Here is a 72,089-nt window from a genome sequence, read left to right as displayed (position 1 = left end):
GAATAATTACTGGGAAACATGAAAGACTGTAAGGTTTCCTGGAGTAAGAAAGGACACTGGAGCAGGTCCAGGCCATAGTGCAATCAGTGCCACCACTTGGGCCACACAATCTAGCAAACACTATGGTGTTGGAGGGAAAGGATGCACTATGGTAGGTCTAGTGGGAGAGTCACAATGCAGGCCCCTGGCATTCTGGGGCCACGTGATTGACCACCTACAATTATAAGCTCTTTAAGAAATAAACATCTTTTGACTTCATACTGAGTCTTTTAGTGTTGGAGCACTAGAATGCAGGACACAAAGTGACAATGCCTTTGGAATTTCCTATTATGAGTTGGGTTCTGTCAGGTTCATGAAGTCATGAGGTCACAGAGGCCTAGCAGCACCTGTCCATATGCACACCTGGAAATGAACCTGAGCAGGAGCAGAGAGCACACGTTACATCCATGATATACAGACCAGACCCTACACCACCTGTAGAGTTTTGCATCACTGCCTGTCCATCAGTTTGCACCTATGGCCACAAGGAGGTTTCCTCCAGCAGAGGGAGGAGGGAAGCAGCCAGCCTTGGTTTATGGCTAGCTCAGCTTGGTATGTGAGTGCAAACAAAACGGGCTCAGTGACTGCAGGCCCACATTCCTAAGTGGCCCTGAAAGATAGTAACTGAGTAATGTTACAATGTAACTGAGTCAGTTATCCTTAGCCAGCCTTTGTCATCATCCACTCCAGGAGTGGTATGATGGGCACATGAACGGAGTGGTCATGATAAAACCAGAGGCTAGAGATGGGCCCAACGGTGCAGACTCCCTCTTACCAAGGCAGATCTACTGATACCTCTGAATGCCTAACTTGTCAGTAAGAGAGACCAACACTGAACACCCAGTATGGCACTGCTCCTTGAGGAGACCAGCTGGCTATTGGGGACAAGTTGATTACATTGAACCCTTTTTATCCTGAAAAGACCATCCGTTCAACCTCATATGGATAATAAACACGTTCTGGGTATGGGCTTTCTCTTCCTCCCCCACACAGCTATCTGCGGGCTTACACATACCTGATCCACAGACATGACCTCACACACTTCATCGATCAGGGACTGATGTGAAGTGAAGGAAGCACAGAAGGAGAAGGTGGTGCTGGAATGGCCCCCGCCTATGACAGTCATGGGTCATATCATACCCGATGCCATTGAGAGGCTTCTGGACTCACAGAACACTATGATGAACCCCTAAAAGTGCAGCGGAAACGCCAATTCAAAGCAAACATCCAGAAAGGAATGGGTGCCACTCTTCCTAACCCAGCGCACTTATTAAAACAAAGATTGCTCTATAAGGTGCTCTGTCCCCATAGGAAGTACTCGTGTGTTTGGAAACCAAGGGCTGGAGGCCTGAGTGGCCCTGCTTACCATCATTCCCAACGATTCACAGGGGGACCTCATAGTTTTGTCCCCACAACTTGAGGCTCTTCAGTGTTGGAGGTCCTGGTCCCCAAAGGGTTACACTCTTGCTAAGGGACACAGATAGGAATCCTACTGAACTAAAGGCTAACCCAGGCACTTTGGACTCCTTGTTCCCAGGGAAAGGCAGGCAAAAAGGAAGTCATTATATTCGCAGGTGTAATTGACCTTGGTCAACAGGATGAGATAAGTGTCCTTTTATGCAATATGGAGGCAAAGAGAAATACCTGTGAACCCAGCACCTGTGGGCTTGGGCACCTCCTGGTACTTGCTTGCCACATTAAGCTATGCATGGTTAATGGCAGCCATCCAGAACTGAAAAGAGAAGGACCAGCAGAGCTTCATACCATTCAGCAAGGAAGGTTTGGGTCACACCCCCAGGTGAGCCGCCCAGCCCTGATGCAGGGGTAGCTGAGGACAAGGGGACTTGGAATGTATTGTGGAGGCTCAGCTGCAGCCTGAGATCATTTGCAGCAATGGGGCCTCTAATTCATCCCATTAACTGTCCTCTTCTGAGTTTCCCCTCAGAAAAGAAAGCCACAGAAGACGTGGAGGAACTGCTCCCAAGCCTGAGTAAAGAAGCAGACCTGAACAGTGCAAGAAGGAAGGATGCATCTCACCGACCTTTTCTCACAGTGTAACTGACAAAGGACCTCAGCTGCTGAGCTTCGGAATCATTGCTGAATTATCCCCAGATTACACTCCCTTGGGCTGCTTCCAGCCAATGACCGGGGTGGAAGGGATACTAAGAACTTCTACATATTGACATAGAAATTTATAAACAAATCAATAGCACAAGAGGTTAGAGAAATCATCAGGCATTTATCAGAAAAGGAAAGCAAATAGTAAACATGAAAAAGCGCTCAGTTAACAAATAATCAGGACACTCAAATAGCGACAGCAGTTTGCTATTTTACAATTATCAGACTGACAGATAAGGACCACGAGGAAAAGGCGGAGAAGGAGAAGTAGTAGTGATCCGACAGTCCCCAAAGTCTTTGAGGTCTTAGGGAAATGGGGACTCATATATGTGGTGGTGTAAACTGATCTAGTTATTTGGAAGAGCAGCAGGGCAAAATTTAGTAAAAACTAAGATATCTAATTTCTAAAATCAAGTGCATCAGCCATGTTTCAGTTGAATATAATGAAAACAAAACTAGAGATCGGAAGCAGAAAGTAATTCAAGACAGGAGGGTAGGAGCATATCATATTGTCAGAAAGGCTGAAGGAACAAACCCCGTGCAGGGCCCTTGAGAATGATTTCCATGGCAGCCCCTCTCTCTGGCCCACCTGGGATGTTGCTGTCCCTGCCACAGTGAGGACACTGGGGCATCAGGATGGAATACCACCATATAGCTGTTATCCCAGGGTCAGAAGCTGTCACCACAATTGTCAGATCCAGGGCCATAACACAACTGCAGTTCACAGGCAGAAGTGTGCCCTGTATCCCAGATCTGGACAGTGGGACGGTGGGACATTGTCTGTTGCTGGAAAAATAAAGAAATAAAAAGCCTCTGTGCCTGCTTATCAGCAGAACAGCCTCGCCTTCACCTCACTTTTTCCCTTCCGAGTTTCCATGTGAATATCTGACTAGAAATCTAAAACAAGCCTGCTATGACAGATTGAAGGGAACCCCTAACTTTCCAGATTTTGCGATATGGTCAGGCAAACAAGGGAACATCTAAAATGGAAGTTGAGTACCAATCTACTAAATCCGTCACACCCAGCAATTTCACTTTTAAGCATACACCCTGAGCACTCTTTATTCACAGGGGAGGTATCGGTGTTTTTGATGGCTAATTCATTACTGTGCCAGGAATTTTTTGTAGGATATTAATTATTTTTTTTAATTTTTAATTTTTTTTATACAGCAGGTTCTTATTGGTCACCCATTTTATACACATCAGTGTATACATGTCAATCCCAATCTCCCAATTCATCCCACCACCACCCCCACCCCCCAGCCGCTTTCCCCCCTTGGTGCCCATACGTTTGTTCTCATCCCTGGCCCCCTGGTATCAATTGTCGGTAGTGTCCTCCAGATATCAGTATGAACAAGCTGCACAGACACATTTCCAAACATATCCCAGGAGGAGAGTACACCCAACACATGTGAACAATTTCCCTGAAGTGTTTTCAGCATATTTGCATATGGCTATACACAGGAGCCTTGGCAACTACAGTGAAAAAAATAACAGCCTATATGACCAGCAAGAGCGGGATAAAATGGAGAGGTACACTCTGCTGTATAACTTGCAGCAATTAAAATGCATGAGTCATCTACATGGTATCAAGAAGGACAATTCTCAAGCAGATCATCTTTTATGGGGAAAAAAAAAAAAAAAAAAGTTGGAAAAGGGCTGCTACTATTGTGTCCAACACTTGACAATACTGTAGATAGAACTTCAGGATTTGTAGACAAAATTAGCCTCTTGAGCGAGTGTGAGTCCTGTCTTTTGGGTATACAAATGGCTCCCACTACTTCGTTCATTCTTCTGCATGTCTGTTGACATCAAATGATTAGAGATTACAAGGTAGCAGAGTCCATAATGATGTCAGTACACACAGAGTATGATAATATTTGTACAGCAGACTGTGGTAATTTGATAAGGCTGTTTGAGGCCAGAGGTGACAAGCCCAGGGGCTGTGAGTGCCTGGAGTTTTAACCCAGCCTCCACAGGGGCTGGAAGGATAAATACTACAAGCTACTTTAACCCATTTGATGGGTTAACCTTTGGGAAGATCTGTATTAATGAGGATCAACAAACAATGTTCACATTGGCCTCACCATTTATTCTGCCAAATCAGACTTTTCCTTAAAGGACTTAGATTTTTGAGAATAATATCATCAATACAAACAAATTAAATGTAATGAAATGTATCTAGAAGAGGTAGCCTACAAGGACAAACATCCTGTTAAATCCATTTTGGTATTTCCACCTACTCCCTGAGTGCTAATCCCAGTCCTTGGTACACCTAAATGTTTGCTAACTTAAGGGCTTCTGTTTTCATTGTCAGCGTTCCCATGCTGACTGCCATTCAATCCCTCGCTTGCAGCCCTAGCCTTTATTATGTGATGATGAAAAGGACAGAGAATTAAAAGTTTCTGATTACAAAGTATTCCCATAGGAAGATTTTGTCCTAAAAATAATGTCCAGGGCTGTCTGGTGAGCAAATACAGGCTGTTCTGAAATCCATGAAATTCTCCCCAAGCCCTGAAAACAGCTCCAGTCTTCGCAGTCACTACAGACTAAATCAGTTAGAGAGGAGTACACAAAGGAAGATTTACTTTTACAGCGTGCTCAAAAAATTTTGTTACAAATTCTGCCAAGCCTGTTTCAGAACAACAAAAAAATGTTTTTAAAAGTAAAAGAGGAAGAAAATGAAGGAGAAGAAAGAGGAAGAGGAGAAGAAGCAGGGGAAGAAGATGGGGGGGAATGGGGGGGCAGCAGCAACACCATCAACAATTTCTTTTACCCTCTTCAAGCAAATCAGACCATCCCATGTGGTCTTAATGCTTTCTTGCCCTTTGCGCCAATCCCAAGGTCCTGGGAATCTTTTCTTTTGAGGCGCAAGTCCCCTTGTCTCCTTGGAAGAAGTAATGACCCTTCCCTCTTCAGGATGTTTTGGGGTCGGTTTGCTTCCTGTCGCACCCTCTGCCTCACCTGCTCTCTCTGATCTTTTCTGATCGTTAAAGCGACGAAGAGATGGCAGGTGAAGCAGTGCACATGTTGGAACTCACACACGATATTGCTTCCATCAACACTTGATCCCTCCTTTCTTCCCAAAGCTCTATTTTAGTGCCTCCTGCTCATGAATCAAATGTTTTCTGCCTCTGAACCACATCATGCACCTGGCTGAAGCACTGGTTAGATTTTCTCTCTGGGGTATAGTTTGTGTGAAGCCCACTGAGTTGAAAGTTCTTCTGCATTTGCTCTTTCCGACACCTGGGAGGCAGAGATGCTGCAGAGCGTTTTGTATTCTAGCTGCTAAATGTTGGAAAGTCAGATGGAGACAGAAAGTTCAAGGTCTGGCCACATTAAGCTTTGGTATCACAGGGCTGCACACTTCGACTATCATTTGTGAGGCAGGAATGCTGGCTTCAGAAACATTTTACATTTGAGACATAAGAACAGCCAAATCCTCTAAGTCTTCCATTTTATTCATTCACCAGCCCCAAATCGTAAACCCTGTCACAAAAATCACTTGTTCTGGGGCTTCACTGGTGGCACAGTGGTTGAGAATCTGCCTGCCAATGCAGAGGACACGGGTTCGAGCCCTGGTCTGGGAAGATCCCACATGCCGCGGAGCAACTAAGCCCGTGAGCCACAACTACTGAGCCTGCGCGTTTGGAGCCTGTGCTCCGCAACAAGAGAGGCTGCGATAGTGAGAGGCCCGCGCACTGCAATGAACAGTGGCCCCCGCTCGCCACAACTAGAGAAAGCCCTCGCACAGAAACGAAGACCCAACACAGCCAAAAATAAAATAAATAAATAAGTTTTCATTAAAAAAAAAAAAAAAATCACTTGTTCTGAGGCACTGTCCAAATGAAAGGGCAGAGTTTTCTTATGTTTTCTGGGAGCCTGAACACGGATTTATCTCACAGGAAAGTGAGAGAAAGGGCCTGGGTTAGCATGTCCAGTTCACTGTTTTCTGAAGAGGCTACAGGGAATGATAACACCAGTGGGAATTTAGCTACTATAGGTAAAACATTTTACCTGGAATCCAAAATACAGATACTCAAAAAACAAGGTACTTCTCAAAGCCCCATAAAATGGTAACTGAGGGACAGGCATTCAGCCTGCTAGAAAAAAACAAGGCTTTAGAATAGCATAGACTGGAGAAGTGGAGATTGATACAGACTAGGCTACCTCTTAGCTGTAGGCACCTGGGGAATTCTCTTGCCCTCTCTGAACTTAAGTTTCCATATCAGCAACATGTATCTAATGCTATCTGACTTTAGGGAATGTTGTGAAATTTGTTAAGTATCTACTACATGTGCCTACTTATGACCGAAACACCATACATTTCTTAATGCTATGCCTTATAAAAATCAAAGAGAGTGATTTCTTCTGATGATGTAGTGTTTGGTGTCCTGAAGCATTAGCAGAACTCAAAGCCTTCCTGAAAACCAGATCTTTGAAAATCTTGGTAGACCAAATGGGTTCTTGCTTATTTATTTAGTTAATATAAATTTATTTGCTCACCAGGCTTCCAGCACCTAGCTGAGAACAAAATACAGTTGACCCTTGAACAACATGGTTTTGAATCGCCAGCGTCCGTATATAGGCCACATTTTCAATAAATACAACAGTACGACATATCTGCCATTGGTTGAATCCCTGGATGCAGAATGGTGGATATGGACGGCCAGCTACGGGACTTGAACATCGTGGACTTTGATATCTGAGGAGTCCTGGAACCAATCACGCACAGGTACCTAGGGATGGCTGTAGTGGATGATCAATCTTCCCAGTTCGTATGTTAATGCAAAGATTGGGGAAATGTATGGCAAGATTTTTGGACAAACTCAAAAACCCAACCTGAAGGTTACATTTTAGTCAAAATTATAAGTATTGCTTGTAGAAATTTATGAGTATGATAATTTTTAAACCAATACATAGATTTTTTTTGAGATAATGTCAATACTTTAAAGAGAATCTGTTAGGATAATTAAAATTTACTGAAAAATTCTATGAGCATAGAGGAAAATTAAACAAGTTTTTTTTGTTTTATTTTTTAAATAATGATTGGATAAAAGTAAGAGCTTAACCCCCAGTGTGCTGAATCCTGAGAAACAGCTCAGTTCTAGGCAATTAAAACACTTAAGGACTGAAGAGGAAAATTTGGAAAGTCATTATTTTTTATTAGTAAAACCAAAGGGATATTTTATGATATCCTGAGGAGACTGCCCTAGCCTTAGGGGAAGCTTAAAGATGTACAGGAAGATTTAAAGCTCAGCCCCAAACTCCTTGTAGTCAGATGGACTGATTTCAGTCTTACCCTTAAGGTAGATATTTCAAAAGCCTCAGCCCTACTTACTTGCTTCTCACAATCTCCCATTAGCGAAAGGCCATTTTCTCTGAGACTCTTTTGAACCATGCATTTTAAACTGCTGAATCTGCTCTGAAATTTTGTCTCAGAAATCCATGCTTTCTATTCAGTTACTCTTTCCCAGGGGCCCCTACTCCCAGATCAGCTGAAGTTTCTACAATTATTGATCCATTGCAGGAAAGGCTGGGTTCCCAGCCACCTATCTGCCAATGCATGTTTGTGCAGAATCTTTATTAATTGCCCACGGGAGCTCCATTGAGCCCTTTAGAGTTGTAAATTTCATGCTTACAAGGATCTCTTCCTTTCCCCTAATTTTACATGTCAGTTTACCAACCTCCTCTTTCTTACTGCCAACACTGACATCTCAGCTTTGACCCTGTTCAGAGCTAAAGGAGAAGGGCATGAAATACATTCAATTCTTGTCTCAGTTTTCCTAACGCATTAAGTCTGTCACCCCCTTTTAGTGTGTGTCCAATCAGTATACCTTAGGTCTCCCTTTCTAATTGTCTGGGCAATGTGTCATTTAGTGCGTTTTATCTTTGGGTTGTTTGAAGGAATGGAAAGTTTCTCTCCCCTGAGATCTAGAGCAGCATTATAATAATGGACAATGAAATTTGTGAGGACAGCCCAGAGCTGAACAATTCATATGAGATTAAAAATACAGAATTTCGGGCTTCCCTGGTGGCACAGTGGTTGAGAGTCTGCCTGCCGATGCAGGGGACACGGGTTCGTGCCCTGGTCCGGGAAGATCCCACATGCCGCGGAGTGGCTGGGCCCGTGAGCCATGGCCGCTGAGCCTGCGCGTCCGGAGCCTGTGCTCCGCAACGGGAGAGGCCACAACAGTGAGAGGCCCGCGTACCGCAAAAAAAAACCCAAAACCCTTCGCTCATTTTAAAATTGGCTTGTCTTCTTATTGTTGAGCTGCAAGTGCTATTTTCATATTCTGAATACTGGACCTAGATCAGTTATATGATTTGCAAATACTTTATCACATTTTCTGGTCTTTTCCCTTCCTTGATAGTGTCTTTTGACACACAAAAAAGTTTTTAATGTTGATGAAATCCAATTTTTCTATTTTATTCTTTGGTTATTTATGTTTTTGGTGTCAGATCTAAGAAACTATAGCCTAATCCAATGTCACAGGCTTAAGTTTACTTCCAAGACTCTAATAGTCGTATCTTTTACATTTAGGTTTTGGACACATGTTGAGTTAGTATTTAAATATGACATGACAAAGTGATTAAATCTGGATATAAAGTTGCCCCATATCATTTGTTGAGAAGATTATTCTTTCCCCGATGAATTGTCTTGCATCCTTATTGAAAATAAATTAATCAGATATGTATGGGTTTATTTCCGGATTCTCAATTGAATTCCATTGATTTATTTGTCATCCACAAAGAAGCAAGTTGATCTTTAAATTGTAAATCTAATCACGCTATTCACACATTTAGAATAATTTAGTAATTTCTAATTTTCCTTAGGACAAAACCCTACATGTTGGGGCCTCTGTCTTGTTCTCCAACCTTGCCTTGCACAGTTCGCTTCCTTTCAAATAACGTTACTCTTTAGTTAACCCCAAAATGTACCCATCTCGTTTCTGCAACAAGAGCCACACTTTGTTATCAGAGGCCCTTTTCTTCTTTTCCTCTTTATCTTATTGTTTGAATATTACTTCTTTGAAGGATAATATTTGATTACTTGTACTTATTTATTTTCTCTTAGAGCCCTGTGATTTTCCATCACATATTACATCTGTAATGTATTTGTTGTGTGTCTTTTTTACATCCTACTAATCCACTATGGAAAGAGACCTACTGTGCTTTGTTCAACACTTTAAACCCAGTTTTCAGTGGCATGCCTAGCACATCATACATATGGAGCAAATATTAGTTAAATGAATAAATAAATGAATGGATCAACTTCCGTACACCCAGGCCTAGACACCTTTTCACAGAATGCCCAGTATCAGTGGGACTGGATAACCCAAACATATTGATACAAATTTTCTGAACAAGAAACTTACTGACACAATACCAACTAAGAAGTAGTATAATTTCTTATTTTTATCTGGCATTGTGTGAATTATGACTACTCCAATATAAAAATAACGTTGACAGACTTAGATTTTACATCCAAATAAGATGTTTTTCCTTGAAAGAGCCATCATTTTTGTACATTGTGCTCCCAGCGATGGTGTAATTGTCTAACTGGTAATTCCTACTTTTGTTAATACCAATGCAAATTTACAAGACAAAAAATAAAAGTCTCATTATTTCATTTTTTATACTAGATTTCAGTCCAAGAATAGAAAGTCTTCCAGCTCAGAAAGGGAATGGGTATCCACCATGACTGTACCTTTCCTTTGCAATCTCCTCCTAACAGATTCTTCATTCACAGATAATCACAGATAACTAGACATCATTAAGCATTTGAGAAGAGGAAAGATAAATAAATTTGAAAGAGAATGCCAACAATGAAAGAATGAACAATAACCCTGAGGAAAACAGACAAACCAGTAAAGAGAAGCAAACTTTACAAAATGTGTTCGTAAAACAACACAAGACTCTTTTAAATAAAGCAATCTGACAATAAAAATTTATGTCCATATGCATACATATAATTATGTGTTATTTATTAACTTTAATATATACATTTGATAACTTGCTTAAATTTTATAAAACTAGATAATATAAATTACAAAATAGACATGGATAAAAAAAAGACGGCTATCTGCAAATATAGTTGAAACACATGCTCAGAAAATAGATAAACAAAGAACACAGGCACGGAAGAGGAGCAAAGAGTAAGCACACTGAGAAGTAAGCCACAGGTTTTCAGCTTACTCCTAGTAAGAGGTCCAGAATGAGAAAGAAGAACAATGGAAGGGAGGAAATAATCAGAGAAACAATGGATCTAAGGGAAAACATGGTCAGATTTGAAATGTCTATCCATGTTAACTGAAACAGAATTAATGAAAAAATTTTAAACCCTGAGATGCATTCATGATTTTTTACAACTACAAGGATAAAGAGAACATTATAAAATTGTTCAAAAGTAAAACAAGTTACTTATTCCAGATGATCAGACATCTTATCAGGAACAGAGAAGTGATATATCTTCACAATTTGGATGAAAAACATTTTCCAGAGACTTGGAGATACAGTCAAACCATTTATACGCGTGAGATATAGGGAACAAATGTAAAAGAACTCTGTTCACATGGGTAAAAGACAGATTGAACCTGATCTAGAAAGTGGAGTTCATCAATTACTGACACTTGGTAGATTCTTCTTTAAGCCGTAATTTTAATCACACTAGATTGTATTTTCTTCTCTAAAGAGTCATTCATTTTATTTACCTCCATAGTGAATTGTGCTTGAAGTTTTATGTTGATATTAGTCATCATGTTTTAAAATCAAACTATGGGGGGAAACAGAGACTCCACTCTTGGAGGGCACACACAAAGTAGTATGAGCATCAGGACCCAGTGGAAAGGGGCCCATAGGAGACTGAACCAGACATAACTGCTAGTGTTGGAGGGTCTCCTGCAGAGGTGGGGGGGGGAGCTGTGGCTCACCATGGGGACAAGGACACTGGCAGCAGAAGTTCTGGGGAGAACTCCCTGGCATGAGTCATCCAGATTATGTCATTAGCCCCACGAAAGAGCCTGTAGGCTCCAGTGCTGGGTCCCCTCAGGCCAAACAAGCAACAGGGAGGGAACTCAGCCCCACCCATCAGCAGACAAGCAGATTAAAGTTTTACTGAGCTTTGTCCACCAGAGCAACATCCAGCTCTACCCACCACCACTCCCTCCTATCAGGAAGCATGGACAAACCTCTTAGATAGCCTCATCCACCAGGAGGCACACAGAAGAAACAAGAAGAACTACAATTCTGCACCCTGTGGAACAAAAACCACATTCACAGAAACACAGACAAAATGAAAAGGCAGAGGACTATGTACCAGATGAATGAATGAGATAAAACCCCAGAAAAACAGCTAAATGAAGTGGAGAAGGTAACCTTCCAGAAAAAAAATTCAGACTAGTGATAGTGAAGATGACCCAGGACCTTGGAAAAAGAGGCAAAGATTGAAAAGATGCAAGAAATGTTTAACAAAGACCTAGAAGAATTAAAGAAAAAACACCTGGAAGAATTAAAGAACAAACAAACAGAGGTGAACAATACAATAACTGAAATGAAAACTACACTAGAAGGAATCATTATCAGAATAACTGAGGCAGAAGAATGGATAAGTGACCTGGAAGACAGAATGGTGGAATTCACTGCTGCAGAACAGAATAAAGAAAAAAGAATGAAAAGAAATTAAGACAACTGAAGAGATGTCTGGGACAACATTAAATGCACCATCATTCGCATTAGAGGGGTCCCAGGAGGAGAAGAGAGAGGGAAAGGACCCGAGAAAATATTTGAAGAGATTATAGTTGAAAACCTCCCTAACATGGGAAAGGAAAGGGCCACCCAAGTACAGGAATGCAGAGAGTTCCAATCAAGATAAACCCAAGCAGAAACAAGCCAAGACACATAGTAATCAAATTGACAAGAACTGAAGACAAAGAAAAATTATTAAAAGCAACAAGGGAAAAATGACAAATAACATACAAGGGAACTCCCATAAGGTTAACAGCTGATTTCTCAGCAGAGACTCTACAAACCAGAAGGGAGTGGCATGATATATTTAAAGTGATGAAAGGAAAGAACCTACAACCAAGATTACTCTACTTGGCAAGGATCTCATTCAGATTCAATGGAGAAATCAAAAGCTTTATAGACAAGCAAAAGCTAAAAGAATTCAGCACCACCAAACCAGCTTTACAACAAATACTAAAGGAACTTCTCTAAGTGGAGAACACAAGAAAAGAAAAGGACCTACAAAAACAAGCCCAGAACAATTAAGAAAATGATAATAGGAACATACATATTGATAATTACCTTAAATGTGAATGGATTAAATGCTTCAACCAAAAGATACAGACTCGCTGAATGGATACAAAAACAAGAGCCATATATATGCTGTCTACAAGAGACCCAATTTAGACATAGGAACACATACAGACTAAAAGTGAGGGGATGGAAAAAGAAATTCCATGTAAATGGAAATCAAAAGAAAGCTGGAGTAGCAATACTCATATCAGATAAAATAGACTTTAAAATAAAGAATGTTACAAGATACAAGGAAGGACACTACATAATGATCAAGGGATCAAACCAAGAAGAAGATATAACAATTATAAATGTTTATACACCTAACAGAGGAGCACCTCAATACATAAGGCAACTGCTAACAGCTATAAAAGAGGAAATTGACAGTAACACAGTAATAGAGGGGAACTTTAACACCCCACTTACACCAATGGACAGAAAATAAATAGCGAAACACAGCTTTAAATGACACAAAAGACCAGATAGATTTAATTGATATTTATAGGACATTCCATCTGAACAGAGCAGATTTAACTTTCTTCTCAAAAGCATAAGGAACATTCTCCAGGAAAGATCACATCTTGGGTCACAAATCAAGCCTCAATAAATTTAAGAAAATTGAAATCATATCAAGCATCTTTTTGACCACAATGCTATGAGATTAAAAATCAATTACAGGGAAAAAAACGTAAAAAACACAAACACATGGAGGCTAAACATTACATTACTAAATAACCAAGAGATCACTGAAGAAATAAAAGAGAAAATCAAAAAATACCTAGAGACAAATGACAATGAAAACACGACGATCCAAAACCTAGGGGATGCAGCAAATGCAGTTCTAAGAGGGAAGGCTATAGCAATACAATCCTACCTAAACAAACAAGAAAAATCTCAAATAAAGAAAGTAACATTACACTTAAAGGAACAAGAGAAAGAAGAAAAAACAAAACCCAAAGTTAGTAGAAGGAAACAAATCATAAAGATCAGAGCAGAAATAAATGAAATAGAAACAATAGCAAAGATCAATAAAACTAAAAGTTGGTTCTTTGAGAAGATAAACAAAAGCCACTCATCAGGAAAAAGAGGGAGAGGACTCAAATCAACAAAGTTAGAAATGAAAAAGGAGAAGTTACAATGGACACTGCAGAAATGCAAGGCATTATAAGAGACTATTACAAGCAACTCCATGCTAATTAAATGGACATCTGAAAGAAATGGACAAATTCTTAGAAAGGTAAAACCTTCCAAGACTGAACCAGGAAGAAACAGAAAATATAAACAGAGCAATCAAAAGTAATGAAATTGAAACTGTGATTAAAAATCTTCCAAGAAACAAAAGTCCAGGATCAGATGGCTTCACAGGTGCATTCTATCAAACAGTTAGAGAAGAGCCAATACCCATCCTTCTCAAACTTTTCCAAAAAATTGTAACAGAACAAACACTCCCAAACTCATTCTACAAGGCCAAAATCACACTGATACCAAAACGAGACAAAGATACTACAAAAAAAAGAAAATGAGAGACCAATATCACTGATGAATATAGATGCAAAAATCCTCAACAAAATACTAGCAAACAGAATCCAGCTACACATTAAAAGAATCATACACCATGATCAAGTGGTATTTATGCTAGGGATGCAAGGATTCTTCAATATATGCAAATCAATCAATGTGATACACCACATTAACAAATTGAAGAATGAAACCATATGATCATCTCAATAGATGCGGGAAACGCGTCTGACAAAATTCAAATGCATTTATGATAAAAACTCACCAGAAAGTGGGCCTAGAGGGAAACTACCTCAAAACAATAAAGACCTTACATGACAAACCCACAGCAAACATCATTCTCAATGGTGAAAAACTGAAAGCATTTCCTCTAAGATCAGGAACAAGACAAGGATGTCCACTCTCGCCGCTATTATTTAGCAAAGTTTTGGATATCCTAGTCATGGCAATCAGGGAAGAATTTGCAGATGACATGATACTATACATAGAGAATCCTAAAGATGTCACCAGAAAACTATCAGAGCTAATCAATGAATTTGGTAAAGTTGCAGGATACAAAATTAATGCACAGAAATCTCTTGCATTCCTATACACTAACAGTAAAAGATCAGAAACAGAAATTAAGGAAACAATCCCATTCACCAATGCAACAAAAAGAATAAAATACCTAGGAATAAACCTACCTAAAGAGGTAAAAGACCTGTACTCAGATAACTATAAGACACTGATAAAAGAAATCAAAGATGACACAAACAGATGGAGGGATGTACCATGTTCTTGGATTGGAAGAACCAATATTGTGAAAATGACCATACTATCCAAAGCAATCTACAGATTCAATGCAATCCCTAATAAATTACCAATGGCATTTTTTACAGAACTAGAACAAAAAAATCTTAAAATTTGTATGGAGACACAAAAGACCCCAAATAGCCAAAGCAATCTTGAGGGAAAAAATGGAGCTGGAGGAATCAGACTCCCTGACTTCAGACTATACTACAAAGCTACAGTAATCAAGACAATATGGTACTGGCACAAAAACAGAAACATAAATCAATGGAACAGTATAGAAAGCCCAGAAATAAACCCACACACCTACGGTCAACTAATCTACAACAAAGGAGGCAAGGATATACAATGGAGAAAAGACAGTCTCTTCAATAAGTGGTGCTGGGAAAACTGGACAGCTACATGTAGAAGAATGAAATTAGAACACTCCCTAACACCATACACAAAAATAAACTCAAGATGGATTAAAGACCTAAATGTAAGACTGGACACCATAAAACTCTTAGAGGAAAACCTAGGAAGAACACTCTTTGACACAAATCACAGCAAGACCTTTTTTGACCCACCTCCTGGAGTAATGAAAATAAAAACAAAAATAAACAAATGGGACCTAATGAAACTTAAAACCTTTTGCACAGCAAAGGAAATCATAAACAAGACAAAAGACAACCCTCAGAATGGGAGAAAATATTTGCAAACGAATCAACAGACAAAGGATTAATCTCCAAAACATATAAACCACTCACGTAGCTCAATATTAAAAAAAAAAAAAAAAAGAATCAAAAAATGGGCAGAAGACTTAAATAGACATTTCTCCAAAGAAGACCTACAGATGGCCAAGAGGAACATGAAAAAGCACTCTATCAGTAATTATTAGAGAAAGGCAAATCAAAACTGCAATGAGGTATCACCGCACACCAGTTAGAATGGGCATCATCAGAAAATCTACAAACGACAAATGCTGGAGAGGGTGTGGAGAAGAGGGAACCTTCTTGCACTGTTGGTGAGAATGTAAATTGATATAGCCACTATGGAGGACAGTATGGAGGTTTCTTAAAAAACTAAAAATAGAATTACCATATGACCCAGCAATCCCACCACTGGGTATATACTCAGAGCAAAACATAATTCAAAACGACACATGCACTCCAATGTTCATTGCAGCATGATTTACAATAGCCGGGTGATGGAAACAACCTAAATGCCCATTGACAGACGAATGGTTATAGCAGATGTGGTACATATATACAATGGAATATTATTCAGCCATAAAAAGGAACGAAATTGGGTCATTTGTAGAGACGTGGGTAGACCTAGAGACTGTCATACAGAGTGAAGTAAGTCAGAAAGAGAAAAACAAATATCGTGTATTAACGCATATATGTGGAATGTAGAAAAATGGTACAGATGAACTGGTTTCCAAAGCAGAAATAGAGACACAGATGTAGAGAACAAACCTATGGACCCCAAGGGGGGAAGTGGGGGTTGGGGTGGTGGTGGAATGAATTGGGAGGTTGGGGTTGACATATATACATTAATATGTATAAAATAGATAACTAGTAAGAACCTACTGTATAAAAAATTAAATTAAATTAAAAAAAGAGATGACTGACACACACACACAGACACACACACACACACACACACACACACACACACACACAGTGGAATATTACTCAGCCATAAAAAAGAATGATATTTTGCCATTTGCAGCAACATGGATGGACTTGGAGGGTATAATAAATAAATAAATAAATAAATAAATAAAATCAAACTATAGACACAATTTTAAAAATCCAATTATAGATTCAGGAGGAAGGTAATGTTATAACCCTTGATGTAAAATAACAGAATGACTAAGATAAATGGAAAAGGATTAGTAGGAATGTTAGTAAAGAAACAATAAGTGCCCTAATTCCACATATTTTATTAAAGAAAGAACAACAGATTCTGTCTACCATGGATGCATCAAGGAATAATAATTTAAACTGATTATTTTAATTAATGATGTCAATCAAAAGGGAAATGAAATACTTGCTCACACATTCATACAGATGTCCTAAAAATTAGGCAGGAAAGTTGTAGAGGGTAGGTGTTTAATGGTATAAATATAATATACCTCTAATTTTCATGTTATTTCAAAATTTCTATCTATCGATGACATAGCACATATCTATGAGTTCACTGTTTAAAGAGAAAAGATAACCACATAAAAACAGAACAATAAGCTCTTAACACTATTTGTCTCTAGGGAGTGAGATTAAGTTTGGGTGGGGGAAGGAAGCTTTTAATTTTTAAAAATTTTCTTTGCTGCATGGATTATTTTTTTACCCAAAGGCATATATTAGTTCTATAATTAATAAACTACCAGGTTAGGGAAATAATTTTAAAATGTATGTACCCTGATCTAATATCCTCATTTATTCACCATAATTGGACCTAAAGGATCAGAACTGGTTGTAATAAATAAATCCATCCTCGAAGGATATAAGCTCAGCATTAGAGAGTATTAAAAATATTGTCAATACCAGGACCTTTCCCAGTAGTGGCCTCTTACAGTCCTCTTGCCCTCTTACAGTCTTGAGGGCAACGTAGGGTTAGGTTACAAAATCTTGGGCTATACTAATATCACAGTCGTGGCACCTAAATAGAGTGCACACTTTTCTACCAACTCTACGAAGACCCTGAGTGGAGAATGCTGGTTTCCATATTTCAATGTCTTCTTCTATTTTCAGTCTTCTCACAAATAAGCCTTCTCCTCTCCTCAAGAAAACTCAAGCAACCATGGGTTCATAAGTAGAGGATTTTGATGTTTATTGTTCCCAAAGCCTCCAGCTCCTCCTTTTACATTCCATAAAGTCACTGCATGCTGTACTTCCCTTTGCCATATCATTTTATGTATCAAATAGAAGGTTATAAAAGATAAGCCAATCAGAACAAAAGGCATTTTGTAAAAGTGGACAAGCATTTAGTCTCAGAGAAGAAACAGTCCATATCTGGTACCCACACAAAGAAAACAATAGAAATTAGTGCACTGTAAATCAAGAGGCTTTCCTGTTCCTCTAGGTTCCAAAACCTTCTACTTGAACAGCAGACTTAATATTAATCATAATAAGTCACTGGGGCATTTGTATATCCAATGCTTAGCCTTCAATACTAACAGAAAGTATTCACATGTTTCTTAAGAATATAGATTTTATGTCCTCAGTGCCTAAAAGCAGTGTGTGCTGGGTCTGTTTGACTCCAAAGGGAGTTCTTAGACTACACATGTTACAAGGCATCAGCCTCCCCAAAGGACTACTTTCTAGGGCACAACCACTTATCAAATGGGTAAGCACTGGACTGTTAGCTATCAGGTACAGTGATAGTCACACATAGGGATTTCAGTGTCCTTTGAAGGATTAACCCATCTCATTAATGTTAAGTGAACAACTAGACATAACATTGCATATCATTATGTATCTGTCACCAAATTTGTTTTTCAGTCTATTCATTAAGAACATCTCCATTCTGGCACCAGAGATGGAGAGATTACAACACTTGGGTACAGCTTGCTTAATAATAAATTTGTAATATAGTTAAATTTTTCACATTTTTGGAACCACTATACTACCAACACAAATATATCACATTTTGGATTTTAAAATGTGACATGTACATAAATGAAGATTTTATAGACTTCAATGAACTGGTACATTAGACAAGTCTTCAACATCAAAACCAAGTTTATTCAACTTTTCATGCTTGTACATATGAGTAGTTTAAAATCCAATGCAGAAATATTACTAGGTATAGTAAATGGCATTATGAATCTGATTTTGCTCTAAGTCAGGACCAATCCTTGTCACCTTTCATTCTTCAGTTATTTCTACCCATCAGATGCCCAGTACCTGAAATAGCCTAGAGCACTTCCTATTAGGAAATCAAATTGCCTAGCTAGTACAGCCTAACTGCATATTAATTCTATGCATTATATAACCTTAAATATCATCAAGACGAGAATCCAAATCTTTATTTTAGAAATTGAGAAGATGGATACAGAAAGCAAAGACACGTGGAAAGGACCACACAGAACACAAAAAATTGTCCCAGAGGTCTGAGGATTTTTTAATATCAGCTGGGATGAAAGGGAGATACTGGGTTGAGGGAAATTACACCTACAGTGCAATGATCCACAGCACAGAGCAGGCTGTCCTTTTGTCTATCACTTTTAGTTTGAATGGCATCCACCTCCAGGTCCACTTTGGAATCTAGTGACATTGAGATTTAGAATATCACATTGGGATTTAAAATAGTCTGGTCTCGGCATGTTCCATAATTCCCATAAACATCTCCTTCTAAAGCCACAAGAGCCTGAAGTTGTTTAAAAAAATCAGATAAGTGATCACACAATATCAGGGCAGGGAACAAGGAAACAGTGGTCACAACAGCAGGCTCTGTAACACCTGTGTTGTAATCAAGATCCCTCCCTGGTTTTATCTGAGAATACTCTTCTGGCAGAGAATATGAGCAGTGGAGGCAGTCTGCTTTGGTAATAATGCCAAACATTATAAACCTAAAGATATAGTGAATACCTTTCACTCTAAGGAGCACTCCCAACTTACTACTCAATACCAACAGCATCCTACTTTTCATGTTGCTACCAAAAGTGAGAATGTATACCGTGTTTGGGTTGCCTTCCATGAGACACCTACGAAGTCTCTCCTTCGATGCTTCCCAACTAATTGGGCTGATACCAAAATAAAGGCAAATTATTTTATCTTCATGCATGTTTCTGAAGTGGTCAGAACTTGATCTGTAGACATTCTTGAAACTTCATAGCAAAGGAGATCACAACAAAATACAGTAACTGTGCATGTTTAAGATACTTAGTTTCCTGTTTTCTCTAAAATGACTCACACTGAGAAAATTGCTTAACATGCACAAGGTAACCCATTTTACAAGCCACTAATGGAGAAGCTGCAGTAATTAATTAGCTCCAACCAGTTCAAGTCAAACTGTTATTAACAAAATCTGAAAGTTAAACAGAGGTTCATTATTCCCCCAGTCATTGGCTCCCCCTCCCTGGGGTATGTTTAACTTGTAGCAATGATTTTGGCTTTGCTTGATTAAATCTCATTATGAGAAAGGAATGAGCACTTGTGCCCAAGTCTGAAGGAACCCAGAGGTGTGCCAAGCCATCCATTCTGGAGACGGTCAGAAATTGGCATGGCAGACACTTCTCTTCCATTTCAGTCTGGGGCATGGTGAGAAATACTGTTCCAAGTCTTCTGCTTTTCCTTATGGGTTCCTTTTACACTTCATTGAAAAATGGCCCATCTGTGTCTTTCAATTCAAGAAAACCATTGTTAAATAGATTTGTGTTACTTTCTACTCTTCTATGAACCCTCCAAGGGAACACAGGGAACACTGCATGTCCAACATACAGTGTTGGACAGTTGGCAGTATGTGAAAAGGAACCAAGACAGTGTGTATAGTCAGTTTTCCAAAGAAAGCAAAGGCTGAGGCAGGCCTATAGCTTAATAATCGAGAACGAGCCCAGTAAGCAGGAACAGCCTTGCTGAAGTTAACTCATAATCTGCCATTAGCTCTCCTCCTGCTTATAAGACTGTGTTTGTCACACCCAGCAATAAAAGATATTTATAGATAGAACCTCTGTATAGGTCCACAGGCATTTTTATCCTCTCTATACCTTCAGCTGGGAGGATACATATAACAAAACTTTATATACATACGAAATTTGTTTGGTATCTTCCAATCGACTGAAATAGCATTTATAATCTGTGGTTTATTACACTTTATTGGACCACTTCTGATTTAGGTATTCAACTTTGTAAATGAAGGGTAATACTATCCTTTGCCAGGAAAAAAAAAAAAAAATCTCACAGCTTCTAGAGTTGGCATCTAAAACACAGCATTTAAATGTGGGCTCTTTATCCCAATCCCTTGAGTTAGTCACATATGACTGGCATGGCCACCCCCATCTGCAATCCTCACTCTGCATCTCTAACTATGGAGAAAACACAGGTAAGCAGGTGTCTTTGCTGCAGAATTTCAAATTGTATGTTAAAATAATATTGAAAATATAACCTTCATAGAGATTGTTCAAAAAGGGAATAGAATATATAGCACATCCCGAAGTTCTGTTTTTAAAACCACAAACCTGTTTTTCATAGAATACAGAAATTCCATGGGACAGTTTGGAAAATATTTGTCTAACCCAGGGTTTCTCAATCTTGGCAGGACTGACATTTTCAATCAGATAATTCTTTATTGTAGGTGATATTCTGCACATTGTAGAAGGCATAGCAGCAACTCTGGCCTCTACCCACTAAATGCTAATAGCAACCCTCCCACTCCCAATCATGACAATAAAAATATGTCTCCAAACATTTTCAAATGTCCCCCAGAGGAAAAATTGCCCCTGGTACAGAACGACTGGATGAATCAATTTTCAGGTGCTCTTCTAGCCAGCATGTGACAGTTCCCTGTTCAGAAAAAAATGTCCTACACATCACTGAGAGGCAGTATGTGGTAGTCATTTACAGTGCAGTATTTAAAGGTAAACTCTGAGGGTTCAAAGCCAAGGTTCACGCCATGTGTTGAGTACCACAGAACTTAAAATATGGGAGCTTTACTTTTTGCATCTGCAAAATGGTGATAGTAATGATAGCACTTACCTCATGTAGTTGTTATAAAGCTTAAATAAAATTATGTTTGAAAATCATTTAGTACAATGCCTGGAAAAAGTACAGGATGTGATGCATATCAACTCTAATATTCTGTCTGGAATTCATTCTCTATTAACCTTAATTCATTTAGTTGTTCATTATTTTTAAAGGTCACTTGCATTTTTAGAAGCAGGTTACATCCCAAATAATTTCCTTTTCCTATTAATTCTCTCTTTTATTTCCTGAAAGTACTCTCATCCAACAACTCTTTGTTTGAATCTTCCCTGTTGCTCTTCTGAGCTGGGTTCCTAATGATGGGGTTCTGATTCACTTGGAGCCATGGAAAATACCTTGTTCTCCAGTCGTTGGTTCTAGAAATTTTACTCTAACCCTTTCAAAGAAACTCCTAGACAACACAGGTTCAGTGCAAATTGACCATGAATGCCTAAAAATACAATAATGACACAAAATAAGATGATTTAAATTGTGTTTTCCTTGAAAATGTGGAAATGATTTCTCTTGATTTTTTAACTCATTTTAGTTTGTCAGCAACTAAGAGAACTGGTTTAAAGCTTACATTTTTCCTCTCTCAGAAATTCTGCAAGACAACTACCTTGTTTTTTAATTAATTAATTTATTTATTTGGATGCGCTGGGTCTTAGTTGTGGTAGGTGGGCTCCTTAGTTGCAGCATGTGGACTTCTTAGTTGTGGCACGCATGTGGGATCTAGTTCCCTGACGAGGGATCGAACCCGGGCCCCCTGCATTGGGAGTGTGGAGTCTTAACCACTGCACCACAAGGGAAGTCCCAAGACAACTACTTTAAATGAAGCCATCTCTATGTATCTAAGCAATGAAACAATGATTGACTTCTGATTCATTTCTGATAAGGCTACATTTGGTCAATTATTGGCCATCCCAGGAGTACTCAGGGTTCTTTCAGTATATGTCCTGATACCACTATGTGATTCCACTAATAATTACTCCTAATGTCTTTGGAGTGCTCCTCCTTTGATGGAGACATCAATATTTCTGTGGCTGATATAACAGAGCTCACTCTGTAGGCACATAGCTCAGCATTCTGCACTTCATGGTCAATTTGCATACAGCTGAAGAAATGTTCCCCCAGCCATCACTGATCAGTTGGGGAAGAGATATATCAAATAACTATAACTATCCTAGAGGAAAAGTAGATGTAAATCAGTTAAAATGTTTTTCTGGAAGTCTACAGTTTATCACCTAAGTGATGATCCCTTCACATTTTTACTTTGTGCTGAGATGCAGAAAACAACTCCAAAAGACACAATGAAAAAATTGCGTGTTCCCACACTGGAATATTTAACTGCTCTGAGACTGTGATTCAGATATATTTTGCATTCGAGATTAGCATTGAAAAACCCTAAAATGTAGGACTAAGGTATTCATAAAACTACAAATTCATTCAACTGGCAAAATCCATATTGCTTAACAGAGATCGCCCCACTTAAAACAAAAATCAGAGATGACTAACTCTCTCCATTAATTCTGACAGTTCATAATGAGGGCTGTTCCTACTGATAAGCTCTCCTCTTCATAATTTCCACCTGCCATGAACCTAGTTTAGATTTTTATGAGGAAGCACACTAAATTTGTTTTGGTTTGGAAACCACTGTCAAGCTAAATGATTGTTTATATAGTGTTTTTATTTTTCATTCATAACTTCATTTGATCATTCACTCAAGAAATTCATTGAATGCTTATTCTCTGATTAATAAAGATGTACTCTCCTAAACACATGAATGTTGACTCTGAATCACATTTGAATGCAAGATTAATCCTGATGTCAGTGAGGCTGGTCTGTCCCTATCCAATCCATTTCCCATGTAGTAGCCAGGGTGATTGCTTTTTTTTTTTTTTTTTTAAACATGTAAGCAGATTAGGTCCACCTCCTTTTGTTATACTCTCACCTTGAATCAGTTTCCTCCCTTCGTGATGATTCCATACTGTTGCTAAAACACAAGGTCTCTTTGACCTTCCTTGGGGCCTCTGTGCTCACTAGTTTCTCATCCTGGAACTCCATTCCCATGTTTGTTTGTAAACCTGACTCCTTCCTTCTCAAATAGACCTATCCAGACCACCCAATATAAGAAAGATACCCTCTGATAATATCTACCAAAATTCCATGAGTAAATCTTTATGGGACTTATCACAACAAGTAACTATTTTATCTATTTCTCTATCCATGGATCAATCTATCGATCTATTATCTTCTCTCCTAGCCACCTCCCTTATGCTCTCATGCATGTGCAAACACACAATAACATTTAATTCTTTAGGGTGGGGAGTTTAGTCTGCCTTGGGGAGACAAAGCAGGCTTCTATTTAACAACTCCAAAGATTTCACAGGAAACAATACATGTCTCCCTGTCCTCCTGAGCATTTTCCCCTACAGCTAAGTTACTCACCCAATCTCTCCTCTCCCTTTTTGCCCCACTGGCTCACTCTTCCCCATTCTTGTCAAAGTAAACAAAGAAAAGATGAAACCAAACAAAAACACTTTCATTTTTGTAAGCAAAACTATTCAGTGCAGGTCTCTAGTGTCCACCTCAGACTTAAATGCTTCTTTTTTTTATTGCAAATGATTTAATTTAAACTTTGAAATTATAGTTTATGACTTAACAGAATGCAGTACCTCTCCTCAGTCTCTGCTTGTGGGAGGGAGAGAGTCACACTTGTAGTCTTGCTAGCAAGAGTGACATATTTCTCTTACAGGATTAGCCCTACATTTCTAATCATTTTTACTCATTGAATATGCAACAAGCACTGGATTGGGGCAGTTTTAAAATTACTTCCTTGAAGAAAAAGAAGTATTATGGTTCTCATGGCAAGTATGATAGCATTACGTGAAATCATCTTGAAAAACATGTAGTTTCGACTACCCAAATCTGAGCACACATTGTTTTAGAGTATCAACTTACTTAATGATCTCATCAATTCCTTTAAGAATGAAAGTTGGATTACTGTTCCCCCTTACAGATGGATTAGGGAGATCAAGTCCCTCTCCAAGTCTTAAAATCATAAGCCCACATAAAAGGGCACTGAAAGGAGATCGGTACAGAGGAGAAGATTGGAGGCAACGAGGATGAGCTGGAAAGGCCACGTTTTGTGTAGACAGCACCTCTAATACATGTCCCTACCTCTTCTTCTTGCTTGGGATCACTAGTGATAACTACTGATTTCCGCTTCTATAAAACCCAACGTGTCAAACTTGACACTCAGCATCACCACCATCCCTTCATGCCAGAAGGCAATGGACTTAGAGCCATATTTACATGTTTTGATGACCTTATTGTCAACCCATTTAAGAAGATAAACACTTTCAAATTTGTTAAGTCTTCCAGAAGTGAGAATCAGGAAAATTTCCATTACCAGGGGGAAAAGAAGGGCGAGGGATAAATTGGGATATTGGGATTGACATATACACACTATTATATATAAAATAGATAACTAATAAGGACCTACTGTATAGCACAGGGAACTCTACTCAGTACTCTGTAATGACCTATATGGGAAAAGAATCTAAAAAAGAGTGGATATATGTATGTGTATAATGGATTGACATTACTGTACACCTGAAATTAACACAACATTGTAAATCAACTATACTATAATAATTTTTTTTTTTTTTTTTTTTTTTTTTTTTTTTGTGGTATGCAGGCCTCTCACTGTTGTGGCCTCTCCGGCTGCGAAGCACAAGCTCCAGACGCGCAGGCCCAGCAGCCATGGCTCACGGGCCCAGCCGCTCCACAGCGTGTGGGATCTTCCCGGACCGGGGCACGAATCCGTGTCCCCTGCATCGGCAGGCGGACTCTCAACCACTGCGCCACCAGGGAAACCCCTATAATAATTTTTTTTTTAAAAAAAGATAGGAAGTGGAGAGAGAGGACTTCCCATGTGTGAAGTTTGAGACATCCTTGGTGGGGTCAGCTTCTACCCCTCTCCCACGTCCAGCAAGAGCACAGGCTGTACGGTTATATGACTTCACTGAGCAACCAGCTATCACTGCTGGATTCAGTTGGTCTCTGCCTCACTGCACTTGCCTAAGGTATTAATAAGTCATTCATTTAACATGGTCACTGATCACTGATTATCTATATTTGCTCTCATGGCTGTAGAGAGTTCTTAAGTGTCCAACTAATCAGAAATCATCTGATCGATTAAAAGTTAAAATGGAACCAGAGTGAGGAGTCAGGGAGAATCTTTGCTCCAAATGATATGAAATGTCTCCAACCAGTAGAGAGTCACGGCCTTCTGATGAGTGGCCTTTGATAATAAGCCCACCGTTCTCCTGCCCATGTCTCTCTGTACAGGCCAACTTGTTTCTAATCAGGGAGTATTGATCTTCTCCACACTTATTTGTTTGTTAAACTGACATCTACAACAAACATTCAGACACCAAAAATAATATCTACCATTTTGCTTCATTATCTTAATTGAATGTCAAATTCAAGGAATGCCATTTTCAGCAGTAAATAAAAGAGCCCACAATGACTCTTGGTGAAAATTTTTTCCTTTTAAATCTTTCCCGTTCCTGAGCATTGTCTGTACCATGTGCTTCTGACCACTTCACTTTATTGTTAAATTGCAAACCTTGCCCAAGCTAGTGTAGTTTCCAATGCATATAAAGCACAAAGAAGTCATGATATCATAAAACAAACTTACACTGGTATATATGGAACCATGGCATGTATCTTGATCACTTGAAAACATCTGCCTATAAAGAGTTTAAAGTTCTAGAGAAATATCATAGGGTCTATCTCTTAGAGCTCTATAATCTAAACCAATAATCAGCTAATTAGATCTCTCTGGACTAATATAATTTGAATCAAGAGAGTGGATATATACATTGTTTCTTATATACTTGTGTGCTAAGTTCGTGAAACTAATTCATTAAGAAATATTCAAAGCAAATGTTGATTTTTTCCTCAAAAGTTCTGCAATAAAGTAGCAATGATTTTTCTGTTTGTGATAGTTACTTCCTAAATTTATTTTTAAATTTATATATATATATGTATATATATATAATCTTAGAAAATACATACACATAAACCTTTCCAAAAAAATTCTGTCCAAGGTAAGCCAGAAAAAGTAGAAAGTATGCTTTCTTTTTTAAAATAAGATTGTGGTGTACTATACAGATAATAATTTTAAATATATAAAAACTATGATTGATAAAATGGACTTTAAGATAGTACCTTTAACAGAAATTAGTTTTTTTTCTTTCTAGCACTGAAATGTGCTAATTCTTTTTTTATTGAGATATAATTGACATATTTGTTTTAGGTGTTCACCATAATGAATTGATATATGTATATACAGTGAATGATTACCACAATAAATTTAATTAACATTCATCACCACACATAGTTTCACTTTTTTTCTTGTAGATTTTCTTAAGATCTACTCTCTCAGCAACTTTCAAATATACCATAGAATGTTGTTAACTGTAGTTATCATGCTGTACATTATATCCTCAGGACTTATTTATCTTATAACTGGAAGTTTGTACTTTTTAACCACCTTCACCCATTTCCCAACTACTGTTTTCCACTACTTAATGCCAGCTATATATACAATTTTCTATAATTTAATGTTTCTACATTGCTTTTCCTGTTAATCAAGCAACTGTATACTTACTGTCTTATTAACCTTGTGATAGGTTAGGTAATAATAAAAATATCTTTTGCATCTTCAAAGTACTTTCACTCATTATTTCAACTGATAATATTTCAGTGACTTATTAATTTTACCTTATTAACTATAGTCTAGCTCACAAGAGAAGAATGCAAGGACACACTCCCATGCATAGTCTAGAGACACAAAGAAACCACCAAAGCCAGCAGGCTTCCATATCCCTTCTGGGCAGCTCAACTACTTTGGTTGATAATCCTTGCATAATAAATTGATTTTAAACAACATAAACACCAAATCCATTCATTTGGTTTCACTCTCCTACAGCAAATACTGCCCATCTTATTAATAAATAAAAACCACAGCTGCTAATGCCTTGGAACAAGATGGCTAATTTACATATCCTGAACTCTGGCAGAGGTTCTCCATCATGTTTCCCCAAATCCGTGGAGGGTATGTTTTCTCCCAGGGAGCTAAAGGGCAGAAAGACATCTACAGCTCAAACAAGAATATTAATAAAGTTGTAAAGTAGCAGATAATTGAACCATATCAATTATTTATCTAATTATGAAGTTATTAGTCATCTAAAATTACTCAGTGAGCAACTCCAGAGACTATGAGGTACTAACATACAAAGCGTAGTCCAAAATCATCAGGCCTGCAAAACTCCATCTGACAATGCTTCAACATTAATTAACTTTAAGATCTGAAGGATGAGTAGAAAAATGGGGATACAGTAAAACATTCTATGTGGAAAAAGCTGGATCTTTGAAGACAGAAGTAAGAGAAAGCATAGTGTTTTTGCAAAATGATTCCTTATCTTTTTGGGGAAGCACATCCTTATTATGTGGTGCCAACTGGCTCCCTGGGACTGGAGTTATTCCTTGGAGTAATTTTTAAGTCCAATAATTTAATACCTAGGTAGGATTCTCCATTCACGGCAAGCCTCAACAGTTGTCCTAGTATCTGCATGCAGGTAGTCTTCACTTTCTTCACTTTGGTAGACAGAATAATAGCACCCCAAAGATGTCCACATGCTAATCCCCGGAAACTGAGTATGTTACCCTACATGGCAAAAGGGACTTTGCAGATGTGATCAAGTTAAGGGTCTTGAAATGGGAAGAGTATCTTGTATTACCCAGGTGTGCACAATATAAACATGAGGGTGCTTATGAGAGCAAGGCAGGAGGGTCACAGACAGAGAAGGAGATGTGATAACAAAAGTAGAGGCCAATATAAGGAGAGAGAAAAACAGAGAGAGACAGAGATTTGAAGATTCTATGATACTGTCTTTAAAGAGGGGAGGAGGGACTACAACCCAAGGAACACAGGGGGCCTCTTCAAGCTAGAAAAGACAAGGCAAGGGATTCCTATCTAGAAGCTACAGAAGGAACACAGCCCTGCTGACCCATTTTAGACTTCTGACCTCCACAACAGTAAGTTAATATACTAAGTTAGTGGCCATTGCTATAGCAGCAATAGGAAACAAATAATTTACCAATCTCTCACCGGAATAAATTCATCAGTATCTTAATGTTTCATATTTCTATTCCAAGCATTAAGGATGACAAACAAGTTAAATAGCACAATAGGTGTAATAGTTCCTGTTTGCATTTAAGAGAAAGTCATTTTTTAAAACAATCAAGTACAAAGAGTTTTGAAACTCCCTTCATGAAAACATGAAGAAGTCATCTAAATGTATGAGAGCGAAATTGGGTTATCCAGTTACCTTCTTGGATTCAGAGGAATATAAAATAAAGCATAAAATAAAATTGTCAATATGGGAGAGTTCCATTAGAGAAAGGTTAAGAAATTCCCATAAGACACATTATAGCTTACAACAGATAAAAGTTTATGATGAACATTGCAAATCCTGAAACATCTGAATAAGAAGTGTATCCAGGGAGAGTGGATGGGGTCCCCATAGGAACCATACTTATACCTCCTAAATCAAAATGGCAGGGGCTGACAGCAACCAAGGGGCCTGAGAGTTATCAGCTGAAGTATAGTCTTGAGCCTTGGGTCCTCCTGAAGATTCAAGTGACTGAAGACTTAGCCCTAGCTTACCCTTGGCCCTAACAACATCCTAGGTGAAGTGGGAGCATCATGGCGATTGTTTAGAGTACTAGAAAAGTTAAAGAGTTGAGTCATTTCCACTTCCACAGTCAAGCATAATCTTTTGTCTCCAATTCTTCCAGAACTTTCTCTTTAATGGAAATAAAAATGACTCCAGTATACTAATACTGTACTATGTACAGTCCAATATCCTTCCCAGTATTTTGGAAGGTACCTGGGGGTGGAGAAAATTTTGTTTCCATGGTTGGCTCTTATGCCACAGGTCCTCTGAATGGCCACTCCAGTCCCGGCTACAGTCTCTATTCTCTAAAGCACCACTAATACAACCCCACAATTTGTAACAGATGACTTCTGAAGATTTAAGCATAACCAAAGAGTTCTATACCACATCAAATAACAGTGAACAACTTAAAATTAAAGCTTAGGCATAACTATATTGAATTTCCTAGGCTACCCAGACAGTCTGAGGGCTCCTTCTTCCCAAACCCATTCTTTTTTCCATGGTCCTTGCCTCTTTTTGATCCTGCAGTTGAACAACTCTAACTCCCGTTACTCTGCTATACAGAGCTAGTCACCTTTTTCGTCAGTCTCTTCCACCAAGAGGAACTGCACCACCTAGCACAATGCCCATTAAGGTGTTTTCCAAACAAAAGAGTCATGTGCTCCTATGAGTCCTGACTTCTCCTGAGACCACAGATGCAAACTGTAGGTAGCTTCTAAAAGAGCTACTAAGTCTCCTTGGTACACAAGGAAATAATCTCTCTGGCCCAGCAGTGATTCTCTGATCTAGCAGCCTCCCACTGTAGCTTATTTCCTCCTCTCAGTGAGCACCTGGAACTCACATTTACAAAGAAAGTCTGTAGTTGGCTTAAACTCTACCCCTTCATTGGGGCTTAAGAGATTTGATAGGAACTCACACAACTTCTGAAAGAACCCATGCTAAATCCCAATATTGGACAAACAATCCCTGCTGAGAAAAACTGACAGACACATGAAAACATTCCGTAGTTTAAAAGTAGGCAACCAATCTGAGAGTTCAAACGCCACACTCTGCCAAGAATTAAAATGAAAAAGAAGCAAAGTTATTTCATCAAAGAAATTTTATAAATTATCCAATTCCTGTTTTTAAAGACATTCAAGGACATACTACATTTGCGAAGCTAAAGGAGTTATTTATGAAAACGTAGCAACTGCTTTGATATATTTCTCCTCAGTGGCAGTGAATTCTAGAAGTAAGTGGGACTTCCATAAATGGATGAGGGGAAATTGTTTGTGCCCAATAACTACCCTGCATATCTAGCTACACTTTCATTTGTACTTTGTGGGAACCAAAAAAAAAAGACGAACATGGAAAAGTTTTAAAGTATTTCATTTGCAGTCTCTTCTTAAAAAAAAAATACTCAAACTGAGTAAAAGAACTCATGATAAAATAATAAAAACAGTGCCTACAAAACTACATGGTGATGAGCATAAAAATCAGTAAACCAAAGTGGAATAACTCAGTGGTTGGTAATCCTGACCACACATTTTAATTACCTGGTAGTGTTAAAATAATATATAAATGAATAAATAATATATAAAGAAATAAAAGGACTTCACAGGCCACATTCACAGAGATGTTATTAAACTGCTGTTTTGCAGGAGCCCAGAAATGGAAGTTTGTAGAGTGCTCTTGGTGATTCCAATGTACAGAAGTGGGAACTTTAAGTAATTTTGTTTATTTTTGGTGGGCATATGGATATGTGGGATGGAGATAGGAGTGATATGGAGGACATAAATTTTTAAGTGTTATATTTCTTATCTCTCATGAATAGGAGATGATAATTGATGTTTCATTCATTTCTTTCACCTAAGAACATCACTGAAAACCTATACTTTGCCAGGCTACTTAATAATTGATGGGGATCAGTAATGATCAAAACAGGCCCAATACTGATATTCAAGGAACATAGGATCTAGGAACAGAGATCATCAAGAAAAAGATGGACATAGTGCACAGAGTTAAGAGATTCAAGGAGATCAAGCAGGAATGTTAGGGGAGCTCCAGGGAGTCAGAGGTACCTGCCCAGAGAAGCTGATATGCAAACTAATAACTGATTTGCTTTTTACTCATAAATAATCTGTTTAGGCACAACTTAACAATATATTTTTCTCTTATTCTAGTTCACTATGAATGGTCTTCTAGTTCATACCTGATTAAAACCAATAGATTAGACAGAACAAAATAAATCTGTAGGGGCATGACTACTGTTTAGAAAGAAGTGGGTCTGAGAGCTGATAGCAACAGATAAGCCAATAGGGGAAATCAGTGCAGATCCCCCAAAGCACCCCCATCTCAGGACTTTTTAAAGAGGAAAAATCATCTTGAACATTTCAATCTTTCTCAAAGGCAGTAATGAATGAGAATTTATCACATCTGCAACAGACATTTAATAAAAGGCTAAATACTGTTGTCACTCCTTTTTAAGTGTGTAGGAAAGTACTGGGTTGGCCAAGAAGTTATATATATATATATATATATATATATATATATATATATATATGATTATATTATATAATATAATCTTGGTGGCAAGGGTACATTTCCTATATGGCATTTGAGAAAAGGAGTTGTCTTCTTTCAGCCCCCGAGTTGTATCCTTGGGCTGATATGCATCTCTGTTGTGAGCTTCTGAAGGCATACTTTGCCCAGATTCTTTGGGGTTACTCATCTTGGCAACCACCTAGAACCACTCTATCACAGTTCTTCAACAAGATGTCACTCCTTCCTCACAGACTTCAAAATCAGGAAAGAAGGACACAGGGCGGGCTGTGCTCTCTTTAAGTGCCCAGTGTTTATTTCTCTCAATACAATCACCAATTTCTATGGATATACTGATTTTACTAGGGAATTTGGGTAACAGAAGGAATTGGCAATGTATTAAGGAATATTTCAAAATAAGAACCACATGCTGCATGGGACTACCTTCCAGTCCAAAGGCGCCACAATATCAGCACAAGAAAACGGCACCTTTCACGTGACTTGTCTTATAGACACAGTCCAGTTTCTGGCTTACTCCCATTGTCCTGAGATCCATTACCTTCCTGGAGAGTGTCTCTTGTTCACACCTGAACAATGCAAATCCCTCCTCTATTCAGAGAAACCCCAGTCGTTTATCTTGGTTTATCTTGTTTCTGACTCTACAAGCCAACCAATTCTCCCTTCACTGAGAAAATCTGTGTACTGATTTGCTTTAGTACATTTTCCAAAGCATAAGTAATTCATACTACAATAGTACCACAGAATAAATAGGGAAGAGGAGAATGTCTAGGGAACAAGCTAGGATAAACTTGGCATTCAGTACCACTTTGGACCCTGTGATGTCTCCCCATTAGTGTGAGGTGCAGAGATGATTGCTCACTCTTCTTAATCATCCAAATGGTAACTATTGAGTCAAACACAGACACTACTTCCAAAGACAAACCTTGCATTTTCTGAGACAGAAAAGTAAAAATCCAGCTACAAGATAAACATTTTCTTAACTGCCACCTAGTCTGTTCAGCTGCTCAGACTCACTGCAGAGGTAGCACTTTACACATATGTGTCATCTGTACAGAGCAGGACTGTTCTCCTTTATTTCATGCTGCTCACACATGGTCTTTCTGTGCCTGTTGACATGTGAGATGTGATCTGTTACAAAAGGATCTTCATTCCCTTTACCACGCTTCTCCAACAATACCCAGTAGCAATTTTAAAATGTAAAGATCTTACTTTTTTTCTTCAATCTGCCTTTTGAGACAATTCAAAATTTTGATCATGGCTTTCTGAAAGATATTGCTTTGGCATCCAAAGTGCATTTGATTTAATCTAAGAGAGTAAAGTATTTGAGCTTTCTTATTCTTCTGACTAGAAAGATAATTATATGCATGCTACCCATCCCAGGATATTTTTGCAATTAAAAAGGGAAGACAGGTTTTATGTAAGGCAGAAGTTTTCAGAATCTTGGGACAGGCCAAGGACCATGAAATTCCTATGAGCTGAATCTATGCTTTGCAGGGGAACTGATGTACCCTTTATTGGTTAAAAGGCACTGCTAACCCCAATCTCAAAATCATGAGTTACTAAATAATAGTCCTGTAAATACTATTAACTAATGATATGCAATAGAGCTTTCTTGGGAAATGAGAGTTATTCCAAGAAGAGAGAGAGTATATTGGAAGCCTGTCCTCAGCAAGTGTTATTCTATTTGTCCATGCAGCAAAGACTCCAGTTATTTCAGGTCATGAAGGAGAAACAGGTGTTCCTCTCACCACGTTCTTTTCAGAGACAGCCCCAGCAATTTAAAAAGAGACCAATATTTATCATTCAACGTTTTACTCAATTAGATTTGGCTTAATATTATACTCTTATAAGGTTAGTACTTTAGCTTTACTGGAAAGCTCTCGGTTATAATCCTGATTGTCATTATAGAATTCTGGTTCTGTTAAGCCATTAGCAATGGCTTATCAAATTAATTTGACACATACATTTTATATTTAAAAGGAAAGGGACTATAAAATAATCATATGAACCTTATAAGAGTAAATACCCAAAATACAAGGTCCAGAATTAAAGAAGAGGATTACGTGAGATCCATGTGAAAGGTTGATTTGGGATTTGGCAGAAGAACCATTCAGCTATAGCCTGAAGATAAAGAGATACAGGAAAATCAAAAACTAACTGGTAAGGGAGAGGTATGCAAATTGGGCTGTGAGTTGGAGACAGCCTTATTAATTTTCAGGGGAACCTTGCATACAATATCATGTACAAAGAACACTTACATTACAGATTCTGTAGAGATTCACTGAGGAATAGAAAAGAAAAAGGAAGAAAACAAAACAAAATAAAACCAAGGCCGAATCCAGTGCTGTTAAAAGAGTATGTGTATGTGTGTGAGCACATCCACGCTTAAATTCACACCTGCGTTAAAGCTTGATGCTGTCTAGAGCATATCCAATACCTATCACTAGAAATCTGATTATGGTTTTCATCTTCTAACACATCCTTTGCAAGGAACAGGCCTCCTACATTATTTATATTCAGAAGACTTGTATAATAATGTACAGGTACATTTCCATTACATTGCATGCATTTCTATGAAGGTACTCAATAGCAAAACTGACGTGGAGACTAATGTATCTTATGCGAGGAGGGTGGCTTCGTGACTAAGTTAGGCTGCATGCCATTTTTACATATCACTACATTATTTTTATTGCCACTGTTAGTTCCTAACATTCATTTTAAAGACTAAGCATCCGTGCCCTTATTTAAGATTTTTCCATCTTCTGAATGATTCTCAGGATTACTCAGCCGAAAGACACTTCGAAGACTATCAAAAAACAATTTATTGAACTAAACTCATTTCCTTAAACTGTCCGTAATGTTTGTCCCACAAAGCATTTGTTTGATGGACCAAATATGTGTGTGTGTGTGTGTGAGAGTGTGTGTGTGTGTGTGTGTGTGTGTGTGTTCACTCTTGGATTCTTGGTGTTGTATATTCTATGGGTTTGGACACATGTATAATGACATGTACAATATAATACAGAGTATTTTCACTGTCCTAAAAATCCTCTGTGCTCTTCTGTTCCTCACTCCCCCAGAGCCCCTGGCAACCACTGATCATTTTATTTTATTTTTATTTTTTTGAATTTTTATTCTTTTTAATACAGCAGGTTCTTATCAGTTATCTATTTTATACATATTACTGTATACATGTCAATCCCAATCTCCCAATTCATCCCACCACCACCAGCTCCCTCCCCGCTTTCCCCCCTAGGTGTCCATACATTTGTTCTCTACATCTGTGTCTCTATTTCTGCCTTGCAAAGCAGTTCATCTGTAGCATTTTTCTAGATTCCACCTATATGTGTTAATATACAATATTTGTTTTTCTCTTTCTGATACACTTCACTCTGTATGACAGTCTCTAGGTCCATCCACGTCTCTGCAAATGACCCAATTTCGTTCCTTTTTATGGGTATGCAATATTCCATTATATATGTGTACCACTTCTTCTTTATCCATTCATCTGTCAATGAGCATTTAGGTCGCTTCCATGACCTGTCTATTGTAAATAGTGCTGCAATGAACAATGGGGTGCATGTGTCTTTTTGAATTATGGTTTTCTCTGGGTATATGCCCAGTAGTGGGATTGCTGGGTCATATGGTAATTCTATTTTTAGTTTTTTAAGGCACCTCCATACTGTTCTCCATAGTGTCTGTATCAATTACATTCCCACCAACAGTGCAAGAGAGTCCCCTTTTCTCCACACCCTCTCCAGCATTTGTTGTTTGTAGATTTTCTGGTGGTGGCCATTCTGACAGGTGTGAGGTGATACCTCATTGCAGTTTTGATTTGCCTTTCTCTAATAATTACTGATAGAGTGCTTTTCATGTTCCTCTTGGCCATCTGTAGGTCTTCTTTGGAGAAATGTCTATTTAGGTCTTCTGCTCATTTCTTGATTGGGTTGTTTGTTTTTTTAATATTGAGCTGCATGAGCTGTTTACATATTTTGGATATTAATCCTTTGCCCGTTGATTCACTTCCAAATATTTTCTCCCATTCTGAGGGTTGTCTTCTCGTCTTGTTCATAGTTTCCTTTGCTGTGCAAAAGCTTTTAAGTTTCATTAGGTCCCATTTGTTTACTTTTGTTTTTACTTCCATTACTCTAGGAGGTGGGTCAAAAAAGATTTTGCTGTGATTTATGTCAAAGAGTATTCTCCTAGGTTTTCCTCTAAGAGTTTTACAGTATCCAGTCTTACATTTAGGTCTTTAATCCATCCTGAGTTTATTTTTGTGTATGGTGTAAGGGAGTGCTCTAATTACATTATTGTAGCTGTCCAGTTTTCCCAGCACCACTTATTGAAGAGACTGTCTTTTCTCCATTGTATATCCTTGCCTCCTTTGTCATAGTTTAGTTGACCATAGGTGGGTGGGTTTATCTCTGGGCTTTCTATCCCGTTCCATTGATCTATATTTCTGTTTTTGTGCTAGTACCATATTGTCTCGATTACTGTAGCTTTATAGTTAGTCTGAAGTCATGGAGTCTGATTACTCCAGCTTGGTTTTTTTCCCTCAAAACTGCTTTGGCTATTTGGGGTCTTTTGTGTCTCCATACAAATTTTAAGATTTTTTGTTCTAGTTCTGTAAAAAATGCCATGGGTAATTTGATAGGGATTGCATTGAATCTGTAGATTGCTCTGTGTAGCACAGTCATTTTCACAATATTGATTCTTCCAATCCAAGAACATGGTATATTTCTCCATCTGTTTGTGTCATCTCTGATTTCTTTCATCAGTGTCTTATAATTTTCTGAGTACAGGTCTTTTACCTCCTTTGGTTGGTTTATTCCTAGGTATATCATTCTTTTTCTTGCAATGGTGAATGGGATTGTTTCCTTAATTTCTCTTCCTAATCTTTTGTTATTAGTGTATAGGAATGCAAGAGATTTCTGTGCATTAATTTTGTATCCTGTAACTTTACCAAATTCATTGATTAGCTCTAGTAGTTTTCTGGTGGCATCTGTAGGATTCTCTATGTATAGTATCATGTCATCTGCAAACAGTGACAGTGTTACTTCTTTTCCAAGTTGGATTCCTTTTATTTCTTTTTCTCCTCTGATTGCCATGGCTAGGACTTCCAAAACTATGTTGAATAATAGTGTCAAGAGTGGACATCCTTGTTTTGTTTTTTTTTTTTTTTTTTTTGCGTTATGCGGGCCTCTCACTGTTGTGGCCTCTCCCGTTGCGGAGCACAGGCTCCGGATGCGCAGGCTCAGCAGCCACGGCTCATGGGCCCAGCCACTCCGCGGCATGTGGGATCTTCCCGGACTGGGGCACGAACACGTGTCCCCTGCATCGGCAGGCGGACTCTCAACCACTGCGCCACCAGGGAAGCCCCTTGTCTTGTTTTTGATCTTAGAGGAAATGCTTTCAGTTTTTCACCATTGAGAATGAGGTTTGCTGTGGGTTTGCTGCATATACCTTTATTACATTGAGGTAGGTTCCCTCTATGCCCACTTTCTGGAGAGTTTTTATAATAAAAGGGTGTTGAATTTTGTCAAAAGCTTTTCCTGCATCTATTGAGATGATCATATGGTTTCTATTCTTCAATTTGTTAATATGGTGTATCACATTGATTGATTTGTGTATATTGAAGAATCCTTGCATCTCTGGGATAAATCCTACCTGATCATGGTGTATGATCCTTTTAATGTGTTACTGGATTCTGTTTGCTAGAATTTTTGTTGAGGATTTTTGCATCTATATTCATCAGTGATATTGGTCTGTAATTTTCTTTTGTTGTAGTATCTTTTTCTGGTTTTGGTATCAGGGTGATGGTGGCCTTCTAGAATGAGTTTGAGAGTGTTCCTTCCTCTGCAGTCTTTTGGAAGAGTTTGAGAAGGATGGTGTTAGCTCTTCTCTAAATGTTTGATAGAATTCACCTGTGAAGTCACCTGGTCCTGGACTTCTGTTTGTTGGCAGATTTTTAATCACAGTTTCAATTTCATTACTTGTGATCGGTCTGTTCATATTTTCTATTTCTTCCTGGTTCAGTCTTGGAAGGTTGTACCTTTCTAAGAATTAGTGCATTTCTTCCAGGTTGTCCATTTTATTGGCATAGAGTTGTTTTTAGTAGTCTCTTACGATGCTTTGTATTTCTGTGGTATCCATTGTAACTTCTCCTTTTTCATTTCTAATTTTATTGATTTGAGTGCACTCCCTCTTTTTCTCGATGAGTCGGGCTAAAGGTTTATCAGTTTTGTTCATCTTCTCAAAGAACCAGCTTTTAGTTTTATTGATTGTTGCTTTTGTTTTTTTCTTCTATTTCATTTATTTCTGCTCTGATCTTTATGATTTCTTTCCTTCTACTAACTTTGGGTTTTGTTTTTTCTTCTTTCTCTTGTTCCTTTAGGTGTATGGTTAGATTGTTTATTTGAGATTTTTCTTGTTTCCTGAGGTAGGACTTTATTGCCTAAACTTCTCTCTTAGAACTGCTTTTGCTGCATCCCATAGGTTTTGGATCATCAGTTTTCACTGTCATTTTGCCGCTAGGTATTTTTTGATTTCCTCTTCGATTTCTTCAGTGATCTCTTGGTTATTTAGTAACGTATTGTTTAGCCTCCATGTGTTTGTGTTTTTTACATTTTTCCTCCTGTAATTTATTACTAATCTCATAGCATTGTGGTCAGAAAAGATGTTGGATACGATTTCAATTTTCTTGCATTTACCAAGGCTTGATTTGTGACCCAAGATGTGATCTATCTTGGAGAATGTTCCATGTGCATTTGAGAAGAAAGTGTAATCTGCAGTTTTTGGATGGAATGTCCTAGAAATATCAATTAAATCTATCTGGTCTACTGTGTCATTTAAAGCTTGTGTTTCCTTATTAATTTTCTGTCTGGATGATCTGTCCATTGGTGTAAGTGAGATGTTAAAGTCCCCCACTATTATTGTCTTACTGTCAGTTTCCTTTTTTATGGCTGTTAGCAGTTGCCTTATGTATTGAGGTGCTCCTATGTTGGGTGCATATATATTTGTAATTGTTTTATCTTCTTCTTGGATTGATCCCTTGATCATTATGTAGTGTCCTTCCTTGTCTCTTGTAACATTCTTTATTTTAAAGTGTATTTTATCTGATATGAGTATTGCTACTCCAGCTTTCTTTTGATTTCCATTTACATGGAATATCTTTTTCCATCCCCTCACTTTCAGTCTGTATGTGTCCCTAGGTCTGAAGTGGGTCTCTTGTAGACAGCATATAGATGGGTCTTGTTTTTGCATCCATTCAACGAACCTGTGTGTTTTGGTTGGAGCATTTAATCCATTCACGTCTAAGGTAATTATCAATATGTATGTTCATTGACCATTTTCTTAATTATTTGGGGTTTGTTTTTGTAGGTCCTTTTCTTCTCTTGTGTTTTCCACTTAGAGAAGTTACTTTAGCATTTGTTGCAGAGCTGGTTTGGTGGTGCTGAATTCTCCTAGTTTTTACTTGTCTGTAAAGCTTTTTATTTCTCTGTCGAATCTGAATGAGATCCTTGCTGGGTAGAGTAATCTTGGTTGTAGGTTCTTCCCTTTCATCACTTTAAATATATCGTGCCACTCCCTTCTGGCTTGTAGAATTTCTGCTGAGAAATCCGCTGTTAACCTTATGGGAGTTCCCTTGTTTGTTATTTGTCATTTTTCCCTTGCTGCTTTTAATAATTTTTCTTTGTCTTTATTTTTGTCAATTTGATTACTATGTGTCTCGGCTTGTTTCTGCTTGGGTTTATCTTGCTTGGAACTCTCTGCATTTCTGTACTTGGGTGGCTCTTTCCTTTCCCATGTTAGGGAGGTTTTCAACTATAATCTCTTCAAATATTTTCTCGGGCCCTTTCCCTCTCTCTTCTCCTTCTGGGACCCCTCTAATGCGAATGATGGTGCATTTAATGTTGTCCCAGATGTCTCTTCGGTTGTCTTCATTTTTTTAAATTCTTTTTTCTTTATTCTGTTCTGCAGCAGTGAATTCCACCATTCTGTCTTCCAGGTCACTTATCCATTCTTCTGCCTCAGTTATTATGATATTGATTCCTTCTAGTGTAGTTTTCATTTTAGTTATTATTTTGTTCATCTGTGTTTGCTCTTTAATTCTTCTAGGTGTTTGTTCTTCAATTCTTTAGGTCTTTGTTAAACATTTCTTGCATCTTCTCAATGTTTGCCTCCATTCTTTTTCTGAGGTCGTGGATCATCTTCACTATCATTATTCTGAATTCTTTTCTTCGAAGGTTGCCCATCTCCACTTCATTTCATTGTTTTTCTGGGGTTTAGTCTTGTTCCTTCCTCTGGTACATAGTCCTCTGCCTTTTCATTTTGTCTATGTTTCTGTGAATGCTGTTTTCGTTCCACAGGCTGCAGGACTGTAGTTCTTCTTGCTTCTGCTCTCTGCCCTCTGATGGATGAGGCTGCTAGTGTTGGAGGGTGTCCTGCAGAGGCTGGGGGTGGTTGTGGCTCACCGTGGGGGCGAGAACACTGGCAGCAGAAGTTCTGAGAAGTACTCCTTCATCACTAATCTTTTTAATGTCTCCATAGCTTTGCCTTTTGAAGACTGTCATACAGCTGGAATCATACATACAGCGTGCAAACTTTTCATATTGGCTTCTTTCACTAGTACGATTCATCTAAGTTTTCTCCATGCATTTTCATTGGTTGATAGTTCTTTTTTTAGAGTTGAATAATATCTCATTGTCTGTATATACCAGTTTGTTTATCCATTCACTTACTAAAGGGCATCTTGACTACTTCCACATTTTGGCAATTATGAATAAAGCTGTTATAAACACTCTTGTGCAGATTTTGTGTTGACATATATTTTCAACTCTTTGTGTTAATACCAAGAAGTGTGATGGCTGGATCTTATAGTAAGGTTATATGTATTTTTATAAAAAAAACACCAAACTAACTGTCCTCCAACGTGGCTGCACCATTTTTCATTCCATGCTTCATTCCATTTTTCATTCCTCCACATCTTTGACAGTATTTGGTGTTGTTCTGGTTTTAGATTTTTGGCCATTCCGATAGGTGTGTAGTGATATCTCACTGTTTTAATTTGCATTCCCCTGATGTCATATGATATGGAGGATCTTTTCATACGTTTATTTGCCATCTGTACATCTTCATTGGTGAGGTATCTGTTAACACCTTTGGCTCATTTTTTAATTGGATTGTTTGTTTTCTTATTGTTGAATTTTAAGTTTTTTGTATATTTTGAATAACAGTCCTTTATTAGATGTATCTCTTGCAAATATTTTCTGTCAGTGTGTGGCTTGTCTTCCAATTATCTTGACATTATGTTTCACACAGCAGAAATTTTAATTGTAATGAAATTCAGCTTATATATGATTTCTTTCACAGATCAGGCCTTTGATGTTGTAGCCAAATAGTATTACCATATCCGAGGTCATCTAGGTTTTCTCCTATGTTATCTTCTAGGAGTTTATAGTTTTGTGTTTTATGTTTAGGTCTGTGATCCATTTTGAGTTAATTTTTGTGAAGGGCATAAGGTCTGTTTCCAGATTCACTTTTTTGCATATGGATTTCCCGTTATTCCAGCACCATTTGTTGAAGACATCATTGTATAGTCTTTTCTCCCTTTGTCAAAGACCAGTTTACTATGTTTAAGTGGATCTATTTCTGATATCTTTACTCTGTTCCATTGATCTATTTGTTTATTCTTACACCAGTTACCACTCTGTCTTGATTACTGTAGCTTTACAGTAAGTCTTGAATCAGGCAGTGTCAGGCCCCCAACGATGTTCATCACCTTTAATACTGTGTTGACTTATCTGAGTCCTTTTCCTCTCCATATAAACTTTAGAATCAGTTTGTTGATATCCACAAAATCATTTGCTGGAGTATGTATCCTTTTTGTCTGACTTCTTTCACTCACCATAATTCATCCACATTAAATCATATGTTAGTTGTTCATTTTGCTTTTTTTAATTGCATTGTTGTTTCATTTCTTTTTTGAAAAATTTTTATTGGAGTATAGTTGACTTAAAATGTTGTGTTAGTTTCTCATTTTATAGATATATTGCAACTAAAAATATCATCCATTCACTTATTGAGTGATATTTGGGCTGTTTCCATTTTGGCCTACAACAAATAAGTTACTATGAATGTGTCTTTGTATGAACATATTTTCTCTTAGATAAATACCCAGTGGTAGAATGGCTGGATCATAGTAGGTGAATGATTTACTTTGTAAGAAACTGCCAAACTGTTTCCAAAATGACTTCATCACTTTACATTCCCATCATCAATGTATGAAAGTCCTATTTACTTCACCATTAGCAACACTTGGTATGGTCAGTCTTTTTAATATTTTAGCCATTCTAAATAGGTCTGTAGTGATTTCTCATTGTGGTTTTAGTTTGCATTTCCCTAATAATTATTTGGTCATATTTTCATGTGTTTATTTGCCATCCTTGTGTCTCCTTTGGTAAACTTTCTATTCAAGTTTTTTGGCTACATTTTTTAAAAAATAAATTGTTTTCTTATTATTTTGAAAGTCTTTGTATATTCTGAATATAAGTCCTATGTCAGATATATGCTTTGCAAATATTTTCTCCCAATTTATGGCTTATCTTTTCATTCTCCTGAGGATATCTTTCAAAAGACAGAAGCTTTAAACTTTGATTAATTTAAAATTTGATTTAAAATTTTGACTACAATTGTTCCACTATTGTTCTTGGAAAAGACTGCTCTTTCTCCATTGAAATACCTTTGCATCTACGTCAAAATGAGGTTTTCAGGTCTGTTTTGGAATTCCAGTTCAAGAAGGGAGCACAGGAAGATCCTGAACTCACCTCCTCCCACAGACACACTGATTCTATAGCTACATATGGAACATTTCTGCTTAAAAAAGCTAAAGGCTGGCTGAGAGACAAGTACACATCGGGTAAACGAGAAGAAAACCACATCAAGGTGGGTAAGAGGGGCTGGGACACAATCTCACCAAAAACCCCACCCTTGATGCAGCAACCCACAACCAGGAAGGAACGTGGAGCCCAGAGCTTCTCCCTGAGGAGGGAGGGGTTGGGATGCCACATCAGACATCCTGACTTTGGGGAAGTACACTTGAGAGACAAGCCCCCCAAACATCTGGGGCTTTAAAAACCAACTAGGGCTCACATCCCAAGACCTAAAAGACTCTAACAATCTGAGAAGCTTCTCTTAAAGGGGTCTGGTGCTTGGACTGACCTGCCCCAGGGCCCAGCTCAGAAAAAGCCATTCATGCCCACACTTAAAGTAAAGGAAGCTCACCTGCTTATATTAAGTGCTGGCCTGAAGGGTGGGCTTCTATATTAACACACACATCCAGGAGCCTGTGAGGACATTCTCTGGGACAGAGACTGGTTGCCGCCATCTTTGCAGTCTCCCTCAGCCAAGCTCCAGAACAACAGTGTCTCCTGGAGGAGAGTTTTTGCATGAGTCTGGTGCTCCAATTTTTGCAGCTGTACCAAGGCAATGCCTCTTGATCACCTGGCACTGGAGGCCAGAAAAGCTTATGTGCCTGGTCGCATGGGACTGTAATAATCAGTAACACACAGAAAGGACATATATGTGTAGGTCTATTTCTGTATGCACTATGTTTCACTGCTCTATTTGTCTATCTTTATGCCAATGCCTCACCATTTGTTTAACCTTAGAGTACGTACTGAACTCTCAAACTTTGTTATTTTTCAAACTTGTTTTGTCTATTCTGAGTCTTTTGCATTTCCAGATGAATTTTATAATCAGCTTAGCAATATCTACAAAAAATGAGCTAAGAGTATAGTATTGTTTCATTGAATCTATAGATCAAGTTGAGGAGAATTAAAATTTTAAAACTATCAAATCTTTCTTCCTTTGAACATAGTATATCTCTCCATTTATTTAGATATATTTTAACTTCTCTCAGCAACATTTTATAGTTTTCAGATTGAAAATCTTATACATATTTTGCGAGATTTCTGCCTATATAATTTATTTTTTATGTTATTTTAAGTGGTATCTTTTTATTTTAATTTCCAATCATAGAAATAAAATTGAGTTTTGTGTATGACTCATTTATCTTACAAACTTGCAGATTAACTTCTTAGTTCTCATAGTTTTTTTTTTTTGGTAGATTCTCTTGAATTTTCTACGTAGATGATTTTGTCTTTGAATAAAACACTTTTACTCCTTCCTTTTCAACTGAATGTCTTTTATTTTATCCTCTCTCACTACTGCAGTGGTCAGTGCAATAGAAAGAGAAAAGGAGTGATGAGAGAACATCTTATTGTTGATCTTGATCTTTGAGGAAAGGCATTTTGCCTCTTACTATCGAGTATGATGTTAGTATTAATAAATTTCCTTTATCAAAATGATGAAGTTTCCTGTTGTTCCTAGTTTGCTGAGTGTTTTTATCAGGAATGAATGTTGAGTTTTATCAAATGCTCTTCTGCATCTACTTAAGATGATCCTATGTTTTATTTCTTAATTTGTTAATATGTTGAATAACATTGATGGATCTTTGCGTGCTAAACCAACATTGCATTTCTGTGATAAACCCCAGAACTGATCATGATCTATTATTCTTTTTATATACTGTTAAACATGATTTAATAGCATTTTACTTGAATATTTGTAATCAATACTCATGAAGGAGATTACACCCAAATGTTTGTTGCTGTTGTTATTTTTATGTCTTTGTCTTATTTTGGTATCAATAATTCTGGTCTCATACACTGAGTTGGGAATACTCTCACCTTTTCAATTTTCTAGATCACTTTGTGTATAACTGATTTAATTTCTTCCTTAATAACTTGGTAGAATTCACAAGTAAAAACATATGGGCCTGGAGTTTTCTTTGCAGAAAGGTTTTAACTATAAATTCAATTTATTTAATAGGTAACAGGTCTATTCATATTATCTATTTAATCTTTGAGTAAGCTTTGATAGTTTATGTCTTTCAAGGGATTTGTTTATTTTATCTAAGTTGCCAAATTTATTGACATAAATTTGTTTATAATATTTTCACATTACCCTTTTAATATTTCTTAGAATATGTAGTCACGTCAATTGTCATTCCCAATATTGGTAATTTGTATTTCTCTCCTTTTCTCTTATTAGCCTGTCTAAAGTTTTACCAAGTTTATTGATCTTCTGAAAGAACCAGACTTTGATTTACTTGATTCTCTATCATCTTTCTTTTTAATTTTTCAGTGAATTCAACTCTGGTCTTTATTATTTAGTTTATTCAGCTTACTTCGGTTTTAATTTGCTCTTATTTATTTAGTTATGCAGTAGAAGCTGAGGTCATTGATTTAAGACCATTTATCTTTTCTAACATAGGCTTTTAGTGCTATAAATTTCCCACTAAGTACTGCTTTAGCAATATCTCACAATTTTAAATATGATGTGTTTTCGTTTTTCATTCAGTTCAAAATATTTTCTACTTTCGTTTTTTTCCTTGGTCCCTGGGTTATTTAGAAATGTCTTAGATCATTTTCAAATACCTAGGAATTTTCCAGAAAGCTTTCTGTTATTGATTTCTAATTTAAATTCATTGTGGTGTGAGAACATAATTTATATGACTTGAATCATTTTTAAATTTATTGAGGCTTTTTTTGTGGGCAAGAATGTTGTTTAATTTGGAAAATATTTCATGTGCCCTTGAAAAAAGAATGTATATTCTATTGGTTGGAGTGTTCTGTAGATGTCAGTAGGTCAGTTGGTTGCTATCGTTGTTCAAGTCTTGTATATCCTTGATGATTTTGTATCTCCTTGTTCTATCAATTATAAAGAGGTTATTGAAATCTCCAGGTATAATTTGGTTTTATCTCTTTCTCCTTGTATTTGCATTCATTTTTGCCTCATGTATTTTTTTTTTAGTACTTTATTTTTGGTCACACAGCTTGTGGGATCTTAGTTCCCCAACCAGGGATCGAACCCAGGCTCTCAACAGTGAAGCATAAACCCAGGCCCTCAGCAGTGAAAGCACAGAGTCCTAACCATTGGACTGCCATGGAATTCCAGCATCATGTATTTTGAAGATATGTTATTAGTACATACACATTTAGGCATGCATTTCCCTTGGATGTATTGACTCCTTTATTGGCTGAAATGATCTTCCTTATGCCAGGTAATATTATTTTCTCTGAATTATACTTTGGTATTAATATAGCTGCTACAACTTTCTTTGGACTAATCTGAGCAAAGTACTTCTTTATTTTTCCTTTTCTTTTTGTCTATTAGTGACTATATAATTAAAATATTTTATATGTGTGCAGCGTATAGTTGAGTCTTGTATCTTTTAATCATTAAAATTTTTTTAATCATTTAGACCATTTGTATGTAATGTGATAATTCATTTAATTAGGTTTAATTCTATCATCTTACTCTTTGTTTTGAACTTTTCCAATTTTTTGTTCCATTTTTTTCTTCTTTTTCTGCTTTCTTTTCTGTTAATAGATTTTTTAATAATTCTATTTAATATCCTTTGCTGACTTATCAGCTATAATTTTTGTTTTGTTATTTTAGTGGTTGTTTTAGAGATTATAGTATATGTCTTTAATTTATCACAGTCTACTTTTAACTGGTACTATGCTACTTCACATATAAGAATATTACAATAGTATACTTTTATTTTGTCCCTCTAGGCCTTTATGCTAGTGTTGCCATATATTTCCATATAGATATATTATAAATCCTCACTTCATTCCTATTACTTTTGTTTAAACAGTCAATTATTTTTAAAAGATGTTTAAACAATAAAAAAATCAAGTATAGTTGCCCACATCTTTACTATATTTAATGTTTCTGTTCTTTGGTGTCCTCAATGTCCACATAACTCTGTGGTGTCATTTTCCTTGGCCTCAGGGACCTCCTTGAACATTTCTTGTTGTGCAGGTCTGCTGCTGATGAACTTCTTCTCTTTTCTATTTAAGAAGAAGTCTTTATTTTATGTTTATTATTGAAAAAAAAACTTTTCACTGGGTATAAAATCTAGGGTGACAGTGTTTTCTTGCAATACTTTAAAGATTTTTTTCTTCACCATCTTCTCACTTGCTCTGTTTCTGATAAGAAATGTACTGTCATCTATTTTTTTTTGAGCACTTTCTTATTTATAGCTCTATAAGATATTACAAGTTTATTTTGTACATTTCCTGTCCTAGTCATAGAATGAAACATTTCTCTAAAGAGACTCTATTCCTTTTATTGGAGAATTGTATTAGAAACAAGATTGAAGTTCAGAGTTTTCACAGCCACTCCCTATTGTCTAAATTGCATAAATTGCATAAACATAAAATGTAAAATAAGTTAATAATAGAGAACATAGAAGGATACCAGAAGAGACTCTTAGAGTAGGGACAGATTTCTTAATAAGAATAAAATAAGCAAAACCATACAGAAAAAAATAATGAATTTCTATATTAAAAAGAAATGGAATCTTCCATGGAAGACAGCACAGTATAAGCAGAGAGGAGATGGTTTAGGATTAGCTTTTTGAAATGTCTTTTAATGATAGGGAATTAAAATCTAAAATATATTTTAAAAGAGTTCCTTAAAATTAATAAGAAATACAGGAAATACTGTATAAAAGTAAAACTGGTAAGAAAGGGTAATACACAGATTATGATATCCAGTTGGTCATCACGTATACAACCCAATGCATGAGTTCACCAGTAGACAGAGAACTGCAAAACATCGAGGAGAACACCACCTCTTCCAGCTAACATGGAGGGGAGGGCAGGTAGTTTATGGCTAAACAGTTCTGTCAACAAGAACCAACCAGGAAAAACAGAAAACATAGCAAAATAAGTTTATTTGAAGGCATTGAAGGCTCTCTGAGGCATCCAGGAATCAAGAACATAGGATCTAATAAGAGAGGAAACTTCAAAGAAGTGAACCAACATCCTGTAGTTTCTTTTAACCTTAGGGCCTTTGTGGACTCTGGACCCTGGGCAAAGGGCCGTGGTAGAAGGTCTGCCACTCAAGGGTAGAAAAAAAGAAATTGAGCTGGAACTTTCAATGAATTAGCAAGAAAAACTAAAGCAAACAATTTAATGGAAATAAAAACCTAGAGATGTGAAGAGCTAAATCTTGATTAAAAATAAGGAGAATATCACTGAGTCCTACAATTAGATAACTGCCAACTTCGTAAACTGTACACTGAAAGAGACTAATATGCTAAGGAAAAAAAAAAATCTCTCAAAAGTAGAGCCAAGTATTTGGCAGTCTTTGGTGCTGAGGAACAAAGGCCTAGAGTTCAGGACCCATTAGGTGAAGAGGGCTCAGTGAACACCACAGGCTCTTAACTGTGTTTCCTATAGAGATATGTCCTGAGAGAGGCAATGAATCAGAAATAGGAGGCTTACCTAAAAAGCAACCCAGCTTCAAGTCAACTCAGTCTCTAAGAATTTATATGAATAGGCTCTCAATCGATCTGCTTAGCAGAAAAAAAAAAAAAAAAAAGATAAACATCCTTTTGAGGAAGACAATATTAGCTCGATCACGTACAATTATTTTGTTACCAAAAAAAAAAAAAAAAGTAAAACTCTTTATAACTGGATTCACAGAAAGAGAGGATAGAGAGAGTGGACGAAAGCAATACTTGAAGAAATATGAAATATTGGGTGAACAATTGCTGAATATATCAATCCACAGTTTCATGATGCTTTGCATACTCCAAGCAGAATAAATACATAGAAAATCACACCAATACACAAAGTAAAACTGTTGAAATCTACATAAAAATAAAAGAATCCTAAAACAGTAAAACTTGGAAAGGTACCTTTAAAGGCACAACAATAAATTAGCAACTGACATCTCAACAGAAATTATGGAAGACAGAAGTCAATAATAAAAATTTTTAATGTTCTGGAAAAAAATGACTGTCAATCTAGAATTCTATATGTAGAAAACATATTTTAAATTTAGGTGGAAATAAATACATTTTCAGAAATGTAAAGGCTAAATAATTCATTGCCAGCATACCTGAATTAGAATAAATTCTGAGATAATTTCAGATGATAGTAAAATAATCCCTGATGGAAACACAAAAATGAAGGCTGTAAGGAAAAGCAGAAGGAGGTTATCATGGTTTGTATATAGATTAATTCATGTCTTTCCCAAGGAAATCAACTCTGCACTACAGATTTCAAGCCATAGAAAATTATTTTGGGTTCCTATGTCTAAGACAATGGTTGTCTACACACCTTATATTGTAACAAAAAGTGTCTATCAAAAGGTTTTTAAATAGAAAATTAGGTAACCTGAGATACATCCTTAGATACAGGAGAAGCTGTCATTCTCTTTATCCTCTTCAATGAATATTCATTAAATATGTACCTTGAGACATCATGTAATAACAACTTGTTCAATATTAGGGAGTCAGAGAAGCCTTCCTGAAATGTGATATAATAATCTGACCTCTGAAAGTCAAACTTTGCAGGGGGATACATATACTGATGTTAAAAAGAGCAGGGTGCATTCAGTAAAATACCAGTCATCTAGTATAATTTAAACTTAAAATAAGAAAATGTTCAGAAAAATGTCAAGATGTTGAACTTGAAGGGAAGAAAGGAAGGTGAACAGATCATCAGTGGTTTTCTGGCTAGTTTTTGGTGCAAAAGAAAAGAAATGCATTTTAAAGAATGGGTTGGTAGTATATAAATAAAGGCAAGAAAACCATTAGGAGACTTGGCATAGGGTCTGCTTTTAACATATAGAATCCTTAGTTTTTATGGGAAGCAGGCCCAAGCCATCCCATCCCCTTCCCACTTTACACCAAAGAATGAGAACACCTATCTGAATTCATCACCTTCACAGACATTGAGTAGACAACAATTTTCTAGAAAATTACCTATCCTTCCTTTGGTATTAAGTCTTTCAGAGATGTCTGTCTTCTTCCCAGGACTTATGGAGGGAAAGACTTGGCCCAGTATCTGTTTCCTCTCATCAAGAGATAATATCTCTTTCTTTGAGCCAGCTTCTCCCCCATCTGACATCTCACTGTCAATCTTACTCTCTTTCTCATCGCTTTTCCTCCTACATTGCTGACCCAGATAATTTATGCTAGCTGCCACAACACATCACTCCTGAAATCTCAGTGGCTGAACACAACAACAAAGATTTATTTCTGGATCAAGGGGTCCGGTAGGACAGGAAGTATGCTTCATGGCAGGAGAACAAAAGAATGGAGGAAGCACCCTGGTTGTAACTGCCTCTGGCTGGTAGCGACACACACCACTCCCACTCACAGGCCATCCACCCACCGGAACTAGCAACCAGTTACCAGGCCTCAAGTTAATGGTGAGGGAGGCTGAGAAATATGAACGCATCCATGGAATATTGCTTTTCTCGCCTGAAGAGACTTGCATGGCTGCTCTGGAGTGTCTCTCTCATAAACATATCTGCTTAGAGTTTTTTGGAACTTTCAGTTGTTTCAGTATTTACATATGCATTATCTCATTTAAATTCTCTCAACAACCCTGAGATACACGCTTTGTTGAGTGTGAATAATCTGCCTAAATTCACAACAGCACTAAAGAAGTGGTCCAAGATTTTAACTGACAGCCCTGATCTCCAAACTCTGTTAGTGGTTCTCAAACTTCAGCCTCTTCAGCCTGCATCAGAGTCACCTGGATGACTTACTGAAGCATGGATTCCTGAGCTCCACTCCAAGTGTTTCTGATTCAGTGGTTCTGTGGTACCCAAGAATCTGCCTTTCTAACAAGTTCACAGTGATGCTGATGTTTCTGGTCTTTTTTTTAATGTACACTAAAATCTTCTCTCCTCTTTTTTCTTTGTTATTAAGAAATTTCTTAGTAACCACTTATAAACTAATTTCATAACCCATTAATGAATATATATTTATGTATGTTAGGATATTTTGATATTTCTCCTATAACATGTGCTCGATTGAACCATAAAAAAACTGGAGTTTGGCTGAAACTTGAAAGGATAGGCTATAGGTTAATAGAGTCTATCTTAGATCCCTCTGTTAATAAAAAGGGGAAAAACTCAGAAATTTGCATATGAGGTGGTAAATAAATAAATATTTGCTGATTTCAGTGCTTGTTGGTATTTTGAAAACTGACCTTAAAGAAGGACCAGTAATACTGATAGCTAATACTTGTGGATGCTAGGATAGCAATCATAATCTTGTCCTTCCTAGATTCTACTGGAAGAAGCAGATATAGTCATCATTCTGATTTTGCAAGTAGGAGAATTGAGCCTGCAAACGTGAAGTGACTTGCTAACATCCCCAGGCTGATGTTAGGTGAAGGCAACTGGGTGTCAGATCCCAGGAGCTTAAGTATCACATGGTGTGATGGCAAAACTGAAATAAAAAATCTGTTTAGAAAGTTTAACCTTAGGCCACTATTACCCGATACCAAAAAACAAAGACACCATAAGAAAACAAACACAGACCAATATCTCTTAAGAACAGAGATGCAAACACACTCAGGAGAATACCAACAAACTAAACCCAGCAACATATAAAGAGGGTTATACACCCTTTTTCTTGAGACCAGACTTTTGATGCAGAGCTGTATTACATCACAACAGACTCCGCAAATGAAAAAAGTGTTACCTATAATAAAGTATTGAAAGGAATAAATCTTTCCAAATCAGGAATCATTCAAGGATGGGACATACTGTCAGCAATGCTTGCAGACTCTTCATAGCTCTCTTTCCTGGTGAGCTTTCCCTTCCGCAGGCCAACACGCAGAGCAGAGGCCAGGCTGTGGGTTCCGAGGAAGTGAGGCCCATGGGCTGGCCTCCTCTTCTTCCGAGGAGGAAGAAGGGCCTTAGGAAGCCCTTAGGAAGGGCTCCTAAGCCCCTCATCTGCCCCAACCCACAACCAGCCCTGGTGTGCATGTTCTCTGTTTAAAGGGGAAGCAGAGCAGCAACAGTTTTTCATTTCTTTCTGCCCATGCCTCCGGCAGGCGTAACCACAGCCCCTCTGTTCTCTTCTCAGATTCAGCCCACCCTTGATCTTTCTTTTCCTTCTAGACTTCACACCTCCCAGAAGAACAGAATGATTATCAGCTACTCCTCCTCAGCTCTCAACTTCTCAGACTGTCTGAAATGCCCTCTCCCTCCACACTGCAAACCTCAGTTTCTAAAGCAAAAAGTCCCTGGGGACAACAAAAGCACCAATTTATACATATGTATAAGTACCTCTCCTTAATGATATGCCTGGTATATAAGTAATAAATAAATAAAATTAATAATAATAATGATGATAATAATGTATAAACAACTGAATTTTTCAGTATCCAAAATAGCCTATTCTAACATGTACAATGAGAAAAATTGAGATTTTTGTGGCTATACCTCACTTATTGCCTCCAAAGCCACCTATCACCAAGAAATCCCAGGAGTTCCAAGAAGGGATATTGTCTAACCAATCTGATAATGTCTGTACTATTTCCTGAGATTTGTTTCCTCAGCATCCTGTTTTACCACTCTTCTCCTAAGGAAAATCCCAGAAAGCTGAGGTAGAGATCCTTTGTGAGAGGTGAGCTGACCTTGACTCAGTCCCAGGGCGACAATGTGAGACTAAATAAATACCAAGCCTCCCTAAGGGTACACAGCTGCTAGCGTTCAGGTAGTTTGGGGAGCTGAGATAGAGTAACCACAGTCCCAAAAGCAGTCCACAGGTTCCACACCACAGTACAAGGTGACGGTTGTGTTCATTAGCTGTGTCTGTGGCAGCACTGACAGACCAGTCCCCACCCACTCATTCACCCTTTGGGGAGACAGTAAGGATTAATCACAGGATGTCAGCCAACATGTACTTGGAAATGAACAATGCTGCATAGATGGAAGTATCAAAAAGCTTCAAAAAGTCTCTTAAAAAAACTCAACTGGGCTTCCCTGGTGGCACAGTGGTTGAGAGTCCGCCTGCCGATGCAGGGGACACGGGTTCGTGCCCCGGTTCGGGAAGGCCCCACATGCTGCTGAGCGGCTGGGCCTGTGAGCCGTGGCCGCTGAGCCTGCACGTCCGGAGCCTGTGCCCTGCAATGGGAGAGGCCACAACAGTGACAGGCCCGCGTACCAAAAACAAAAACAAAAACAAAAATACCTCAACTGGTTGCCTTTTCCATACCGGGAATGGAGTGAGGCAACACCTGTGCATCAAACAGAGGCAAAGGCGTATTCACCTGGGACTGGGTTGGTTTCTACAAACATACCAATCTTCCCCAAATCTTCCAATCTTCCTAGAGGCTGACTGGCCAGAGTCCCTGCTGGATTCATAGGAGGACCCTGTGAAGCTGCTGCTTGAGCAAAGAGACAAATCCATTCAGAGAACAGGATATTTATAGCAGGAGGTAAAGCCAAGTTACCTGGGTGGTAGGGGGTTGTAGGGGGTGAGTAGGAAAGAGAGGAGAGATTTCTGAAATAAAATTCAATACCTCATTTCAAATTTGGCATTCTTCATTTAGGCAATAAGCACTGAGTGATCAGCACTTACTTTGTGGCCTCAGTCCTATACTCTGGCCTCCATAGTACTTATATAATTAGTATCACAATTTTTCCAGTGCACATCTTTTAATTTTATTTTTGTTTTTAATTTCATCTTAATCCATCTTCTTCCCACAAGTACTAATAATAGCTCATTTGCATAATTATTCATAGATTACAAACACTTCAGTGTATATAGTCTTAGGTGTGTTTTGCAACTATCTTGGTGGTCATTCAGTTCAGGTTGTTCTTGTCTGTGTATTATAGATACACACACACACACACACACACACACACACACAGATGTGTATCTATATAATCTCACTCTGTGTTTCCAGTTCTGTACTAGGCATCATAAATAACAAAGAAACTTTGAAGAGATTTTAATCTGTCCTGAAGAGTTCGCAGTCTAGGAGGATGAAGGGATATATGAACAGACAACCCTTTTCAGTTTGATAAGTGGTAGGAGCTTGTGGCGGAGGTTAACAGTTGACACTTTCTAAGGGAAATGGGAAAGTCTCAGACCACAATCCTTCTAACAGAATGTTCCACTTAGAAATATTCTGAAGAGCCAGAATGAAAGAGGTTGTGATATTTGAGCGGAGTCTGCAAGGAAGAATCAGGCACCATCCCACCCCCTCTCCAGCTAGTACTGAAAATTCCCCATTGCCTGAGGAAAGAAAGGCTGTATATCTATGCAGATTCTGATCTGAGGTACTTTCTCTGCTTCTTGGCTATGATGGCTTTTATCCCCCAGAATATTTTAATCCTTAAAATATTAGAACTTCTTTTTATTGGTAGCATTTCCAAAAGGTGAGAAAACCAAAGCACAACATGTGCTTAAAGTATATGGAGACCGCTGTAAAAAAACCTTTTGGAGACTGCTATTATAAAAACCTTTTGAAAACACAAATAAAATATTTAGGACACGTGGAAATATAACTCAGACTATCTAAAACAGGGACCAGCAAACTACTGCCCACAGACCAAATTTGACCTGTAGCCTTCTTTTGTAAATGAAGTTTTATTGGAACACAGCCATGCTCATGGCTGACATACTGTCCATGGACGCTTTCCCGCTACATTTGCAGAGTTGAGTAGTAGCGACAGAGACCGTATGGCCTGCAGAACCAACACTATTTACTCTCTGGACCTTGTCAGAGAAAGTCTGCCAATTCCTGGTCTAAAGCATGGAAAAAAGATGAGGATATAAAACTCATTATGCTTTAGAGCAGGACTACTCAAAATGTGGTCTGTGCAAAGATGTCAGTTTGTGATTCAATAAACACAGAAAGTGAGAGTAAATGTTTAGAAACTTCTATAGCAGTTTGACAAAGTAATTTCAATGTCTCTTGAGTCTAATAATTATTAAAATATTGGGCTTACATTTTACACTTTATTTTACTAGTTATCATTTTAAGTAGTACCCTGCAATTTGTTATAATTTTATCAGTGCATAAAGGAATGGACATTTAAAGAGTTCTTCATGTTAGATAGTTTGAGTAGCCCTGCCCTAGAGCACAGGTGGCCAGACGTATCCAACCAAGGGGCCAGAATTACCACCACAAAGGATCATGGTGTGGTGTCTTTGCTGGAAAAATATGTGATCTGGAATATTTCAATCCTTCTGTCTTTTGGTAGCTTGAAAAGCATTTATCTCTGCATTTAGTCATCAATGCTTCATCATAACATCAGTGAACCTCACCGTGACAATGGGTGCACTCTTCTTCAACCAAGTTGCAAGAAGAAGCAAAGAAAAACACATGGACTCTATCCTGACATTCATCTTGGATTTGCAGCCAAAGAGTTCTGTGGTCTACAGTGTGTGTGTGCGTGTGTGTGTGTGTGTGCGTGTGTGTGTGTGTGTGTGTGTGCGTGTGTGTGTGACTTGACCTTAAAAGAGAAAAATGGGGAAATAGGGTCTACACATTTTAGAAATAATTTTAGAATTTCCAGTCACTGGCATCTACCAATGTACATTTAAATTCTGTTAGAATTCGATTTTACACCAGTACATAGCAGTAGATATTAAACTGAAAAAAAAAATGATAACTCTTTTCTCCTAGTTTAAAAAGACAAAAAAATCCTTATAAGATGTAAGGTATGAAATGTTGATTCTGTGAGCCTGAAAATTACTTATCAGACACTCAAAATTCCTTCAAGACCTCAGTAGCCATAAACTTTTGTTTCCTGTTGCTACTGATGATTTAAATATTTTTGTACGTAGCACTGAATGAATTCATAACATCCGGTTGGACAATAACCCCCGAAGTGACAGCCGAATGCAAGAGAGATTTGTCTTCCAGGACTCTGGATCCCTTTGTAATATGCACACCTCACAGCTTAATCTGCCAGACTCTGTAATATGTGGTTGCCTGGATTCATTTCTGCACACCAAAGCCTTCTATGGGGAGAAGGCCCTTGCTGGGTACTGCTGGTAAACAAATTAGAGAAACTCCACTATGCTGTACAAAGGGCCTAATGTTTTTCTCTCGCTGATTGTAATTAAGTTCATCTAAAGGTCAGCTGCGAGGGGCCCTCCGCACAGCAGCCGTATATGGAGGAGCTTTGTCATATTTAATTCTGCAGCTTTTCTGTGGAAGGTTCATAAGAACTGGAACCCATCCAGCCCCAGAACTAGACTGCTTTGTGTCTGTGAACATTTACAGCGCATTATGATCTTCAACTCCTATCACCTGCAGCAGAGCAGGAGAACGAAGGGGAGGAGGTGAGCTTTGGCTGCAAACACAGCTGCTTTTGAGGGAGCAATTCTCAATTAATCCTCTATTACGAATGGCTAGTTCTCCCTACTCCCATGTGATAAAGTCGCTTGTAAGTTTAATATAATTTATATTATTCCAATTGTTTATAAGTGCCAAGTGTAAGTTAGCATTTGGCAAGTGCTTTTAGTTCGGGTGCTTCTACAACGCCACCAATTCAAAAGCCCCCATGATGCTACAAATCGCAGGAAGAGCACCTTCAGGTTTGATTCAGGGCCCTCCGCATTTCTCGGTCGAAGGTTCTTCAAGCCGAGATGAACAGCTCATGCTTGGGTCTTCACAAACTGTCCCCCTAAAAGCTGACATCTATCCCCTATCCTCATATACTGTTGAGAGACCTAACCAACTACAGCGATGATTCTAGGACCTAAGCTGATATCTATCCCCTATCCTCATATACTGTTAAGAGACCTAACCAACCACAGCGATGATTCTAGGACCTGGCTTGAATATGGAGATATATGGGTGGCCTCATATAAATCTTTTAATCCTGTTTGTTTTTATGTAAAATATTTAATCCTGGCTCACTGTTTCCACACTGCAATGTGAAGAAGTGCTGTTACTCAGTCTGTAATTAGGTGACAATACAATCATCCTAAGTGGAACACTTCTGAGGATGAAAGGTAGTGCCGGGATAATGGGTAGAAATCAGGCTGTTCCAGGCAAACTAAAATCTATCGTCACACTATGGTCCTCTTTCTAATGCCAACTGTTTGAGGAAACGAAGGTACTTAGATATGCCCCCAAAGGCCTCCTAAGTCCAGAGTTACTTCATTTTCTTTACTATCTCATCTTCCTTCTTAAACTCTAACTCTTTTTTTTTGAATTTTGTTTTTTACACAGCAGGTTCTTATTAGCTATCAACTTAATACATATTAGTGTATACATGTCAACCCCAATCTCCCACTTCATCCCCCCACTCCCCCCACCGCCACTTTCCCCCCTTAGTGTCCATACGTTTGTTCTCTACATCTGTCTCAATTTCTGCCCTGCAAACCAGTTCATCTGTACCATTTTTCTAGGTTCCACATATATGCGTTAATATATGATATTTTTCTCTTTCTGACTTACTTTGTATGACAGTCTCTAGATCCATCCACGTCTCTACAAATGGCCCAATTTTGTTCCTTTTTATGGCTGAGTAATATTCCATTGTATGTATGTGCCACATCTTCTTTATCCATTCATCTTTTGATGGGCATTTAGGTTGCTTCCATGACCTGGCTATTGTAAATAGAGCTGCAATGAACATTGGGGTGCATGTGTCTTTTTGGATTATGGTTTTCTCTGGGTATATGCCCAGTAGTGGGATTGCTGGGTTATATGGTAATTCTATTAAAAGCAGAGAATCAGACTCTAAATATTAATTCTAACACAGAAAAAGTCAATTATCTAGAAAGTAATATGCAGAGTAACTCCTGGAAATTAGTATAAAGCTGTGAATAGTGACCTTATTCAAGAAAGGCTAAGAACATTTTAAAATAAGGGTACATATATGTTTTTTCCCTGAGAATTAAGGTCATTCCTACAATGCCAAAGGCCTAGGTAGATTCATGAAGTGGTAGGTGCATCAGTACATTGAACTGGTTGTTCTGTACTCTGGTAGCACAATAGTTTCCTGTTGCATAAGACTCTTATGTTAAGGAAGCTGAATTTTGGGGTGACTTCCTGGATTAAACAGTGCATCAGTTCTAACCCAAGCTTTAGCCCTTCACGTTTATAAAGAGCACTTTTTTCAAACATGAGTTCCAAGACGCTGAAATCTATAAAAAGTCTAACTCAAAAAAGGAATATTGCATTTGTCCAAATGGCCTCAGTTATTGTTTTTAATGCTGACATCTTACACAACAACCATGGTACATTTGTCAAAGCTATGAAATAAACTTTAGTGCATTACTACAAACTACACACTTCATTTGGATTCTCAACTATAATCTTTCATTTCTTTCTATGTACTTTGTCTCTCCATTAAGCATTTGCTCTTAGAACTACCTTGATCCCCCCAAAAGTTATTTAAGCATTTCTCAAACACAGGGAGAAGCAGGCAGCAGTAACAAAATGGTTAATTTCCATATCAAGAGAATTGCTTTTTGCCACTGAAGATGGTTGGCATTGAGTAGGTATGTGAGTATGGGGTGGGGATGGTATTTGTTTTCTCCCCTTCAACCAATTTCACAACTGAGTGAGCCTCAAGCTTATCTCTTGCCTCAGCAACTCCGAGAGACACCCAGCACAGAGCTGTACCCAGCACTTGCTGATAATCTGAGTACTGCATGTAACAGTTCCCTGTGTGTTCCCAGGGAACTAGCCACACGGAGTCAGGAGGCAGTGAAGCAGCGCATCTATTTCCAGATACAGCCATGCTTGTCTTTGGTCAATTTGTGCTCGCCCCCCACCCCCCAATACTGCGCATTTCATCTTCTAAATCGCTGTCTTGAGGCTTCCTTTACAGAAAGAGTGGAGCAGGCTTTCAAGTGGCTAATGAAAGGAGCTGGAAGCCAGAATTTGTGGCTGGAATCCTCCGTTAGCTGTGCTATCTCATACGGTCCTGGCTCTTCGGAAGGCAGTGGCAAGTGAAAGAACACAGAAGTCAAAGCTCCCCCCAAAGCCTGAGTTTTGATCCAGGCTTGAACATGTCTTCACTGTGTGACCCTGGGAAATGGCTTAAATTCTCTCTGCCTCAGCTTCAACTGTTATACAGCAATGGCAATGCTGGCTTGTGGAGTTGTGAGGAGTCGTCAGATGGCGCATGCTCATGTCTGGAGGTAGTAGGGGCTCCACATGTATAACTTTTCCTCTTTAACCAGGTCCGTCATCACAGAAAGAGAAGAAAGATGCTGCATTGACATTCAAAGTGGCAATGGACATTATTGACTCTTTGACACCATCTCTTATTGAGGAATTCTGACATGCTAGACTTTCATGGCTGTTGGTTGCAATTCCTAAACTTATCATTCAGCCCAAAGTTTCCAGTTCTAAGACCAACATATAGAAAATAATCACTATCCAATAACTGAAGGTTTGCAATTTGGCTCCCAAGCCCCAAGTGTGACTATCTTTATGCCCCAACACAGAGAATTCCAGGGCTTTTGATCTTCAGCTGAACTCTAGTTTTAACCTGGCTGTCATGACCTTGCATAACCTGAGCCAACCTTACATAGACAAACTTGACCTCCATTGCTTTTCAGCGTGCATCCTGTGTCTCTTACCTGCTTGGCTTCTCTTCTGATCCTCCTTAATATAAGGGATAATTTTCTTGTCTTTGGAAAGTTCCGTCCTGCTGCCTCTCCAGCTCAATTCTCTAATCCTTTCTGAGGTCCTCGCTGTTTGATCCCTCTCTTTGAATGCTCACTGGAGTTCAGTACTAAGTGCTACTTTGTGCTCCAACTATTTCTTGTGTCTCTACTTCGGTTCCCTAAAGGAAATGTAAACATCGCATATGCAAAGACTCAACCCCAAACATCCTTTACTATCCCACAGTCACACTTGCCACCCAACACTTTGAAATTTCAACACTTTGAAATTTCAACACTTTGAAATTAATTGCTCTGGAGGCATTTCTTACACGAAATAAAATTTTGGTAACTCTACGTGCAAAATCCTTTCAGTGGATCACTGTGTCTTGTGATATTGGGTAGTTAGAGAAGGGTGCCGTTATCACTTCTGGAGGGAATCAAATTTTAAAAGTAACTTTAGCATCTCCAGTGGGAAAAGATAAAGAATATGAAAAATAGTTTGGAATTTCCTGGCTACCCAAAAAAAAAAAAATCAATCAGTAACTGAGCTGTTCATTTCAAAATGTTGAAATTTAGGTCTCTCTTAGGCATGGAAGCAAAAACTAGAATATATGGGTATTTATAACTTTGAATAACTTGGTTCTAGAAAATTCTAACTAAATATATATAAATCTCACAGAATAATGCCTTTAAATTTCACGTTAATCAAAGTAATATCTATTTTGCCAAAATAAAATGAAGAAGCCTCTTATAATGGAATGGGCCTTATAATATTTATCAATTTTTCAGTGCTATTTTTTTAAGAAAAAATGTCATAATACTAGAAATACCCTATAACAAACACCCATGTTTCCAACCCTCCGAATTGGTGACTGTTTACACGTCATCATTTTAAAAAAAGTATTGTCATGTCTTTAATTTCAAAAACATCTAAGGGATAGTTTCCTTTTTCCACTCACAGCCAGTTCCATTCCGTATGCTCTTTCTTAGAGTTAACAGGTATCATAGATTTAAAATGAGCATTCTAGCCTTTATTATACACATAATATGGCATATTTTGTGTATGTGCTTAAACATTTTCAGTAAGTGGTGTAGTGCCCTACTCATTTATCCATCTGAGCTTGCTTTTACCTCTCAGTATCATAATTTCTCTATGTGTGTGTGAGTTTCAGTCTGTTCTACACTATGCAGAGACCACATTGTGTTTATCTGTTCATGCTGAATGTGTATTTAAGTTATTTCCAGATTTGTTTATGAGTTTCTGCTACTCTAACCATGCAGTAAGGGATGCACTTATCCAAAAATGGAAATTACTGAGACATGGAACATGTGCATTTTTAATGTTATTAGAGAGTACATAATTACTTTCCAAAATGGTTGCAACAATTTACAGTCCCCAAAACAATACGTGAAAGTACCAATTTCCATTCCTAACACTTGCAATTGACAAAAATTTTATTGATTGAAAACTTGACGACTGAAAAACCATCACTGTTGTTTTAATTTATAATCCTTGTTATTAGAGATGTTGAATGTCTTTCCATATGTGCCATTGCTTTTTAGATTTCCTTTTCTGTGAACTGCCTGTTCATATTTTTACATTTTTACATAGAGTGGGATATCTTTTTTAGTTATTTTTTATCACTTTATATATTATGAATTCTGTAATAATTCTAATCTATGGTACATATTAATTAGGATAGAGGTTAAGGTGTTACAGCAAGTTGGCACTAAAGTCTTGTGGCTCAAACAAGATAGATATTTAATTATCTCTAATATAAAAGTCTAGATTGGTAGGACAAGGCTGGTACCATATCTTTGTATTGTAAGAGATCCAAGCTATTTCTTTCTTGCTTATCTGTAGTCCTTAAAACCTCCATCTCACAGTTCATGATGACCCATCCAGTTCCTACCATCATAAGAGCACATAGCTGGTAAGAAGGTAGAAACTGTAAGGGGAGGACCTATCTCTTCTTCTTAAGGACATGACTTTGTCACCCACAGCACTTGCTTTCATTTTTGCGACAAAATTTAGTTATGTGGCTTTGGTTATCTGCAGGGGAGTTTGCGAAATACAGTTCTCAGCTGCGTGCCAGTGCGCACAGCTGAAATCCTAATGCCATGGAAAGGAAGAGATATTGGCTTTGGTGTAACAAACCATGGCGTTGTCACAATTCACCTATCTGGAGATCAGAATTTTCAAATGAACCCTTATTCCCAAAGTGAGACAAGCTCACTTCTTCCCTAAGAAAAACAATACAAAGCCCCACCTAAAAACTACATCTATTTACTAGGGTTCCAATTCGAGAGTTCCTAAGAAATATGTGAACTTCTCCATTAAACTTAGATAAGATGATATCTCTTATCACTGCTTTAGTTTTGGATTTTAACTCTTGAATCCCCAAATGAATTAGAGACAGTTCTCAGGCAGAGAAAGTATCCCTTTGTAGGGTTTATTCATTTCCATCTCTGCTTGCAAACTAAGTATAAGTTGAGTTTATCTTTCTCATAAAAGTTTCCTAAAATTGCCAAGAATAAGATAGTTAACATCCATATTTTGAGTTTTTCTGAAAAGTTTTAATAATGTTGAAGGTTCAATGGGTCAATGACGTTTTCTAAATCGTTACAGGCATGAGTTTTGCATGTTCTTGCCAGCATAGCAAAGGTTACTGTGATGGTCTCTGAGGTGGCAACCTGGCTGGACTACAGCTCCCAGTTATTCAGTCACATACCAATTATCGGTACTGCCGGGGAGGTGTTTTGTAGATATGATTAAAGTTCATTATTAGCTCACTTTAAAATAAATCTGAGTTGGCCTGATTCAGTCAGTTGAAAAAACTTAAAAGTAGAGCTGAGGTTTCCCTGAAGAAGAAATTCCTCCTGTGGACACTAGTTTTAGCCCATGCCTAAGAGTTCCAGCCTGTCCTTCTTGATGGCCTGCCGTATGGATTTCAGACTTGCCTAGCAAGCCCTCACAGTCATGTAAGCCATGAAGACAGTTACACAGGTGACGGTGATGATGATGATGATGATGAAGATAGATAGATGATATAGATAATTGATAGATGGATGACAGATAGATGATAAATTATAGATGATAGATTGGTTGATAAGTGGATGATAGATATTGATAACTAGAGAGATTCTACTGTATCTGTTTCTCTGGTCAAAGGCTGAACTGTGACTAGTAAATAGTTACCACTCTTTAGCCTGCAGTTTGTGCCCTGCTTATCTGTTGCCTCAACATTAAGCCAATGTCATTTATTACAGTTTTGTTGTGACAGGATCCCACTTCTGTTAACCAAATTCTGTATTAGTTAAGTAAAAGTTAAGTGTCTACAACAGAGAACACCTAAAATTCAAAGGCGCCAATGAGCCAGAAGATCACTTGTCTCACACGCAGAAGTTTGAGTAAATCATCCAAGGTTGGCACGGCTGTTCAGTGCTGACATCCTTTAAAACGATGTTTTAAAAAGTACTTCTTGGGCTTCCCTGGTGGTGCAGTGGTTAAGAATCCGCCTGCCAATGCAGGGGACACGAGTTCTAGCCCTGTTCTGGGAAGATCCCACATGCAGCTGAGCAACTAAGCCCATGCGCCACAACTACTGAGCCTGCGCTCTAGAGCCTGTGAGCCACAACTACTGAAGCCTGCGTGCCTAGAGCCCGTGCTCTGCAACAAGAGAAGCCACCACAATGAGAGGCCCGTGCACCGCAATGAAGAGTAGCCCCTGCTCGCCACAACTAGAGAAAGCCCACTCACAGCAATGAAGACCTAACGCAGCCAAAATAAATAAATTAATTAATTAATAAAAAGTACTTCTTTATTCTTCTACCACATCAGAGTTAAATATTGTATTTATTCTTGTTGTTTGTTTTTAAAAATTCTAACATGTTTCATATCTTTAACACATTTCCTAAATGTGATCAGTGTTTTATCTTCCTCCAAGAATAAGGCTTTAGAATCTTTTAACTTCTCTCATTCTAACTATCCTCTTCCCCATCTTCCATGCATTATTATCAACATTTCCATTCTGGCTCACTTTAAAGTAAAATAATTCATGCTGTTATCATCATAATGTATGATTAATTTGCAATGAGATTTCCAATAAATTTATCAATTTACTTTATAAATATTTTTGTATTTTATTTATTAAATTTGAAGTTATTTTTTCCATTTCAGTCTCTATTTAGTGCATCTTAATTTTTCTAAGCTTGATAATGTCTTCATACAGTCCTCAACCTCGACTACTAATTTAAATGTGTATAGACAGTTATTCCTTCAACCCTTTGGAGCTATTGCATCCTTATCTTCTAATAGATATTATTGGTGATGAGAAATTTGCTGTTATTCTGATCATCCTTTATAGAAATGACAATGTGACTAGAGTCAGCACCCTAGAGGGATGGTACCCTTTTAGTCACAGCATACTGGAAAGGTGCAAGATTTAATCCCTATTTACACATAGGAAACTGGGTTCTTGTTTCCTTCCAAGTATGAGATACATTTGGCATCTGTCGCTCAGTTGGCATTGAAAGTTGGACCAGATCATTTATATGTAGTCCAGACTTTCCATAGGTCCTTTGACTCTGGGTTTTTCTCTTTGTGTTACTCATAAATTGTGCTCATGACTTTGAGTACAGACATTTATCTATATATCTATTTAAAATTGTAAAACATACTTTGTACATCATATCTATGTATTTTGAACGGAGGGTTAGATTTTGTATTGCTTACAGTTTCATTTTGTAATTTCACCTTTTTTTTAAAGGCAAAATTCCTGGGCCATTATTATTTTAATGTGTATTATTTCCTAGTTATAAATGTAATGTGTGTTAGCTATAAAAATTAAAACATTACCAAATTACATTTTCTTAACATTTTTCCTAGAAAGTGAGGCACTTTTAATGACTTTAAAATGTAGAGCTGAGATGCCAGCAGAGATCTTTCAACCAAAGAATGCAAAGACATTTAAAAAGCAGTTGTATATTAACAATTTTCTCCAATTCTTTTAATCAATCTGAGCACATTTTGAGTTTGTTCTGATGGTCACTGATGCCTTATATTCCATTATTCAGGCCAATTTTGTAACAATATTGACTGACAAATTACACATTTTGATATGTTATTAATATTTACAGAGCACCCATCCCAGGTTTATCACTGATGTCACCTTGAGTGGAAGAATGATGCTTAAACATTATTTAAATTTATGGCAACAAGCAAAGACAATTATTTTTTTTTAATTTTAGAAATCGATTCAAAGAGTTCATTTCAAATGGCTATCGCATAGAATATTTGTAAAACTGGATTGCTGTCAACTTTTCGATAAAGAAAGGGAGTTTAAGAAAGCTAATAATTACAACTGCAGATAAAGCAGGAGTCCTACGAAAATGTACTACTTAGTCTCATCTTGCTCTTCTGGAAATAAAATTGTATTCCCAAGATTCTTAGAAGACAGAGAGGGGCACATTGCTTTGTAAGTTGCCCCAAACCTGGGAACACAGTGAGGGGGGTGGGCCCTGTTGGCAGAAAGACAAGGAGGAGCCAGAACTTCCCACTGGGCTGGGGCAGGTGTGGTCCAGCTGCTGCTCTGTTCTTCACAATGAACCTATTCTGACAGGAAAAGAAAAACAGAGCATGGGCCCTTTTTGTTCTTTCTTCTGAAAAGAGCAACATATATAAGCAGCCTGTTCCAGTTGAACATCATGACGTTTTAGTGGAGAAATGCATATGTGATTTATAATATTTAGTGAGGTCAGAAACAAGCCAGGGCTCTTTTCGGGGGAGAAGCTGAGAAGCTAAGTTTCAGACAAGAATTGAGGTCACAATCTGATTTAAGTCAGGGTTAAAGAAGGTAGCCCACTGTTCTAAATTCTCCAATCAACCTCCCTGGAGGTTCAAGCAACCAGAAATAACTATTCTCTCTTTTCAGTCACTTTGGTGCCACTTTGTAAGAGTTCAGTTCCATAAGCCAACTCTCAGGACTCCATGCACTCACTGTTAACTCAATGTTTGAACATCACAGCCTCATCCCACCTCCCCTCCCTCAGACACCCCTCCTAGTTAGCAGAAGTGCTTAGAAGACTCTTTACATCATAGCACCAGGTCGGCATCATAAGTAACATAAGAACATGACTTTGAAATCTCTCTTTATTTCCACTAACTAGTGGTCCCATGTTTTCTTTTAAAATTTTCTATTAATTTTTATTTTTATATATTTATTTTTAACATCTTTATTGGAGTATAATTGCTTTACAATGGTGTGTTAGTTTCTGCTTTATAACAAAGTGAATCAGCTATACATATACACATATCCCCATATCTCTTCCGTCTTGCATCTCCCTCCCTCCCACCCTCCCTATCCCACCCCTCTAGATGATCACAAAGCAACAAGCTGATCTCCCTGTGCTATGCGGCTGCTTCCCACTAGCTATCAGTTTTATATTTGGTAGTGTATATATATCCATGCCACTCTCTCACTTTGTCCCAGCTTACCCTTCCTCCTTCCGTGTCCTCAAGTCCATTCTCTAGTAGGTCTGTGTCTTTATTCCCATCCTGCCACTAGCTTCTTCATGACCGTTTTTTTTTTTTTTTTTTTAGATTCCATATATATCTGTGAGCATACGGTATTTGTTTTTCTCTTTCTGACTTACTTCACTCTGTATGACAGATTCTAGGTCCATCCACCGCACTACAAATAACTCAATTTTGTTTCTTTTTATGGCTGAGTAATATTCCATTGTATATATGTGCCATATCTTCTTTATCCATTCATCTGTTGATGGACACTTAGGTTGCTTCCATGTCCTGGCTGTTGTAAATAGAGCTGCAATGCACATTGTGGTACATGACTCTTTGAATTATGGTTTTCTCAGGGTATATGCCCAGTAATGGGATTGCTGGGTTGTATGGTAGTTCTAGTTGTAGTTTTTTAAGGAAACTCCATACTGTTCTCCATAGTGGCTGTATCAATTTACATTTGACCAACAGTGCAAGAGTGTTCCCTTTTCTCCACACCCTCTCCAGCATTTACTGTTTGAAGATTTTTTGATGATGGCCATTCTGACTGGTGTGAGATGATATCTCATTGTAGTTTTGATTTGCATTTCTCTAATGATTAATGATGTTGAGCATTCTTTCACGTGTTTGTTGGCAATCTGTATATCTTCTTTGGAGAAATGTCTATTTTCTACGAGACTACCATTACCCTGATACCAAAGCCAGATAAAGATGTCACAAAGAAAGAAAACTACAGGCCAATATCACTGATGAACATAGATACAAAAGTCCTCAACAAAATACTAGCAAACAGAATCCGACAGCACATTAAAAGGATCATACACCATGATCAAGTGGGCTTTATCCCAGGAACGCAAGGATTCTTCAATATATGCAAATCAATCAATGCGATACACCATATTAGCAAATTGAAGAATAAAAACCACATGATCATCTCAATAGGTGCAGAAAAAGCTTTCAACAAAATTCAACACCGATTTATGATAAAAACCCTGCAGAAAGCAGGCATAGAGGGAACTTACCTCAACATGATAAAGGCCATATATGACAAACCCACAGCCAACATCGTCCTCAATTGTGAAAAACTGAAACTATTTCCAATAAGATCAGGAACAAGAGAAGGTTGCCCACTCTCACCACTGTTATTCAACATAGTTTTGGAAGTTTTACCCACAGCAATCAGAGAAGAAAAAGAAATAAAAGGAATCCAAATCAGAAAAGAAGAAGTAAAGCTGTCACTGTTTGCAGGTGACATGATACTAATACATAGAGAATCCTAAAGATGCTACCAAAAAACTACTAGAGCTAATCAGTGAATTTGGTAAAGTAGCAGGATACAAAATTAATGCACAGAAATCTCCCACATTCCTATACACTAATAATGAAAAATTTGAAAGTGAAATCAAGAAAACACTCCCATTTACCATTGCAACAAAAAGAATAAAATACCTAGGAATAAACCTACCTAAGGAGACAAAAGACCTGCATGCAGAAAACTGTAAGATGCTGATGAAAGAAATTAAAGATGATACAAATAGATGGAGAACACACCATGTTATTGGATTGGAAGAATCAACATTGTGAAAATGACTATACTACCCAAAGCAATCTACAGATTCAATGCAATCCCTATCAATCTACCAAGGCATTTGTCACAGAGCTAGAACAAAAAATTTCACAATTTGTATGGAAACACAAAAGACCCTGAATAGCCAAAGCAATCTTGAGAAAGAAAAACGGAGCTGGAGGAATCAGGCTCCCGGACTTCAGACTATACTACAAAGCTACAGTAATCAAGACAGTATGGTACTGGAACAAAAACAGAACTATAGATCGATGGAACAGGATAGAAAGCCCAGAGGTAAACCCACGCACATTTGGTCACCTTATCTTTGATAAAGGAGGCAAGAATATACAATGGAGAAAAGACAGCCTCTTCAATAAGTGGTGCTGGGAAAACTGGACAGCTACATGTAAAAGAATGAAATTAGAACACTCCCTAACACCATACACAAAAATAAACTCAAAATGGATTAAAGACATAAATGTAAGGCCAGACACTATAAAACTCTTAGAGGAAAACATAGGCAGAACACTCTCTGACATAAATCACCGCAAGATCCTTTTTGACCCACCTCCTAGAGAAATGGAAATAAAAACAAAAATAAACAAATGGGACCTAATGAAACTTAAACGCTTTTGCACAGCAAAGGAAACCATAAACAAGACCAAAAGACAACCCTCAGAATGGGAGAAAATATTTGTAAATGAAGCAGCTGACAAAGGATTAATCTCCAAAATTTACAAGCAGCTCATGCAGCTCAATATCAATAAAACAAACAACCCAATCCAAAAATGGGCAGAAGACCTAAATAGCCATTAATTTTTAAACTATAACTTTTGTTATATACTGCCCGGCATTTGTATATGCTTACATTTGGACCCAGCCGGGTGGGGTTGAGGTTTGCAATGGTTTCAGTCCTGTTATAAGAAATCTACTTTTACTCTGATAATTAATGTCCATTTAGGTATATTAATTACTATATTTTTTTATATCTGGAATTTCTAATTAGTTATTTGCCATGTTGTTTTTCTTATTTTAAAGATTTTATCTCTTTAAACATTGTCATCATAATTGTTTGGAAGATTATTAAAGATAATTAAAGATAATTCAAGCATTTGTAATCCTTGCTGTATTAGTCAGCTCGAGTGGCCATAATAAGATACTGCAAACTGGGTGGCTTAAACAATAGAACTAGTTTTCACACAGTTCTGGAGGCTAGAAATCTAAGATAAGGGTGCCAGCAAGGTTGGTTTCTGGTGAGACCTCTCTTCCTGGCTTGCAGACAGCCTTCTTCTTTCTGTATATTCACATGGCCTTTCTTCTGTGTGCATAGGAGTAAGGGAGAGAAAGAGATCTCTGTTGTCTCTCCTCTTCTTATGAGCACACCTGTCCTATTGGATTAGGGACACATTCTTATGACCTTGTTTTGTTTTTGTTTTTGTTGAACGCGGGCCTCTCACTGTTGTGGCCTCTCCCGTTGCGGAGCACAGGCTCCGGACGCGCAGGCTCAGTGGCCATGGCTAACAGGCCCAGCCGCTCCACGGCATGTGGGATCTTCCCGGACTGGGGCACGAACCCGTGTCCCCTGCATCTGCAGGCGGACTCTCAACCACTGCGCCACCAGGGAAGCCCCTCTTATGACCTTATTTAACATTATTTATCTCTTTAAAGGCCTTATTTCTAAATACAGTCACATTGGGGTTAGCGCTCCAATGTATACGTTTGGTGGGGACACAATTCAGTTAATAACAAAGTTCAAAAATTTTGCTTTGTTCAGCTTGCTGACTTGTCAGTATGGTGACTGATTTCCCCAAGACAAAATATAAATTAAAAATTTTAAAATAAGAAAAAACTTTAAAACATGATTACTATGTTCAAAGAGATAAAAGAAAAAAGAATCAAAAGTCAATAACTGAATAAAATTTCCAAAATTGAAAAATATAATTACTAAATTAACGAAATGCACATTTGTCATTTTTGGCAGAGAACTCATCTTCAGTACTATTCCACATCCAACACATGTGCTCCAGATGATGAAGGAATCCCTACAGGGCAATTTTGCACTTTACTTTTCACGGTTCGTAGTGCTGTAGCCATTCTGAATGTGGTTTATTTCTGGATAATTCCTTGCCCGAGGTTTCTACAAGATATATATATTTTGATTTGGGACCACAGGATCTGAAATTTAGAACCCAGTGAGAGGTCCAGGGAATCTGACAAAGACTGATAGATGTATACATAAACAGGTACATTAGACTATCTATAAATATTATTAAATATTATATAATAATACTTCCCCAATCACTTTCTCAAACATGCTCAAGGGACAGTCTTTTTAAAATATGAATGTAGGGCTTCCCTGGTGGCGCAGTGGTTGAGAGTCCGCCTGCCGATGCAGGGGACGCGAGTTCGTGCCCCAGTCCGGGAAGATCCCACATGCCGCGGAGCAGCTGGGCCCATGAGCCATGGCTGGCCGCTGAGCCTGCATGTCCGGAGCCTGTGCTCCACAACAGGAGAGGCCACAACAGTGAAAGGCCCACATACCGCAAAAAAAAATGTACGTACATTTAACACATGTATTGATATATATGTTTCTTTAAGAAATCCTGCTAAATTCCATAATTCTAATGAAGATGTTCCATGTTATTCAGTTTTTCTGTTGCCATAAAAACAGCAACAACATCAACAAAATAGCAGTGGTAGGGAGGAGAGCTTTGCAATGTGTTTATTAGGATATGATGACAATGTTCTGTATGAAATGCATCTGTTGTGTGACTGGTTGCTCAGTTGATTTATTTAACTGGTTATACACACTTGTGAAAGCTTTAAATTACATGGGTCGTTTACATTTGATTAAATCTTAACTTTGTGGTCCTTTTTCAATGCCAACATCAGTAAGGCTCTCAGTATGGGCTGGGAGAAATGCAAATGAACATATCCGAGGTTGTTAATGTGCGACAGACACTGGAATACGTGCTTAAATCTCTTGATTCATTTTATATTTATAGGAAGTAATTTGAGGTACATATAATTTTATTTTACAAATATCACAAATCAGGACATTGAGTCTCAGAGAAACAGACCATATTAAGTCATCCAGCTACCAGTACAAGAACAGCATTTGAGATTTCAGGAAAGGGAGGGATCAAGATGGCAGAATAGGAAGTCCCTGAGCTCACCACCCTCCACCAACACACCAAAACTAAAACTAAATATACAGCAACTCTTGATGAGAATGACCTTAAGACTATACTATAAAACTAAAGTAATCAAAACAGTATGGCTATGGCACTGGCACAAAAACAGACACATAGATCAGTGGAAAAGAATAGAGAGCCAAAATAAACCCACACATATATGGTCAATTGATATGACAAAGGAGGAACAATACACAATAGAGAAAAGACAAACTCTTCAATGAATGGTATTGATAAAAGTTGATAATTACATGTAAAAAGAATGAATTAGAATATTTTCTCACATTGTGTACAAAAACAAACTCAAAATGAACTGGAAACTATAAAACTCCTAGAAGACAGCCTAGGCAGTATGTTCTTTGACACTGGTCTTAGCAATATTTTTTTTGGCTCTGTCTCCACAGACAAGGGAAACAAGCAAAAATAAACAAATAGGACCTAATCAATCTTAAGACCTTTTGCACAGTGGATAAAACCTACAAAACGAAAAGGCAACCTACTGAATGGGAGAAGGTATTTGCAAATGATATGTCTGCTAAGGTGTTAAAATCCAAAATATATAAGGCACTCATACAACTCAATATCATGAAAACATACAACCTAATTTAAAAATGGGCAGAGGACCTGAATATGCAGTTTTCCAATAAGAAATACAGATGGCCAACAGGCACATGAAAAGATACTCAACATTACTAATCATCAGGGAAATGAAAATCAAAACCACACTGAGATATCACCTCATACCTGTCAAAATGGCTACCAACAAAAAGACAAGAAATAACAACCATCAGTGAGGGTGTGGAGAAAAGGGAACCATAAAGCACTGTTGGTGGTAACGTAAATTGGTACAGCCACTGTGGAAAACAGTATGGAGGTTCCTTAAAAAATTAAAATTAGAACTACCATACGATCCAGCAATTTCACTCCTGAGTATTTATCTGAAGGAAACGAGAACACGAATTTGAAAAGATATATGCACCCCAATTTTCACGGCAGCATTATTTACAATAGCCAAGATATGGAAGCAATCTAAGTGTCCATCAACAGATGAATGGCTAAAGAAGTTGTGGCATTTGTGTGTATACACACACACAATGGAATATTACTCAGACAAAAATAATAATAAAATCTTGCCATTTGTGACAAAATGGATGGACCTAGAGGATATTATGCTTAGTGAAATAAGTCCGACTGAGAAAGACAAATACTGTATTTTCACTTATATGTAGAAGCTAAAACATAAAACAAATGAACAAATATAACAAAACAGAAACAGACTCACAGATACAGAGAACAGACTGTTTTGCCAGAAGGGAGAGGCATGGTGGGAGGGGCAAAATAAATGAGGGGAACGAAGAGTTACAAACTACTAGGTATAAAATAGATACATTATAAGGATGTAATGTACATCACAGGAAATATAGCCAATATTTCATAACTTTATATGGAATAAAATCTATAAAAAATATCTAATTTCTATGTTGTATTCCTGAAACTAATATAATATTAAGCCAGCTATACTTCAACTAAAAAAAAAAAAAAAAACACTATTTGAATCTCAGCCTTTATTCCAAAATACATACTTTCTACAGAAAATCCTTGTCTTAGAATGTAAA

The sequence above is a fragment of the Aethalodelphis obliquidens genome, unplaced genomic scaffold (assembly GCF_003676395.1).
Source record: "Aethalodelphis obliquidens isolate GAN/ISIS:26980383/991018 unplaced genomic scaffold, ASM367639v1 scaffold12, whole genome shotgun sequence".
In the NCBI taxonomy this organism is placed as follows: domain Eukaryota; kingdom Metazoa; phylum Chordata; class Mammalia; order Artiodactyla; family Delphinidae; genus Aethalodelphis; species Aethalodelphis obliquidens.
This window is presented reverse-complemented; position numbering follows the sequence as displayed.